The 71,623-nt window shown below is 37.8% G+C and overlaps 6 protein-coding genes across 10 annotated transcripts in view; all 6 read left to right on the forward strand.

The window, feature by feature from the left end:
• Positions 1-7,683, forward strand: part of LOC136277862 (uncharacterized) — a 13,538-nt gene extending 5,855 nt beyond the window's left edge. Inside the window, exons 2-6 of the mRNA XM_066160636.1 lie at positions 154-254; positions 1,871-1,965; positions 2,132-2,262; positions 3,525-3,631; positions 5,373-7,683. Of these exons, the coding sequence (XP_066016733.1) occupies positions 162-254; positions 1,871-1,965; positions 2,132-2,262; positions 3,525-3,631; positions 5,373-5,564 (618 nt within the window). The 5' untranslated portion in view covers positions 154-161 and the 3' untranslated portion in view covers positions 5,565-7,683. The remainder of the gene's footprint in view (positions 1-153; positions 255-1,870; positions 1,966-2,131; positions 2,263-3,524; positions 3,632-5,372) is intronic.
• A 5,165-nt stretch (positions 7,684-12,848) lies between these two features.
• Positions 12,849-17,368, forward strand: LOC131796985 (uncharacterized). The gene is made up of 6 exons (XM_066160605.1): positions 12,849-13,242; positions 13,346-13,612; positions 13,786-13,849; positions 16,162-16,284; positions 16,578-16,839; positions 17,039-17,368. The coding sequence occupies exons 1-6, from the start codon at positions 12,849-12,851 to the stop codon at positions 17,366-17,368; spliced, it is 1,440 nt and encodes a 479-aa protein (XP_066016702.1).
• Positions 17,369-20,563: 3,195 nt separating this feature from the next.
• LOC131796992 (uncharacterized) lies at positions 20,564-31,688 on the forward strand. Its single transcript, XM_066160409.1, has 6 exons — positions 20,564-20,652; positions 25,183-25,302; positions 26,843-26,943; positions 27,314-27,465; positions 28,771-28,874; positions 30,645-31,688. Exons 2-6 carry the CDS (start codon positions 25,192-25,194, stop codon positions 30,834-30,836), a joined length of 660 nt encoding a protein of 219 aa, XP_066016506.1. The 5' UTR covers positions 20,564-20,652; positions 25,183-25,191; the 3' UTR covers positions 30,837-31,688.
• An 8,328-nt stretch (positions 31,689-40,016) lies between these two features.
• Positions 40,017-40,889, forward strand: LOC131796983 (adenosine receptor A3-like). Its single transcript, XM_059114599.2, has one exon. The coding sequence runs from the start codon at positions 40,017-40,019 to the stop codon at positions 40,887-40,889; it is 873 nt and encodes a 290-aa protein (XP_058970582.2).
• Positions 40,890-56,097: 15,208 nt separating this feature from the next.
• On the forward strand, positions 56,098-67,025 carry LOC131796994 (adenosine receptor A3-like). Of its 5 annotated transcripts, none has more exons than XM_066160739.1 (8): positions 56,098-56,230; positions 58,743-58,902; positions 59,108-59,229; positions 59,677-63,290; positions 63,545-63,652; positions 64,130-64,195; positions 64,662-64,724; positions 65,761-67,025. In XM_066160739.1, exon 8 carries the CDS (start codon positions 65,807-65,809, stop codon positions 66,707-66,709), a length of 903 nt encoding a protein of 300 aa, XP_066016836.1. In that variant the 5' UTR covers positions 56,098-56,230; positions 58,743-58,902; positions 59,108-59,229; positions 59,677-63,290; positions 63,545-63,652; positions 64,130-64,195; positions 64,662-64,724; positions 65,761-65,806; the 3' UTR covers positions 66,710-67,025. The 5 variants fall into 5 exon arrangements, with proteins under 5 accessions (XP_066016836.1, XP_066016838.1, XP_066016840.1 ...); XM_066160741.1 differs by having other exon boundaries at positions 59,177-59,229; XM_066160743.1 differs by having other exon boundaries at positions 59,177-59,229; positions 65,761-65,777.
• A 3,488-nt stretch (positions 67,026-70,513) lies between these two features.
• Positions 70,514-71,623, forward strand: part of LOC131787427 (adenosine receptor A3-like) — a 13,789-nt gene continuing 12,679 nt past the window's right edge. Inside the window, exons 1-2 of the mRNA XM_066160606.1 lie at positions 70,514-70,674; positions 71,443-71,507. The gene's annotated coding sequence lies outside the window, so the exon portion shown is untranslated. The remainder of the gene's footprint in view (positions 70,675-71,442; positions 71,508-71,623) is intronic.

The following is a 71,623-nucleotide window of genomic DNA, read 5'->3' on the forward strand; positions in this document are numbered from 1 at the left end:
TACTTCATTCATTTTGTTTTTTAGATTTTGCTTTTTAGATTTTTTTTTTTAGATTTTGTTTTTTAGATTTTGTTTTTATTTTTTTTTTTTTTAATGTTTAGTACTATATTAATTTAACTTTATTTTTACTGTAGATAAATCTAATGTTTATAGATATAAAGATGGATTCACAAAGAGTTGATGCCGTCGAAATGCATGAACACGAAACAAAGGGAGCTTCTGAAGGGGATGTTTCTTCAAAAAAAACAAAGAGGGTAAGAAAGTCTTAGATGAATATCAGATCAAAACAGCACGAAACTTAGTTCATGAACAATTGCCACCTCCTGACATCCATTTTGAAATAGAAAAATTAAATCCCCTAAACACTGGGTTTTATTCAGAACTAGGGTCGTCTTGTCTAGTGTGCGTCTCTCTTTCTCATTTATCTATAAAACTATAATTATAATGATAATTATAAACAATTATTCACCGAAGTGGAAGGTAGAAGTGATGAATAGTTACCTGGACGCATCGCGGCACAGTAATAGTAATACTCATAGTATTATTAATGCTAACTAATCTTTATCATCGCTATTTATAAGCATTATTCATTAGCATTATTCATAAGCTAGATTCATTAGCATTATTCATAAGCTAGATTCATTAGCATTATTTATAAGCTAGATTCATTAGCATTATTCATAAGCTAGATTCATTAGCATTATTCATAAGCTAGATTCATGACAATAATTCGTTGGCATTATTCAGTATTAATGAATAACGAATACTGAATAATGATTTGATAATGGACAATGTTTCATGACGTCAAGGTCTGGACAAAACTGGCGCTGGCCCGGATTAGAATGGATCAGATTTTAAAGTTTGTTATTTCCGCTGAATATTAAAAAAAACTTTTCAGTTCACATTTTCTACTTAAAATTTATATTTCCTGAATCATATCATCTTATTTAATTACAGCTTTAAATCGCTTAACCTATTATAATTGTCTCTGAAAGAAAATCTCCACAAGTTAATGAAAAGTTCCATTTAGTTCCAATTTAAGACAAAACGCAAAGAAACAAATTTAACTTCCATTTTCTGGTTTTATGTTTAATGACACACCCCACTCCCCTGAAAATTTTTCTAGGGGAGCCCAGATGGACACTGGTTGATAGCCCTGTCCCTGTAGAACATGCTGATACCCACATCCCGCAGCAGCATTACTGGTCAGTTTTACTAGTTTTGGCTGCATTCTAGGAACTCCCATGAAACCTTTGTACTTCTTTCCTGAAAATAGCAGTATCCAGGCCTTTGATCCACTTGCTCCTCGAAAAAGGGATGCCATTTCCCACCTTGATGCAATTGTATCAAAGAATTATTCATTTAATACAACGGATGATGAAAGGAGGACTAGGGAAAAGTAGGAACACAACGGGAAATGAGCCACTTGCCGACTCAGATTGTCTGTGATAAATGTAGCTAAACTGTCGGTGAATTATAATAGTTAATAATTGGTATTAATCTTCAAGTTCATAACAAGCTATCCCCCCGGCATATTCTTCTGATATTTTTTTATTGATTCTTCCGAGTAAATGAAGAAACTGTTAAATAAAAGGAAAGCTATATCTTCCTATCTTATGCAAAAATACTTAAATTTAAATAATCTCAGCCAAGTTTCGATTTAGAGAGCAGTATGCTAATCTTTGAGCTAATGTGTTACTCAAAAAAGGGTAAGCAATGAAATTGAAGGCAAATCATGTTTTAGACTAATCTAAAACGTTAATATCTTGAGACTGTTGCAATGGACTGATATAACCGTGTAACATTTCCTGGTTCAAAAGAAGAGAGGAATTTAGTTTACTTGCTCATTGAATCTCGTCTACTTTTGTAGGGTCGGAAATGGAAGCTGTTTTTGGTTGGATGGGTAGTGCTCGTTAGCCACGCCGCTCTAGTTTGTGCTGCGGTTGCACTTTTCACGAGGAATGGGTAAGGTTTAAAAAATCTTCCTGATTCAAAACCTTATATTTAGTCAGTTAAGTGGATCGTTTGTCTCTTACTCATTGATAATTGTAAAGGTACTAAACCAACAGCAACTTTTATGAAGTTTTTTTTTTCAGAATGCAAGCATAACTTTGTATTTTAAATTTTTAAGCATCGATGAAAAGCCTCATCCAGTGAAGATCAAAACGACATATCAACTATGGAACCTTGCGCAAAGTGGTTTCGTTGTGTTGAATAATGATGGTACCGTAGATTGCAAAGGGACTATTGGGGCCCCTGCGAGTACGTAGATTGATCTCTTTTTTACTAGTGCAACTATGAACTGCCCATATCTAATTTAATGTTTGTGAGTATCATCTTTGAAAAAGCTGTCGGGGTTTAAGTAAGGTACCAGTCAGCTCACAAACGCCTACACTGAGACCACTTTACTAAAAGTCCAAATCGATATTCTCGATGCAATAGATGAGAACAAGTGTGTTTGCTCCTCATGTTGGCCATGTTCATTGGGTTGGATACCATCGATTGCAAACTTTTCGGATAGATCGTGAAATCGTTTTAAATTAAGAGGAGGTGATGATTGATGGTAAGGAGTGAGTCTGTAGTGAACTCAGTGATGATACCTGAGTTTACTTTGCTTGAGGCCCAAGAAAGTCGCCCAAAAGCTTCCTCGGCACGCACATAAGCATGTGCGCGTCATGCCGAATCAAAGAAAAAGCTGAGCCACTTATTCTGAGTGGAGCCATCTTCATATTCCTCACATTTTTTCAGTGACAGAGCCGTAGCCGAAAGCTCGCGGAAATCTTCCAGTTTCATTGAGGGTGAATTGTAAAGGGAAAGTGACAGCTTATCCATTTAGATAAACCATTTACTGTAATTCGAGGAAATCAAACAAAACAGCAGGAAATATAGGTGTGCTTTGGCCGAGAAACGATTTAGTTTGCTCCTCTATCTCGATGTTTACTTTTGCGGTCTAACAAATTTCCCATCTGATTAACGGGTTCTCCAAAGACAAATTAAACGCAAATCAAATTATTGCGCGCGTTCTTTAAGAAAGAAAAACCAAAACAAAACAAATGTATGACAAAAACAAATGCTACAGATCCGACAGTCTATAAATCTGTGCAGTGGTCATTGACGCCTCAGATATCTGATATCAGTTCAGAATTGTTGAAAGAAAAGTGAGTTATTGATACGAATATTTAAACAAGCCATACAATAGTTAACTGGCTGACGAGTCAAGTCTAAAGGTTACATGATGTTTCTAGTTTGAATGGCTTCAGATTTTATCACCGGAGTAACGTTACCTAACCATTCTTGACGCTGAAGAAAATCCGGATAAGCTACTCGACTCGACTCCTTCTTCCATCTAAGTTTGCAGTGCGCTCCTTTTTACTTACTTATTTATTTACTTTATTAAGAGTTATTGCCAGAATTTATAAGTATGGAGCTACGCTTTGTGCGCGCTGCTAGCTCTGCATTAACTTGTCTCCGTCGCTGTGTTTTTTAAATATATGTAATTCTAGTCTCTTTTCTTTGAATCGTAGTTACGTCTTATGATAACACAACTGGTGCTTGCACAAACTGCATTGCCCTTGGCGTCAACAATTTATTACTGGTAGGGGATGCAGCAAGCAGAACTGTCAAAGCAGAGGTAAGAAATGGATATTTACTTACTTATTCACCCACTCAAACGGCACTCATTCTTCACAAACCAATTCTTAATCCACACTTAATCTATATTATGTGTTAGGTGTAGAACGAACCTATCCTCTCTGACGGGTAGAATTAGATCTCGAGATGAAGAATGTAATTATTTGGTTTACTTTCCAACGTAAAAATGAATGAATGCCAATCGGCAAGGCGAGTTGGATTTTCTAACCATAACGGTTATAGTAATCCATAATTTTAACAAAAGAAGCTGGATAATAGCAAAGAAGAGCTATAAATGAACCTTGTGTCCAATAGGGAGAACCTTGCTTATTAAATTCAGTTAGGGTGATTGAGCGCTGTGTGGTTTTTAAAGAAGAAGAGATATGTTACTTTTCATCTACCCGAAAAAAATAAAATCTTAGTGTGAATTGTTTAGCTCGGTTCAGGAGAAAGGGGCGTCTCCAGGTTAATCTTGCTTTAGTCATCATTGGAACTGTGACGTACATTCATTGATTTTAAATATGGCAAGCAGATGTGTTACTCGTTATCTTCTGCAAAGTTTGGAAATAAGATATAGACAATATGATATAATTTTTTATGTAGTTTGAGTAAAAAAATAAAAATATACTACCAAGTGGCTGATTCGTCAGTTGAAAATTTTCGGTTGGTTTTTCCCTTTTCCCAGAGCTCTCGGGGCGATTCGGAAATATCCTGATCCTAAAAAAAGTAAAACGCTATATTAGGTATGTTTCTTGTTAATGGTTCGTCTCATTGTTCCCTTTAAAGTCTACAGTTGCCCACTTCGAATTCACGTAAGAAAAAAGGTTGCGCAAGATCTAAAATTGTTCATAATTTCTGTGCACAGTTCTCACGGTTGGCTCTCTCTCCCATCGCTCGAAGATAATGAATTCTTTCTTGATTCTTATTAAGGGAAATCTTTTTGTTATATAATAAATCCCTTATTATAATAATAATAATAATAATAATAATAATAATAAACAATCTTTAAGGAGGAAGCGCCCGTCACGTAAATACGTGGTTTTCAGGGAGGTCCTCCGTAAAAAATAAAAAGTATTAAAAGCTAAAATAAGAAATACAAATGTCACAGATCTAAAATATAAAATATACGGCGTATATCTAAAAATTTTTATCCATCATTTAAAATATTTATCCATTAAGAATCTTGTAAGGTTTTCCTTAAAAATTGTGCATGGCACATGGCATGGCACAATTATTGACCAAGCCTTGCTCAGTCAAGATGGCTTGATTTTACCCTTGCTGTTACTCTTTTGTGCGTTTTTTATGGCCTTCGACTCCGTCCATATAAAAGCAACACCCGCCCACTCTCAACCCATATTGACCTCATCCCTGGTCAATAACGCATGTGTATTATCATTCTCTTTGTTGGCTACTAATGACGTCCCTTCGCTAAACTGAGCACGCCTCATTTAGCCAAGCGAAGCGCGTATTATATTGCTCCGTGGCGTGACATTGGCAGTGATGAGCTACAAATACTAAAAAAAGATGGAGTCATCCCTTTCTACCTGGTGCAGCAATTTTGATGCTGCACTTTCTGTCCGTGTTTTAGCCTGTGTCTATATTGCAGCACCGTGGTATTTCTTGCGGGTCTCGTTGCCGTAATATGGCATAGTAGTGAAATAATAATAATAATGCGCGCTTATTAAGGATAGAGGATGATTGTTTTTAATTCAAAATTATCTTCTTCACCTTCAATTTGCAAGAATATAGATGAAATTAATGGAAGCGATGAATCTTTTGAGCCTGATTACTTCTGGAGCTTCACGATGTTCAAGCACCATAATAGCGGCCACTACGTGGGATGCGACAACTCTGGAAAAGCAACACTGCTTGCAGATACGGCAGTTGAGTATCCAGATCCTCGAATTCTTTTTGTCCTTACCAAAATTAACTAACTTCAAAAGACAACTGATGAAGAGTCATGGCCTTTCACGATTTTTCACTGCAAAGTCAGCTTTTATGCAACAATTACTTTTTGGGAAGGTATTTAAATTTCAATATTAAAACTAGTATACAGATGTCTTGCATAAATATATGTCCGACATTAACTTTGATCGTATCAAGAGACAAAGGTTGAACAGGCCAAAGGTTTACTCTGGCCTTCATGGTATACTCATTGTTATCATGGAATTGATATGATCAGTAGGATACGCAAGTATACATAGAAGAGCTCCAGCTCTAAAATCTAGTTGAACCGGCACTCATCGTCCTTAATCTGTTGCAAATCAACTGCATAATGCACTCCTATCACAAACAGTTTATATGGAATTGTTTTATCCAATCTGCGAATAAGAAGGATGGTGACATATTGATCAACTGGTCATCATTCCCAAATTTTCAGTTTTTATATATTCTGATTGTCATCTGCTTCCCTAATGAGGAACAAAGTAGAAACGAAGATTTCAGTTAGTAACACCGCCTAACTAGTTTATAAAAGGCACGGATTGACTACCAGTCTCGGTCTGAAGTCTAGTAAGATTTATTCTTATTTCTGAGTTAACTTTTAAAGATAAGTTAAAAAATTGTTTCTTTAATTATACGAAAGTAACACAACTATATATCTTCAAGAACTTAAAATGTATAACAGTGCTTTTAATGTGGTGTCAACGTTTCTCGCGCTATTTTTTTTATCATGTTTAAAGCATTTAGTTTCAAAATCGAAATTGAAAGAACTTTGGACATGAACGTTCTTACTAGGACACTGGTTTCAGCTGTTTTGTAATTCCGGAGGGACTAACCTCTAAATGTCTAAACAAACTTGGAATTTTCCACTACCATGAAATTTTCCTTTCTCTAAATCAAGTGAAACAATTTATCAAAGATACGTGAGTTTACAAGCGTATGTTTCATGCCTATTAGTCCAAAAGTTCCATACAAAGACAGACAAAAATGGGAGAAAACGTCATACGTAAACCATAGTTTTCAGAGAAAAAAAAAGAGGTTTTCCAAGCTGCTATTGCTGCTGTTTAAGATAGTTAATATAGAATTTGCAATTTGGGCGGCTGAGAAACACGATTTTATTTTCAGTTGTTAGACACTGTTGAGACGTTTGTTTATTTTTAACGTGTATTTACACGTATGCAAAAAGCTAGACACAATTTTTCACGAGCCAAAACCCACCCATCATTCTAAGGGTGTTTTATAGCACATACATTTGATATTCTTTTTAGCGCACGAAAAATTGTTGAGAATAAGTTGTTATTTTGTTTGTATCTTAAAGAAGGTCCTTGACTTTCATATGAGGAGATTGTGTGGCCATTGTGGGGGTATACCATGGGAGTAAGGAATGGGTCATTATTTATCACCAAGGGGGGGGGGGGGGAGATGGTAGGGTTGAGGATTTGGTTGTGTCACAATAGAATTTGTCTGACCCTCCCTTAAGGCTTTATAGTCTTCCAAAGACAGCATGCCCTCTATATTTTGTTATAGACGGCTGACCTCCCCCCTCCGGTGATAAATAATAACTTAATAATGATAAAAATAAAAGAGAGAGACGGTTTTAACTAAAATATTTTTTTCGGCCCACATACCTAAGTATGCTGGTGGGAAAAGAGCATTGAAGGTCCCTTGCTTATGGTTGCATACTTAACCAAACGGATCACGGTTTTATCGTTAGCTTGTTCAGAATTAAACCTCTGGATACAAAATGCTGAACAGACGTTCGTTTACACCTATTAAATAAGCTAGACGACCGATCTCCTCGTAAATATACGCATTAGTAGTCAAAAACGAGTATCTCAACCAGTGAAAAAACTGTTTGCATGTTAATTACAATTTATTGTATTGTAATGATTTTCTAACTTTAAATTAAATTAAAGGTCATGCTTAGCCGTCGAAGGTGAGTTTTTCAATAAAATTTATACTACACTGTGTGAAAGAATACCTCCATCCTTGTTAACTGATCAAGAGAATTTGCAAATGGTTTTAAACTAAGTCTCGGAAAAACTATGAACGTGCGCGCCCTGTTGTCTCAAATTTGGCCGAGTTAACTGTTGTTTTTTTTTTTGGTTTTTGTTTTAGTTTTTGTTATGAAAATGTACAACCGATGTCTAGATTCTTTGTAAAATTTTGTCTTGGTTTTGATTAATTGTTAACAGGACTTGGTGTCGTCCAATTCTGTCCGTAATCATACTCAACTGAGATAAAAAAATCGGACTCGGTCGTCCGATTTTGTATGATTACAGACCGAATTGGACTCCACTTAGTCTTATTACCATTATTTATAAGTATGTAGCCGGACGACAACAGTGGAAAATTTTCAGTTCCATATTTTGATTTTTTTTGCTTTCGTTTTCTGTTATTTTGTTTGTTTTTCTTTTGTTTTTTTGTTTTTTTGCCAATTGCATAATTTCAAACGGGATTTACTTAACAAATAAAGAAGCCTTGACTGTGCTCTGTTCTGTTATAAAGCACGCAGGAAGCGGCTAGAGCACGAAAGAAGTGTAGGGAGAAACACGAGACGTAGTCCCCACTTCTTGAGTGCTCTAGCCGCAGAACAGAGCACAGTCAAGGCTTCTCTATTTGTTTTATAATAAAGAATCCGTTAAATTCCCCAAGCATTACTTTCAATTTTCAATAGAAACTTTATTTCCAAAGCGAACAGCAGTGTCGTCAGCATGCTCTATACTCTCATAAAGCACGCCACAATAAGCCAATCAGAATCCCTGTTAGAATAGTTCAAATAATCTTTTTGGCTGTACAAGACTAAAGCTGTCAAAAGTGTCAAACCATCAAAGTTCACATTTTGCGATAGTTTACAAACTAAAGTAGTTCGGCAGGTCGAATTTAACACTTTTGCCTGAAGTTTTTAAGTCTCTTATACAGAATCTTGAAGTGAAATGTTCAGTGAACTTCAGCCGAATTATGGCTCATAAAATTACGCGAGTTTTTTCACATGACATGGTAGAAAACAAACTGTTCAAGGCGAGTGTTTTTTGAATGAACGACGGCCGAATTCACCGGAACATGAAGATCGCTCGGGATGACAGCACGGTAAAACTCGGCTGCAGTGACTGATGTGACTTTCCACTCAACGCATCGGAAAGGATATGAGGCTTTCTGAGGCTTGCTTTACTGTGACGATCGGAGATGGTAGAAGTGAAAATTTGTTATGTTGTATTCAGCTTGAGATAGAGAAATAAACATTTCACTCTTTTTTTTTGCGACGTTTTTGTATGAAAATGAGACCCCAGGCCTCGAACAAGCAGTCGTTGTTACCATGGCAACAAGAGTGCTGCGACCTTCAAAAAGGGCGTTTTTGTGCATCCCCCCTGAGTGCCTAACTGCATGCAAAATTTGAAGGGGGGTTGAAAATTTTCACTGCCCAAGATGTTTGATTCTTACAGAGACTTGTTCTTAAATGACTTCAAATCTTATTATCCGAAATAACGTCACCTTGCCATCCTTGACGCTTCCCCTTTTTCTCGTCCATTCTCAGCATAATACGTTCTCGTCTCTTCGTGCGTTCCTTTTTATTTATTTATTTATTTTATCAAGAGTTATTACCAGGTTTTATGAATACAGAGCTACGCTTTGTGCGCGCTGTTACTTCAACTTGTCTCCGTCGATGTGTTTTTTAAATAAATTTAATTTTGGTTTCTTTTGTTTGAATTGTAGTTACTTTCACGTCTTATGATGACACATCATTTGCTTGCTTGAACTGTAAGGCCCTTGGCTTCGAAAATTTACGACTGGTAGGATATGGAGCAAGCAAAAATATCACAGCACAGGTAAAAAATGGATATGTCCTTACTTATTTGCTCTCTCAAACAGCACTCATTCTTCACAAACCAATTACGTGATCACTTAATCCATATTATGAGTGAGGTGTAGAAGGAGTGAGGTTGGTCCTAAAAAACGCTATATCACGCTTGCTTTCATTATTTCTATTATCTTTTGAGCAGCATTGACCTGTCAGAAATTTATAATTTTCAGAGTCCTACCGCGCGACCGTCGACAAAAATATCAATAACTTACGATTTGACGTGAATCTTTTTCGATATCTCAACCCCATTCGCCGAAATTCGACCAGGGCAGCCATTTACATTGCACATTAAGCTATAGCTCTACCCTGCACCGCTGATGAAAGATATTATGTTGACTTTGTCGACATGCTTTTAATTGGACAGCGTAAAAGGACAGTAAAAGGGACAGTTGCCACGTTATCCCTGTGTAAGTGGACAGAACGCATCAAGTGCGCGCGCTGTTGTCTCAAATTTGGCCGAGTTAACAGTTGTTTTTTTTTAATTTTTTTTCAGGCCTATTAGTGCACATTACCGCGAGGATTACTTTCATTCAAGTTTTTTTGTTTTGTTTTTGTTTTTGCTTTTTCTTATGAACATGTGCAACCGATGTCTAGATTCTTTCTAAAATGTTGTCCTAGTTTTTATTAATTGTTAACAGGACTTGGTGTCGTCCAATTCTGTCTTTAATCATACTCGAGATCAACAAATTGGACTCCCGCTTCGCGCTCTTCCGATTTTGTTAATCTCTTGTATGATTACAGACCGACTCCACTTAGTCCTATTACCGTTATTTATGAGCATGTAGCCTGACGATAACAGTGAATTGTTTTTTTTATTTGTTTATGCTTTTGTTTTTTGTTTTGTTTTGTTTTGTTTTGTTTTTTCACCAATAGTACAATTTTAAACGCACTTCAGATAGAGCGTATGCTCAAAAAAATTTATTGGTCTAGTTACTTTCCAAAGTAAATGCGGCATCTAAGCCTTGACGCGATTAATCAAAACTGTCATATTCCGGAGAAACACTCGTTAATGAGATATGGCACATCCTAACAACCCCTCACCTTTCCCCCTGGGTCTTGGTTTTCATGCTGCTCGTTTTGGCAACCGTCAATCAAGTAAAAATGAGCTTTGGACGGAAGGAAAGGCGATGTTGGTCACCTGTCAAATACACGACTTTCATAATGGCGGACATCGCGAGAGTCCTGGATCGAGTTGCATGAAAACGAGCTCAAAAAGGCCAAACTATCGCGTCGCGTCCCTCTTCGTTTGTTATGGCGAGTACTTCGAATATTTCAAAATCCGACATTTCTTACGGAAAACGATATAACTGGCGCTTCTCTTCTTGGAAGAAAACCTGAGGAGTTAAAAATCTCAGAGATTAAATTTTGGCCTATATGTTGAGGAGACGCGGTGAAGCGAGTGCATGACTACATACGACCCTGGTTTCTGGGCCGAACTAGGGCAGGAACTGCTTTTTTATTACTTTGAACATTTTATTAATTTTTCTTAAGCAAAGCTTTTGAATTGAAATTGTCTGGCAAATAACAACAGTGATTGTGAAGTCTTGTGAACAGCTACATCTGATTGACCCTGTCATCTACAGTTTTCCTGCAAAAGCTATTTTGTTATGACATCTCTGTTTTTTTTTCAACGGAATTGGTAATACCATGCTTCTACATTCAAATATTCTTAATTGTCGTGAATTTACTTGTTGACTGGGAATTAATACCTTAGATGAATAAATTCTTACTGTTTTGTAGCTTTAATTTGTTGTGGGTTGAAATTTTTCCAACCAGTTTGATTTTTAATCTCCTTTATTCCAAAGTATGCTAAAGAATACAAATGAAAATTAAAACTAAACTGGTTTAAACATTTTGCACCAAAGATAATTCAAACACAACATAGACAACATGGTCTTTACAGACAGAAAGGAAGTCACTCAATTATGATGTAAACCTTACGATAAATAGTCAGAACAGAGGGGAAAATTTTGTCTTTATCTTAACGCCTAATTTGTAGCCCCTTACAATCTAAGGAGAGAAGAGATTTGTAGGCAATTTATGGGTTAAGTAATTCATTCATGCCTCACATGAAAGTGATATTCTCACTGATATTATGTTAGGTTGTGCATTACAACAGAATGCACACACTGCCCACATCTGGTTTACAATTCCCATTTGATGTAGTGGAACAACTCTGTCCCAGATGTGAAAATTCTTAATCTTGTTAAAGGCAGGTTCAACATGTATCTGTAAACTTGCAGTTTCCTGTGTTTTTACCACATCTTCTACAGCTATCTGAGAAGATGCTCCAAGAAAGGGTGGCAAATTTAAACTGACTCCCAAAGGCAACAAATCCTAAAATATGAATCCTTATCTGCCATAATGGAGTCTTTGTCATCAAATGGTAGATTTAAGAATCCACTCCATCTCACAATTTCCCGATTGGAGATAGAACCTGTATACAGTTGAATTCTGAATGTCACTGCTCCACTGGGAGAAATACCAACCAAACCTTTCAAAGTTGTGTGATTTTTGTAAGCACTGAAAAGTTCTCAATTCAACTACAAGCTGCTTGGCATTTGACCACTAACCTCAGTATGGTCAATTATGACTCTAGTAGATTTGTACCTTCCCTTAAAAGATTCGGGCAATGTATGTCAATTACTTTTCTGCTGGGCCAAATGTTTATTTGTCCAAACTTAAAGAACATAAAATTGACCCATGTGACAAATATTCTTCTTACTGTGGATGCTGATACATTAAATAATTGAGCTAGATGGTCCTCTGGGAATCCTTGCCTTAGGGAAGGTACGTTTTTTCTTGGGGGGGGGGGGGACTGGGGAATTTTGGTATTTTTTCCAAAAGAAAGTGTTAGCCCTCCTTCATGTTTTGATTAAAAAACTCCTGACCCCCCCACTTTTAGGTGACTGACAAAAGTGTGACCCTCCCCTCACTACCACATGGTATGCTCCATGCCCTAGAAACCTCAGAACATTTTTCGACATTTTGCTTGTAAACGCAAAATGTTTGAATATGAATAAATCTCGATATTGAATATGTGCGCGCTGAAACAAGAAAATGCGCAGTGAGATTTTGACTTCAATTGTGCAGGAAAAACAGACAAACATTCCGCTAGCCTCTGACTCAAATCCAGAGTCTGACAGTGACAGTGACAGCGACAGGGTAGTACCGTACCTTCCCTTAGTCTACACATGACTATAAAAAATTCATCAAGGGGCCTTAAAGATCTAGCTCTCCCCTTTTTAGTTAGTAGTCAGCCCTCACTGTAATCAGACTCAGTGATGTTGTCAGTTTTTGACCGCCAGTAGGAAATGATAAAGATACTCAAAAACAGCCATTCAGGTGATTTCCTTGTTTTGCACTGCGCAACCTCTTCTGCGCATAACATATAACATTAATTGCGACATCCAAGATGGCAGCCGTTCTTCCCACTAGCGTGAAAAGAACAGACAAGGGCCGCTTTTGCAGAGCGAAAGCTTTTATTCGTAATAAGAATGCCGCAAATCGGCTGATAGCTTCCTGGTCTGCTCTCAAAAAACAAGAAAATGAAAAAAGTGTGCGTGATCTGGAAGTCTGCAGTGGATTTCCACTTCGCGGCCGTCGAGTTGTAGAATTAAATGTCCTCGCTGAGGCTTTGGACGGGGGCTGTGAAGCCTGTGGGGCAACTCTACGGCTCTCCAACTGCATAAAAGAAGCAGTGTCTGGGCTAGGATCACTACTATACATATGCTGTTCAAATTCCGAGTGTGGAGAGACAAATATCTGTCGAACAAATAAGACCCACGTAAACACGAAACTCGCTGCAGGTTTGTGTACATTTAATGTTGCTAAAAATATTGTTTTCCACAATTAAAGCATCCATTTAACATGTAGCCAATTTTTTAATGAGTTGAATCGACATATTTATAGGGATGCTACACGCAGGCATAGGTCCTACCCTCGTAAACGAGTTGTTGTCATCTATCAACGTACCATCACTTGGAGATTCCACGCTGAAGGCTCGCGAGAGGGAAGTAGGGCCCCAAATTGAAAAGTTGGCAAAGGAATCATGTCTGGAAAGTTTAGAAAGCGGAAGAAACCTGTGGAAAGAGGATAATGAAAAGGAAAATGTGGCGATAGGAGCGTCATTTGACATGGGATGGCAAAAAAGGGGAAAAGCCCACAACAGCCTGACAGGTACACTTCAAATTCTACATATGAAAGAATTTGAAAAGGGTGCATTTGGGTATGCATTTTCATAGAAAGCTGTTATTTTTTTCTGTGGATTGTTCTTTAGCTAACTGACAGTTTTGGTGTCGGCCAATGGTCAAAGTTAATTAAATAAAATATATCCGTATTTTCACCATTAGGTGTTGGCTCCATGGTTGGCCTAAAAACTGGCAAGGTGATTTGCTATGTTTCAAGGTCAAAAAGGTAATGTATATACATATATTTTGACTACTAGTACCTTGTTGTAAACAACAAGAGCAATGTTTTTTTTTTTTTAATTTGACCACAAAAAGTACAGAATCATTCAACATATTACAGCACCCATATTTGCCTCCTCTTGAAAGTGTTACCCAGGACCCTTACCCATAATGTTTTTTGTAAAGGTGTGATGAGTAGCACAGTCACGCCGCCATTTTGGACTCAAGTGCCTTTGCTAACGAATATCTTCGGGAAGGTTTAACCTCTAAATCGCACACTTTCCACAATATAAGCTTAGTTATCCTACTTCATTTTGGTGTAAAGAAAACAAGGTTTGCGACAAAGTGAAAATTGTAAAAAATAAATATTTCCTGAAAATGCGTGAATTTCTGGGTGTAACGCGTAACATGAAATGTATCAGACGGAAGAAAAAAAATGAAATATCTCAATATAGAACGCACATGGGGCCACTATTTTTTGGCCGTTAGTAGTTTATGACAAAAGCAACAGGCAGTATGATTTGCAACAGGAATGGTTTATTCTAACGCAAGTTATAAACGTCTGTTTTTATCACTGAACAATGTAACGCTCGCAACTATTAAAACAACCATAGTGTGCAAAACTAGCAATAATGATAATTTCGACTGTGTAAGCAACAAACTAATAACAAAAATGTAATGGGCATACATCATAATATTTACAAACCAACGCTGAAGTTGAATCGTCAAGTAGAATGTTTTCCAGATCAAAATAAAACGCGTAGAAACACATTTCGTAACGGCCATATTGAGCTTAATTCCATCACATATCCACCAGTAGATCCGTTGTCAGACGCGATTCTTGTTAAGTTGAGTAAACAAGCTCACCTCTCCTGGAATGGGCTTGTATTAAGCTAAATTTACAGAACGTTCCAACCCATTTCGTTAGATCTAACGCTAGAAATTTACGTTTGGTCGACGCAGAAACAATTTCCGCCATTGTTTCCGTGTTCATGAACCGTAACGAAGGAAAGTGACGAAGGAATATGGCGAAAAACACCACCAAAACTTTCACGAAATCCGCTCCTTCGCAGCTTCTCTCTGAAAGCACATGGTTTGTTTACACAGACAATAACATGGGAGTCCATACAGAGTTTGCAGGGGCAGATTATTGCATAACAGTGAAATGTTTTACGCGATTTTCAACACTGAGGGAATTCAACCGCAGCAGATGGAAACAAAAGAGTCCAATCTAAATTCAGGTATTTCGCGAAAGAAGGCGGCGCTAGAAAGAAAAGCAGCGGCAAAAAGAGAAAGGGACAAGGCCTATTATCAACAAAACAAGGCAAAAAAGATTGCTCAAGTTAAAGAACGGCGAAAGAAATTGCAAGCCGAGAAATCAATTCGGCCGCACACACGAAGCATTGCCGAAAAAAACAAACGCCAACAAAAAGCAACGGAGCACAGAAAAGCTTCCCGTATCGCAGCACAAGAAAAAAGAGAAAAGACAAGGCAGCAAACAAGAGAAAGAGTTAGAAAATACCGTGAAAAGAAGCGAACAGAAGCACAAGAATTTAATAATAGCGTGGATTCTCCAGGTTTCGCAAACCGGACGTCGAAAAAACGTGCTATAGATAAAGTCAAGAAGACACTCCCTTCCACACCCCTAAAGAAGGCGGAAATTGTCCAAAGCATTGTCAAAAGCCGTTAGTAGTTTATGACAAAAGCAACAGGCAGTATGATTTGCTCATGTTACTGCATCAGTTGCATTGTGAATGATGAGGAGAATTGCACTAACAAGGCATGGCTTGATGAATGGATGATAATGACACTGATGATGACTATCAGTGTCATTATTACAGAGGAGACAGAGTTCTTAAGGGGCACTTTTACATAAGGGAGAACATTCATGACATGACCTTCACAATTGACGAAAAACGGAAAGCGTTTGTACATGCTGCTACTGTCCGTCACATTTGCGGTGACCTACCAGTCAGAAAGAGAGGACGAAAGTCTATTTACAAACTCCCTTTAAAAGAAAATGAGGAAATCATTGCTTCAATGTGAACTAATGATTACAAAACCTCTTTTTTTCCATTTTTACATTGATTTTCTTAAGATTTTATGAAAAACCAAAAATGTGCCATGCCCACAAGGGATTGTGGGTAATACCAAAATTAGTGTTATAAATGCAAAATAATAAAAATATTTACAGATATTGATTACAATGTACATTTTGATCAAAATTAAAGTCAAAAAGTGATAAAAAGTGAAAAAATAAAAAAATAGTTATTTTTGAACTATGTTACAGCAAATGGCTATGTGACTGTGCTACTCATCGTGTGCAACATGTGAAACTGCCAGCAGACAATCAAAAAAGCCTCGCATACACGACTGCAGGCTCAACTGGGAAGGCTCATCAAAAGCTATGGAAGCTGATGTTTGTGTTGATCTAGTCAAAAGGTAATTACTAACCAGGTATGTAATGATAAAAATAAAATAGTAATTATAATAATAGTTGTTAATATGTTGAATTCACAGTGTTATTGCTCCAAAAAGAGACTTGTGGAATCTGTTCTTATGATATCAGTGTTACAGTAATGACACTTGAACCATGAGAGTCTTACAGTACCTCGCACCCTTGGAAATAATGGCTGAAAATTTGACAAGAAAGCAAACATAAAAATGCACCTATATTTTTTTAATATGGGTATGTTAAAAATGCAGAAAAGAAAATACTTTAAGATAATGCCTAGGTGTAGTTTGAATGCCCTTGCTTTTTATGTCACAAAATGTTATTTTTGTGGTTTTACTCTGCTTAACAGTTGTGGAGATGTTTATGCTTCAAATGCCAAGAAGCTAGCTCCCCTTGGGTCAAGCCAGGCAAATGAAGCACTCAACAACACTATTGGAAGCAAAGCTCCAAAGATCAGGCACTACGGATCTTGCAAAAGCAACAACTTCTGGGTTGCATGTGCTGTTGGCCAAAAGAACTTAGGCCATTCTTATGTTTCTCAGGTGAGCAGATATAATATAATGAGCATTTCGTACACTTCCCAATTTGTGAGATCCATTGAACATGACTCATTATCCAATGTGTCTAGTGTTATACCAACAGTACCTATTGCATATCATTAGTCACCAAAAAAAAATTAAAAAACACACTTTACTATAACTTAGACTATTGTTTTCAGTAAGACAGGTGAATTTCTTTTAGGCTTTTATGAAGACACAACTGTCGCCAGGTTCAAATTCTTTAAAATTTGCAAAGAAAATGGACAAGAGAATTCTGAATTTGAAAGAGAAACAGAAAACAAGAGAGTACAAGAAGAAAAGAATTGAGAAGAAAGAGAAGCAATTGAAAAAGACAAAACAGCTTGAGAACAGAGAAGGACAACAATATAGTTCTGGAATGGGCTTCGATGGACACAATGCCACTCAGGAAATTCCAGCACCACCTGCAGCCTCAAAGATGGAGAAAGTATTATTAAGCAAAGACCATCATCAAATCATATTTGATTTGGAAACATCTGGAAGGGGTAATTAGCTTTGCAGGGTGGAGTTCAGCCAAAAAGTAACAAAGTGAATATAGCCATGTTTGTCTTAGCAGGGTATTTCTGATCAAGAATGCCTTGCATTTTAGTTGCACACAAAAATTATTACAAATCCTTTGATGCCAGGTTCTTGGTGCAAGCAGCAGAGAAAAATGGAGTCATGGATGACTTAGCTAAAACTGTTTCTGGCTTTACAGACTCTCTTCCAGCATTCAGGGAATTGCTTCCTGAAAGAAAATCCCATAGCCAGGAAAACCTTGTACAAGATCTTCTGTGTAAACAGATGTGCAAACACTCTACCAGCTGGTGAACAAGTTTCAAAATGTCAAACTGCTACAAAAGCACAGCTTCAAAGTTTCATGGGTGGCATCCTATCAGAAGCTCCTAAAAGAAAAAAATCTTCTGGTTAATACCCTACAGCCATTAGTTAGAGAGAAGTACATTTCTGCCTCAATGGCCATTAAGTGTGCAAGCTCGGGTTTGGGTCTCCATCAGCTACAAGTGGTGTACCAAAGAAGCAAGGAAGAAAGGGTGAAGCAAGTTCTGATGGAGAGGTTTGACAACAAACCCAGAGTCTCCTCAAACAAGGAGATGCTGGCGCAAATATGTCAGTACTTTATAGACAATGCAAATTAAGATTGCAATTTGTGCAATTAATGTTTTGTAAAACTAATATTTACTCTTTTGGTTTGCTTGCAAACAAGAATGCAAACAGTAATTCTGAAAGGGTCTATATTAATATTATATTCAATTCGATTCTGTGGAACCAACGACCAAGAGGATCAACTTAATTTAGTGACATGTTGAAGCATGAAAGTTGTACAAAATGTAAAAAGTTTGAAAATCATTTTTGCACGGAAGATTTACTAGTCACAATGAGGACCAGTGAGACATTGAAGTGTGGTTCTAAACTATAAAAAGCAAATTTTAAAGTACAGTTTGTATTTTTCAGAGTATATTACATTGTACTGTATATATCACTCTTGTTAGAGTGATGGGTGAATAATTCACATTTTGCTGTATATAGAAACCAAACAAGAAAACATACAAAGAATAAGGATCAACAGTCTTTTCCTTCAAGTTTCTTTGCCAAGCCTTTATTGCCCCAAAGCTAACAAAATCGAACCTTAGCTCACTGGAATTAACAAAACGCCAGCGCTACAAAATTGTTTCAACTAAAGGTTCATAACTATAAAATCTCATCAAATCTTGACTTACCTCATTCTTTGTTATTTTTGCACTCTTCCCAAGTATGAATTTCAGTGTTGGCAATATCACACACATAAAAACTACCGAAAACAAGCTTGATATCGAGAGCAGACTTCGAACACGATGGGCGCCATTTTGTGTCTCGTCCCAGTCGCGCAACCAGTAAAAATACCCATTTTAAGAGCCCGCTGACGCGTAAACAAGCACGGTGACCCCTTTTTTTATTGCATTTTTTTAATGTTTATATCATGAATGTTAATTATACCAAGTTTCAAAAAAAGTTTGATAGTAGAACAATTTCAAGGGAATTACCTTAACGTGTCCCAGCTTTGAAAGTCAGTATAAAAAGCAGCATTTGAATCTTTTGTCTTGCAGTTTTCAAAGTTAAACAACCTTTTATTAGGAGCATCACGTTGCCGCTGGGTATCTTGCAGTTGGCGCTTAAAATCCTCAATTTCCCGTTCGAGTTTATGAATCTTCTTGTTATTTTAGATATATGAAAAATTCACATATTTGCACTGCGGTGGAAAGATGAAATTAGAAGATCCTCGCAGCTAAGAACACTACTGAAACTAGTAGTTGTAAGTAGGACCTGAAAAAAATTTCAGGCCCGTACGGGATTTGAACCCATAACCTCTGCGATACCGGTGCAGCGCTCTACCAATTGAGCTAACAAGCCAACTGGGAGCTGGTCAATGAATTGGGTACAAATAAACGTTAGGGCCTGAAATTTTTTTTTCAGGTCCTACTTACAACTACTAGTTTCAGTAGTGTTCTTAGCTGCGAGGATCTTCTAATTTCATCTTTCCACCGCAGTGCAAATATGTGAATTTTTCATATATCTAAAATCTTCATTCACTCGGATGTTTATTTGTACCCAATTCATTGACCAGCTCCCAGTTGGCTTGTTAGCTCAATTGGTAGAGCGCTGCACCGGTATCGCAGAGGTCATGGGTTCAAATCCCGTACGGGCCTGAAATTTTTTTTCAGGTCCTACTTACAACTACTAGTTTCAGTAGTGTTCTTAGCTGCGAGGATCTTCTAATTTTTTCTTTCCACCGCAGTGCAAATATGTGAATTTTTCATATATCTAAAATCTTCATTCACTCGGATGTTTATTTGTACCCAATTCATTGACCAGCTCCCAGTTGGCTTGTTAGCTCAATTGGTAGAGCGCTGCACCGGTATCGCAGAGGTCATGGGTTCAAATCCCGTACGGGCCTGAAATTTTTTTCAGGTCCTACTTACAACTACTAGTTTCAGTAGTGTTCTTAGCTGCGAGGATCTTCTAATTTCATCTTCTTGTTATTGTTGTCAATAATTTCTCTCAAGTAGGTCTCCTGGTCGGTAAAATCGGTTTGTGTTTCGTCTTCGACTTTTAAGCTACAATCTGGTAGATCTGGTAGATCTGGGACCATTTCGTTTGATAATTCGTTTGACGATTCTTTTGATAATTCTTCATGAACAACAGCTGGGGTAGACAATTTTCGTGATGCACTTTTCGAAGCTGTCAGTTCGAAGTTTCTTTCCGCCGGCTCCTTTCTTTTGTGTGGCGATGTTCGAATCCATGAATACACAGAAGGAACAACTCCATCTCTTAATTCCTTTTTGACGGCGAGACATTTCTAATATCACCCTTCCTGAAATGCTGGGAGCATATCTTTGTATTTTCAGTTAGCTTGAAGTGCTTTCCTTCGTCTCTTCTTATCGCGTAGAGGCATTTCTTCTTAACGTGTTCTCGATCGGAAATTAAAAATAAGACACTTTTGTCCCATCGTCTATGTGGTAGCATTTCTTCGTAAATTCTGGAACACAACAATAAGTCGGCATTTCCTCTTCTTGTAAATAATTCGACTGAATCGAGTCAAAACAGTTCACCTATTCAATCTTAGTTGACCTTTTGTTTACAGTGTTGTCCTCAAGCGTGGCCTTTCTGACCTCGATTTCATGTTTAAGTAATTACCAGTCTCGCGCGCCGCGGCCATTATGAAAGTCGTGTATTCGCTTTCTTTACGCTTCAGTTTGTCTTGCAACTTTAGGGAACGTAAACACGTTGGTAAGCGTCAAGGTAAGAAAGGTATTGGAATATTACATTATTAACCTACGGATTCATTATTAATCTTTAGGGCTGACTAAAAAGTCTGACTGACTGACGAGTATCACAGACGACTAGATTGAGGTTCATTGCTTTCCCATTCTAACTGATTTGTGCAAGGTATTAAACTACATGCATCAGATAGGCGAGATAAAGTTTCTAGCCTTTTTCTGAAATTTCTCATCGCTCGCTATTACGTATTTTAAAGGAAAAAAGGGTTAAATTTTTTACCTAAATGGAGACTTATCAATTTGAGTTGGTTGAGGTATTCTACATCCCTTCTTTGATTGAGTTGTACCTTCTGGCCTACATTAATTTTGGAGCGTGACACACGCATCGATCGCGAACAACTTTTTAGTGATACTTAACGGTGGATTTCAAATTTTGTTTCTTCTCCTAAGGTACAAAATGTATCGAATGTAGCTGGATCATAAAAGCTCGTATTTTGTTTATCAAGCAGCGGATCTCGAGAGTATACTAGTTGTTTTATTTATTTAGCACCACAACGTCGACAATTTGACGCTGTTTGCAAATATATTGATTCTTGATCAGTTGGAGCGACATTATCAAGTAAAAAGGCTTTCTTCAACATGAGACATGATGATAATTTCCAAAGTTCTCATATGTAATGGAAAAATATTTGCTTCTATACGGTTAGTTTCCGTTCTTACTCGACTGTGACAGAAGGCCCCCATATGCAGTAAATAATTTTCCGCATAAACTAATCGCGTGGTTGTGAAAGCATTCAATTACATCTGTTAAAAAGTAAGTAGCATTTGAATTTTAGCGAGTATGGCACATAAAAGCCATGCAAACCTCTACAAGCCTTAAATGCGATAAGGTTCATATCTCAAACTGGATTTATTTTTAACATCCATTCTGATACTTTCAAAGTTTGAAACGTCAATCGAACACAATATCAACCTTGTGTTACCGTCAATACAACCAAACAAACGACGTGTCGCACAGTGGTTATTCCCACTCACTTTTTAATTTCCATTGCCATCCAAAGCGCTGGTCTGGCAAATACAATGCAAAAAAACCAAAAGACAGATGGAGCATTTGGTGATGGAAATCACTGGAGCGCAGAAACCTGTTTTCATTTTTGACAGCATTACTTAATTAGTTAAAATTCCGTAATCATTCTCCAAGTGCCATCTAAAACGTTGGTCTGACATGCAATGCATTGCAAGAAAACCAAATTAAAGAGCAAGACTTGCGCGTCTACAGACAGACGGAGTATTTGGTGGTGGAAATCTCTGGAGCATAGAAACTTGTTTTCATTTTTGACAGCGTAATTTAAAAATCAATTCAAAAAGCTGAATTAACAAGAGCTTGTTTATTCCAAATTGCACGAAAAAAATCATGTGATTACGTGTTAATCATATACATGGAAAAATACGAGATGGCTTATTATAATTAAGCATAAGCAAAGCGCGCGTATCAAGTGCAAAAATAATTTATTCAAACCGTGCGTTGGGTCAAAACAATCGCGTACGATCAAAACAATAATACGCAGTGATATCTTCGTATCTTTAAAGCGCAAAAAAGTTCAAAGTGCAGCTAAACAGTTCAAGGAATTGTTCAGTCTGTGTCCGAATCACTTTCGATGAAATGGAATCGTCGTTTCCGAGGTTTAACCATGTTTGTTTTTAATTTCGGCGTTGGATTGCTCGAGCAAAGTGTTAAGCTGAGTCGGCTCGTGATTTTCGATTTCCCTGGCAGTTCCCTTCTCTAAACGCAACTTTTTCCAAACTGACAGCCAAAAAACAGTGCTTTTTTCCGTTTTCTTCGTTGTTTGACCCGTTTTTCAGCTGCTTAAAACGCCGACCATTGCTTCGCTGGCAAATTTTCAAATTTTGTTGCGACATCCAAGGTCGCATATTATTGGGTATCTGTGAGTTTCTTTGATTACTGACCAATCAGAATGTCTGATTTGTTACTTTCTTTGCACTGAATTAACCCTCTTCTGCACTGAGTTAACTTTCTTCTGCACTGAATTACCTGAAAACTGCATTTGTCTTTACCAATCAGAGCTGAGTAATTTTTCCACGTATATTATGAAACAGTAAACACTAAAAAATATGGGCAAATAACACTTAACACTAAACCCCATTAAACGTCAATCATTAGACTACTTTTCCCAACAATTGGCACCCATTGTTTTTTCAAAGTAGCAGTAAACTAACACAGTGGTCCAATACTGTCCAGTATTGCTCTTAGGGGGCAAGGAAAGGAGGGGGAGGGGGAGTCGGCTCCATATTTTCATTCATTTTCGCGTGTGTACCTTCCTCTTCAAAAGCATGTGTCCTCGTTGTGCAAGTAAATAAACCTTTACCTTTTAGCAGTTCGAAAATTAATGACCTAAGGGAAGCGTTTGTTTTCCCTTCGATTCGAATTCATTGTGCTCGTCCACTATTGCCGATGCAGCTTGACGGAAAATTTACCTGGCTGACCCAGTTACACTGACATTTACAGCTTAGTATAGTTGAATACCACAAGTATGTCTGGATGTTTCTGAGTATCTAAGGCCTAACGTCAATCATTAAATTCCTTAGTTTTACTTTTCGGAGGGACTAATGAATCTAAGTGGCTTTTAACCATAAAAATGTATAATTTGGTGATGGAAATAGGATCAAAAGCGCCGAAAACCCACAGAACGCGTCATTAAGCAAACATTTAAAGGCAGGTTTCGATATCTTAAGCCTGACGTTAAAGGAAAAAAAGCAAAAACCCTGCGTCATCTTTCGGAAGGTCACAAACGACTTAAAGTAGCGTAATTTCTGATGTTCCTCCTCCTTCCTCTTCTTTGGCTATTTATTTTTTAGTTGAGACTTCAAAATTGTTTAAAACTGTGAAACATGTCGTTGCTCCAATGCTCCAGATAAGAAGTTAATTTTACAAACTATACTTCCTTGTTTAAGCCTCCTGACCTCATGTGGAAACCAGGCAAATTGCTTTTCCTGTTGTGCTTATTATAAAAAAAAAAGCTTTTAAAGACTCTTCAGTGTTGTGCACGTGAACTATGTAATACATGCAAAAAAACGAAACAGTGAAAACGGAAGAGCAAAACTGCACATTAACGCAAAAATTTGTCCACATTGTTTTTAATTCATATCTCAACTAATATTTACAGGAATAACACCTACAATATGTCATTTTAAAGTGTATAAAATGGGCTTCTCAGGAAAAAAAATTCATCATTGAAACCCAGGACTTTCCTAAAAAGTAAAATTTAAAACACAAAATAAGTACGACATAGTGTAAAACTTGAGATAAAAGTCACTTTTCCTCATAGGTATAGGTTAATCAAGATTAATTGATAGCAGAAGTTAATTATTAACATGTCAGCAACATTTCCTGAAAATCTGAAAGAAAAAGAATAAATAATGAATTTTTTATGAATTTTTATGTGTAAGACTTAATGACCAAAGGTAATAAAGGCTACGAAGACGCAAAACCTATGCTAAGCAAAAGCGTAAAGCACGAAAAAATACAATTATATAATAACTTGAAATCCTGGTAGCTACAAAGGTTGTTATTGTTGTTGTTGCATGGCGTAGGCGACCTGATGTCATTATTTGTCGATAACTCCAGAGGAAACGGGTATTCTTGCTATCTGTGCTCGTTTTTTCTAAGGCTACAGGAAGTCTTTTCAACAATTTGTCTTACAACTGCGTAAGCAACACCACGTCAGTAAGCTTCAAGGTATTCGAAGACTCGACTTACACTAATGGTAAAGTAATGACGTAGATAAACTAAAAAATATGTAACATATTTCTGCCTTCTGTTAGCCAAGCAGATTTTCAGGGTTGGACTTTTCTCCAGTTCGTCAGTTCAGCCGGGCTGTTCTATATTTTCCGTTTCCCTTCCATCCCTCTTCGCTCTAAACCTTCCGTCACATATTACGAGAAGTCGCCGCCATTATCAGATGGTATGAGAGAGTTAAGGTCGCAGGGTTAATTAACAGTTGAAAAAATGAATAAAAAAATAGCTTTTGCAGCAAATCAAACTGTGCATTTTACATTAGACGTTTGTGTTCGGATGAAAGGAAACCTCAAATAGGTAAAGTTATTGTATAATATTCACTCAATATGGCGTAAAATGCATTTAGGTCCCAATCAGATGAATTTCTCACTAGACTAATTTAAAATATCTTTGGTTTTTTTTGCTTGTTCTGCAATGCGAAGTAAAACCTAGACGCATCAAGTTCCAGAAATGACCTTCTAAGTACCCTTCTTTTGAAAGACGAAAGAGCGTTTTCTTTTTAATCAGAGGTTCCAGCGTTTAAGAACGATCAGTATTTCTTCGTCGTTTCCTAATCTCATTAGAAGAACAATTATCACACTGATAAAATAGTATATGGAATGCTTCATTCATTTTGTTTTTTAGATTTTGCTTTTTAGATTTTGTTTTTTAGATTTTGTTTTTTAGATTTTGTTTTTATTTTTTTATTTTTTAATGTTTAGTACTATATCCCTTTTTACTATATTTTTACTGTAGATAAATCTAATGTTTATGGATATAAAGATGGATTCACAAACAGCTGATGCCGTCGAAATGCATGAACACGAAACAAAGGGAGCTTCTGAAGGGGATGTTTCTTCAAAAAAAACAAAGAGGGTAAGAAAGTCTTTGATGAATATCAGATCAAAACAGCACGAAACTTAGTTCAAGAACAATTGCCACCTCCTGACATCCATTTTGAAATAGAAAAATTAAATTCCCTAAACACTGGGTTTTATTCAGAACTAGGGTCGTCTTGTCTAGTGTGCGTCTCTCTTTCTCATTTATCTATAAAACTATAATTATAATGATAATTATAAACAATTATTCACCGAAGTGGAAGGTAGAAGTGATGAATAGTTACCTGGACGCATCGCGGCACAGTAATAGTAATACTCATAGTATTATTAATGCTAACTAATCTTTATCATCGCTATTTATAAGCATTATTCATTAGCATTATTCATAAGCTAGATTCATTAGCATTATTCATAAGCTAGATTCATTAGCATTATTCGTTGGCATTATTCAGTATTAATGAATAACGAATACTGAATAATGATTTGATAATGGACAATGTTTCATGACGTCAAGGTCTGGACAAAACTGGCGCTGGCCCGGATTAGAATGGATCAGATTTTGAAGTTTTTTATTATTTCCGCTGAATATTAAAAAAAACCTTTCAGTTCCCATTTTCTACTTAAAATTTATATTTCCTGAATCATATCATCTTATTTAATTACAGCTTTAAATCGCTTAACCTATTATAATTGTCTCTGAAAGAAAATCTCCACAAGTTAATGAAAAGTTCCATTTAGTTCCAATTTAAGACAAAACGCAAAGAAACAAATTTAACTTCCATTTTCTCGTTTTATGTTTAATGACACACCCCACTCCCCTGAAAACTTTTCTAGGGGAGCCCAGATGGACACTGGTTGATAGCCCTGTCCCTGTAGAGCATGGTGATACCCACATCCCGCAGCAGCATTCCTGGTCAGTTTTACTAGTTTTGGCTGCATTCTAGGAACTCCCATGAAACCTTTGTACTTCTTTCCTGAAAATAGCAGTATCCAGGCCTTTGATCCACTTGCTCCTCGAAAAAGGGCTGCCATTTCCCACCTTGATGCAATTGTATCAAAGAATTATTCATTTAATACAACGGATGATGAAAGGAGGACTAGGGAAAAGTAGTTACACAACGGGAAATGAACCACTTGCCGACTCAGATTGTCTATGATAAATGTAGCTAAACTGTCGATGAATTATAATAGTTAATAATTGGTATTAATCTTCAAGTTCATAACAAGCTATCCCCCGGCATATTCTTCTGATATTTTTTTATTGATTCTTCCGAGTAAATGAAGAAACTGTGAAATAAAAGGAAAGCTATATCTTCCTATCTTATGCAAAAATACTTAAATTTAAATAATCTCAGCCAAGTTTCGATTTGGAGAGCAGTATGCTAATCTTTGAGCTAATGTGTTACTCAAAAAAGGGTAAGCAATGAAATTGAAGGCAAATCATGTTTTAGACTAATCTAAAACGTTAATATCTTGAGACTGTTGCAATGGACTGATATAACCGTGAAACATTTCCTGGTTCAAAAGAAGAGAGGAATTTAGTTTACTTGCTCATTGAATCTCGTCTACTTTTGTAGGGTCGGAAATGGAAGCTGCTTTTGGTTGCAATGGGGTGGGCACTGCTCGTTAGCCACGCCGCTCTAGTTTGTGGTGTGGTTGCACTTTTCACGAGGAATGGGTAAGGTTTAAAAAATCTTCCTAATTCAAAACCTTATATTTAGTCAGTTAAGTGGATCGTTTGTCTCCTACTCATTGATAATTGTAAAGGTACTAAACCAACAGCAACCTTTTTTCTCTTTTTATTATTATTATTTTTGTAAGTGAACCCCTCATTTTAACTCAGAATCCCAACCACGCCCCCTCACTGATAAAGCAAGAGAGGCTTCTAACCGGGGCTTTAAGCTTAACCGGAGCTTTAAGCTTTACGCTTATCAAACAATTAACATAGTATGAATTCTCACCTTTTCAAATCTTGTATAAACAAGCATCGCGAGGGTGATGATTATTTACTGTGTTCTTAGAGGATGAAATATTTCTATCTTGGACAGGGGATCGACACCGCCAATAAGCATCTATGAAAAGCCTCATCCAGTGAAGATCCAAACGAAATATCAACTATGGAACCTTGGGCAAAGTGGTCTCGTTGTGTTGAATAATGATGGTACCGTAGATTGCAAAGGGACTTTTGGGGCCGCTGGGAGTACGTAGATTGATCTGTTTTTACTAGCGCAACTATGAACTGCCCATATCTAATTTAATGTTTGTGAGTATCATCTTTGAAAGAGCTGTCGGGGTTTAAGTAAGGTACCAGTCAGCTCACAAACGCCTACACTGAGACCGCCTTACTAAAAGTCCAAATCGATATTCTCGATGCAATAGATGAGAACAAATGTGTTTGCTCCTCATGTTGGCCATGTTCATTGGGTTGGATACCATCGATTGCAAACTTTTCGGATAGATCGTGAAATCGTTTTAAATTAAGAGGAGGTGATGATTGATGGTAAGGAGTGAGTCTGTAGTGAACTCGGTGATGATACCTAGGTTTACTTTGCTTGAGGCCCAAAAAAGTCGCCCAAAAGCTTCCTCGGCACACACATAAGCATGTGCGCGTCATGCCGAATCAAAGAAAAAGCTGAGCCACTTATTCTGAGTGGAGCCATCTTCATATTCCTCACATTTTTTCAGTGACAGAGCCGTAGCCGAAAGCTCGCGGAAATCTTCCAGTTTCATTGAGGGTGAATTGTAAAGGAAAAGTGACAGCTTATCCATTTAGATAAACCATTTACTGTAATTCGAGGAAATCAAACAAAACAGCAGGAAATATAGGTGTGCTTTGGCCGAGAAACGATTTAGTTTGCTCCTCTATCTCGATGTTTACTTTTGCGGTCTAACAAATTTCCCATCTGATTAACGGGTTCTCCAAAGTCAAGTTAAACGCAAATTAAATTATTGCGCGCGTTCTTTAAGAAAGAAAAACCAAAACAAAACAAATGTATGACAAAAACAAATGCTACAGATCCGGCAGTCTATAAATCTGTGCAGTGGTCATTGACTCAGATATCTGATATCAGTTCAGAATTGTTGAAAAAAAAGCGAGTTATTGATACGAATATTTAAACAACCATACAATAGTTAACTGGCTGACGAGTCGAGTCTAAAGGTTACATGATGTTTCTAGTTTGAATGGCTTCAGATTTTATCACCAGAGTAACGTTACCTAACCATTCTTGGCGCTGAGGAAAATCCGGATAAGCTACTCGACTCGACTCCTTCTTCCATCTAAGTTTGCAGTTGATGTGCCAGCATAGTAATTTCGTTCGATGCGTTCTCGTCTCTTCGTGCGCTCCTTTTTACTTACTCATTTATTTACTTTATTAAGAGTTATTGCCAGAATTTATAAGTATGGAGCTACGCTTTGTGCGCGCTGCTAGCTCTGCATTAACTTGTCTCCGTCGCTGTGTTTTTTAAATATATGTAATTTTAGTCTCTTTTCTTTGAATCGTAGTTATGTCTTATGATAACACATCTGCTTGCATAGGCTGCATTGCCCTTGGCGTCGACAATTTATTACTGGTGGGAGATGCAACAAGCAGAACTATCACAGGAAAGGTAAGAAATGGATATTTATTTACTTATTCGCCCACTCAAACGGCACTCGTTCTTCACAAACCAATTCTTAATTCACACTTAATCCATATTATGTGTTAGGTGTAGAACGAACCTATCCTGACGGGTAGAATTAGATCTTGAGGTGAAGAATATAATTATTTGGTTTACTTTCCAATGTAAAAATGACTGAATGTCAATCGGTAAGGCGAGTTGGATTTTCTTACCATAACGGTTATAGTAATCCATAATTCAAAAAAAGAAGCTGGATAATAGCAGAGAAGAGATATAAATGACTGTAATCCATTACATTTGTTTCCCTTACGAGCAATTGGTCTAAACGCATCAGGTGACCGAATATCCTCCGGCTAAAACTTTCATAATGGTTAGAGTAATCCATAAATTTAACAAGAGAAGCTAGATAATAGCAAATAGGGTATATAAACGACTGTAGTCCATCACATTCGTTTCTCTTACGAGCGACTGGTCTAAAAGCATCAGGTGACCGAATATCTTCCTGCTAAAACTGGAAGATATCCGAGGATATACCCAACCGATATTCCCCAAACCTTGTGTCCAATAGGGAAAACCTTGTTTATTAAATTCAATTAGGGTGAGTGGGCGCTGTGTGGTTGTTACAGAAGAAGGGATATATTACTTTTGATCTACCCGAAAAAAATAAAATCTTAGTGTGAATTGTTTAGCTCGGTTCAGGAGAAAGGGGCGTCTCCAGGTTAATCTTGGTTTAGTTATCATTGATACTGTGACGTACATTCATTGATTTTCAATATGGCGAGCAGATGTGTTACTCGTTATCTTCTGCAAAAATTGGAAATAAGATTTAGACAATATGATACAATTTTTTATGTAGTTTGAGTTAGGATAAGAAAAGCAGGAGCTATATTACAAATAAAAATATACTACCAAGTGGCGGATTCGTCGGTTGAAAATTTTCGGTTGGTTTCTCCCTTTTCCAGGAGCTCTCGGGGCGATTCGGAAATATCCTGATCCTAAAAAAAAATAAACGCTACATTACGCATGTTTCTTGTTAATGGTTCGTCTCATTGTTCCCTTTAAAGTCTACAGTTGCCCACTTCGATTTCACGTAAGAAAAAAGGTTGCGCAAGACCTAAGATTGTTCATAATTTCTGTGCATAGTTCTCACGGTTGGCTTTCTCTCCCAGCGCTCGAAGATAATGAAGTCTTTCTTGATTCTTATTAAGGGAAATCTTTTTGTTATATAATAAATCCCTTATTGACCAAGCTTGCTCAGTCAAGATGGCTTGATATTATCCTTGCTGTTACTCTTTTGTGCGTTTTTTATGGACCTCGAATCGGTCCATATAAAAGCAACACCCGGCCACTCTCTACCCATATTGACCTCATCTCTGGTCAATAACGCATGTGTATTATCATTCTCTTTTGTTAGCTACTAATGACGTCCCTTCGCTAAACTGAGCACGCCTCATTTAGCCAAGCGAAGCGCGTATTATATTGCTCCGTGGCGTGACATTGGCAGTGATGAGCTGACGCCCACAAATACTAGAAAAAGATGGAGTCATCCCTTTCTACCTGGTGCAGCAATTTTGATGCTGCACTTTCTGTCCGTGTTTTAGCCTGTGTCTATATTGCAGCACCGTGGTATTTCTTGCGAGTCTCGTTGCCGTAATATGGCATAGTAGTGAAATAATAGTAATAATAATGCGCGCTTATTAAGGATAGTGGATGATTGTTTTTAATTCAAAATTATCTTCTTCACCTTCAATTTGAAAGAATATAGATAACATTGATGGAAACGATGAATCTTTTGAGCCTGATTACTTCTGGAGCTTCACGATGTTCAAGCACCATAATAGTGGCCTCTACATGGGATGCGACAACTCTAGAAACGCAAAACTGTTTGAAGGTCAGCCAGTTGAGTATCCAGATCCTCAAATTCTTTTTGTCCTTACCAAAGTTGACTAACTTCAAAAGACAACTGATGAAGAATCATGGCGCTTCATGTTTTTTCACTGCGAAGTCAGCTTTTATGCAGCTATTACCTTTTGCGAAGGTATTTAAATTTCAATGTTATAACTAGTATACAGATGTCTTGCATAACAGATAAATGTCTGACATCAGCTTCGATCGTATCAAGAGCCATAGGTTGAACAGGCCAAAGGTTTACTCTGGCCTTCACGGTATACTCATTGTTATCATGGAATTGATATGATCAGTAGGATACGCAAGTATACATAGAAGAGCTTTAGCTCTAAAATCTAGTTGAACCTGCACTCATCGTCCTTAATATATTCTATTGTCACAATAGAATTTGTCTGACCCTCCCTTGAGGCTTTATAGTCTTCCAAAGATAGTATGCCCTCTATCTTTTGTTATAGACGGCTGACCTCCCCCCTCCGGTGATAAATAATAACTTAATAATGATAAAATTAAAGAGAGAGACTGTTGTAAATAAAATGTTTCTTCGACCCACATACTAAGTATGCTGATGGGAAAAGAGCATTGAAGGTCCCTTGCTTATGGTTGCATACTTAACCAAACGGATCACGGTTCTATCGTTAGCCTGTTCAGAATAAAACCTCTGGATACAAAATGCTGAACAGACGTTCGTTTACACCTATTAAATTACCTAGACGACCAATCTCCTTGTAAATATACGCATAAATAGTCAAAAACGAATATCTCAACCAGTGAAAAAAACTGTTTGCATGTTAATTACAATTTATTGTATTGTAATGTTTTTCTAACTTTAAATTGAATTAAGGGTCATGCTTAGCCGTCGAAGATGAGTTTTTTAATAAAGTTTATATTACACTGCGTGAAAGAATACCTCCATCCTTGTTAACTGATCAAGAGAATTTGAAAATGATTTTAAAGTAAGTCTCGGAAAAACTATGAACGTGCGCGCCCTGTTGTCTCAAATTTGGCCGAGTTAACTGTTGTTTTGTTTTGTTTTTGTTTCAGTTTTTGTTATGAAAATGTACAACCTATGTCTAGATTCTTTCCAAAATTTTGACTTGGTTTTGATTAATTGTTGACAGGACTTGGTGTCGTCCAATTCTGTCCGTAATCATACTCAACTGAGATAAAAAAAATCGGACTCGCGCTTCGCGGTCGTCCGATTTTGTTAATCTCTTATATGATTACAGACCAAATTGGACTCCACTTAGTCTTATTACCATTATTTATTAGTATGTAGCCGGACGATAACAATGGGAAAACTTTCAGTTCCATATTGTGATTAGTTTTTGCTTTCGCTTTCTGCTATTTTGTTTGTTTGTTTTTTTTTTTGTTTTTTTTTGTTTTTTTGCCAATTGCATAATTTCAAACGCACTTCGATAAAGTATGCTAAAAAAATTTCATTTTTCGGGCTACTTTTCAAAGTTAATGCGGCATCCAAGCCTTGACGCGATTAATCAAAAACTGCGTCAAATTCCGGAGACACGAGTAATTGAGAAGGGGCCCATCTTAATAACCGCTCACTTTCCCCCCGCGTCTTTGTTTTCACACTGCTTGTTTTGGCAACCGTCAATCCAGTGAAACGAGCTTTGGACTGGTCACCCGACATTTTCTTTTCGCTTCAGCTTGTCTTGCAGCTTTAGGAACGTCAACAAGTTAGCAAGCGTCAAGGTAAGAAAGGTACTGGAATATTACATTATTAAACTAATATTCATTATTAATCTTCAGTGCTGACTGACAAGTCTGAAAGACGGATTCGATGACGAGTATCACGGACGACCAGATTGAGAAAATCGAGGGTCATTGGTTTCCCATCCTCATCGATTTGTGCAAGGGATTTACTTAACAAATAAAGAAGCCTTGACTGTGCTCTGTTCTGTTATAAAGCACGCAGGAAGCGGCTAGAGCACGAAAGAAGTGTAGGGAGAAACACAAGACGTAGTCGCCACTCTCATAAAGCACGCCACAATAAGCCAATCAGAATCCCTGTTAGAATAGTTCAAATAATCTTATTGGCATTACAAGACTAAAGCTGTCAAAAGTGTCAAACCATCAAAGTTCACATTCTCCAATAGTTTACAAACTAAAATAGTTCGGCAGGTCGAATTTGACACTTTTGCCTGAATTTTTTAAGTCTCTTATATAGAATATTGAAGTGAAATGTTCAGTAAACTTCAGCCGAATTATGGCTCATAAAAACACGCGAGTTTTTTCACATGACATGGTAGAAAACAAACTGCTCAAGGCGAGTGTTTTTGGAATGAACGACAGCCGAATTCACCGGAACATGAAGATCGCTCGGGATGACAGCGCAGTAAAACTCGGCTGCAGTGACTGATGTGACTTTCCACTCAACGCATCGGAAAGGATATGAGGCTTTCTGAGGCTTGCTTTACGGTGATGATCGGAGATCGTCATGATGAGTGAGCCGCGATGGACTTCAGCATGATCATATTCGCTCAGACACTGTCATGATCAGAATGAATTTTAACAGTTATGCCAGTTTGGTTATATTTTTCATCATTTCTGTTGTGTTTTTTTTGTTTTGTTTTTTTTTTTTTAACACTGAAGCTTATATACTATACAAGTGTTAGCTGTGTTTGATTTTTATTACCGTACTTAAGCTTGCGATCTAACTGAGCGTGAAAATCTTTAAAACTCGGAATGTCTATTTTGTTTTTCCTTTGAGGATTTTCGTATCTGCTCACGTTTTAAGAACGTTCTTCTATTTTCTTCTGGTTCTTCTATTGCTACTTGCCGGCTCGCTTGTTCCGAAATTTCACTTTCAATTATCGGAAAAAAGCTAAAAAGAAGTCCCGGAAAAGGTCGAACATAGCGCAATTTGGCAGATGGCGTGAAAGCTTTAGCTCAGCTCTATGCTCTATACTCTCATAGAGCACGCTCTTTCAACCGATGACAGCGCGCGTTATATCATAATAGATGCATCGACAATATTACGCTGTTGCAAATATATTGATTCTTGATTGGAGCGACATAATTCAAGTGAAAAAGTCTTCTTCAACATGAAAAAAAAATTCTCATATGTAATGGAAAAACTATTTGTTTTCATACAGTTAGTTTCCGCTCTTACTCGACTGCGGTAGAAGGCCCCCACGGGCAGTAAACAATTTTCCGCAAAAACTAATCGCATGGTTGTGAATGCATGCAATTATGTCTGTTACAAAGCGAGTCGCAATTGCATTTTGGCGAGTGTGGCACATGAAAGCCATACAAACCTCTACAAGCCTTAAATACGATAAGGTTGATATCTCAAACTGGATCTATTTTTATATCCATTCTGATACTTTCAAAGTTTGAAACGTCATTCGAATACAATATCAACCTTGTGTTTCTTTCAATACAACCAAACAAACGACGTGTCGTACAGTGGTTATTCCCACTCACTTTTTAATTTCCATTGCCATCCAAAGCGCTGGTCTGGCAAATACAATGCAAAAAAACCAAAAGACAGATGGAGCATTTGGTGATGGAAATCACTGGAGCGCAGAAACCTGTTTTCATTTTTGACAGCATTACTTAATTAGTTAAAATTCCGTAATAGGCTGAGTCGTAATTAGCTTTTGTTGTCTGGCAAGTATGTCTGGGAGTTTTTCGGTATCTAAGGCCTGACGTCAATCATTAGACTACTTTGCCCAACAAGTGGTTTCGAAATCCACCTATTGTTTGCTCTTAGTAGCACTAAAGTAACGCTACCCGCAGATCTATCTAGGGATGCTGGATTATATAAGATGTTTCGTTCAATGTTTTGTACTCTGTTGCCCGATGCTGCTTGACGGAAAATTTACCCAGCTGACACTTACCCTGACATTTACAGCTTACCCATCTTCGAAGTGCAATCATATATACGAATGTTCGAGAGTCTAACCGCAGCTGCTGATATGTAATCGTCTGTAATCATAGGAGTCACAGGACAGAGTAGTCAATAGAAATAATGCCGAGGATGCTTTCATTTCTATTCCTGGGCTAAATTGGGTTAGAAAGTGTTTTGGCCTTAAAAACCGCGGGCACTTAGAACAATGATGGCGGATTCACAACTAGTCGCTCCTAATCAGATTGTTCTCATGCATTTTTTCGGTTCGACTGGCAAAGACGGCCCTCCGATATAATTTATTTCACATGTACATAGTAAATGCATCATCGTGAGTGACCCTTGAGCAGGATATTTCTTATCTTCGGCAGCTTTATGTCCTGTGCGTCCTAATTAAATTAGCAAATTTTAAATTTGCTGACATTAGGCTGCTAGGAACCGTTTCAATGAGGTGGTCATTTTGATAGATGGGCTGTGGATCCAGTTTACACCCATTCTCCCCATCCATTGGCACTACTTATCGAATATGGAGCCCAGTAAGCAGAAAAGGTGACGGTGTTATGAAGAGGCATCCCACTGAAAACAAAGTGTTTTGCGATGGAACTTTTAAGGAGCCTGATGATAACAGTAAGTATACTGTTATGTTATTTCATGCTATAAACGGGTCGACAGGGTAACCAGCGATAAATCATTTCCTCAAATCGAGATTAGAGTAGATTATGATACTCTGTAAGACAGCATTTATCTATTAAGTGCCGCTCCCGCTAAGAGCGGTCCTCTCGACTTCTCGTCGGAGAAAAGTTTTCTTTTATTTTTTGCCCATGAAAAGGGTTTAGGACACATGTTTCAAAAATAGTTTAGTTGTTCTCCAGTTCTCTTCTTTTGCGCCGCCACAAGCCAAAAATGATTTTTGGCCAGACCACCCCTGTGAACAGCGATCGAAAGTGTAAATTTCAAAGATTTTTTCCAGCGCGCAGCGACTGCAACAATGTAGCTCACGGAATTCTATCTTGCTACAAGTTACAAGGTGTATTCATTTAGTTCACAGACAAAATTTGGAAACTTCAGCTGAAATATTTTTCATACCAGCGATCAGAGGAGACCCTTGTCGGTCTCTTCCAGTTATAGCCAGACATGATCCTTTTTCGTTTATTTCCACCTTGTTAGAGTTCAGTGGCGGATCCAGACCATGGGCTAAGGAGGGGAGGGGGGGGGGGTTGTCACTTGCCTGCCGGCTTTTCTTCCTTCTGCGATTCCTTTGTCTCTTACAAAAATAAGGGGGGGGGGGGGCTCCCCGGGCCCCTTCCCTTGATACGCCACCGGTGTTTGTCGGCTCTGTAAAGCAATCTCCCTCCACTTAGGTTAATTATCTGTACCTTAAAAACGGACTCGCAATGGCGTGACGTGCTCCCTTAAGTACCATGACTTTGTGGCTCTCAATTTAATCAAGCTGATAATGTAATGGTCAAGTCTTTTTAGTAAGACCGATGTTTGATATATTACTTAAAAGCTAATATATAGCTAACAATAATCTGCAAAATGAAATTATTCATCCAACATTGAGCCTTTGTGTTCTATGATCTAATTACTAACTCTCCTTTCTTATCTCCATAAATGTCAGAATGAAGGTCGAGTTTCCCAACGCCCCCTCCCCCCCGAATCGAGCTTTCAGTTAATTCAGGTAATCAAAAAAGTATCCAGACCATTTAGTTATTGTCAGAACGGGGGCCCTCTATGTCTGTACCACAGGGGTGTGCTGAGATTCGTCACTTGTAATAAAATCTAAATTATATATGGTGTTGATTCTAAAACTAAAGTTGGCCGCTTCACTTTACAAAGTAATAGAGCGTTCAAAGTTAGAGTCGTGATGTGTATGATGTTTGATGAGCTGTGTTCCAAAATGTACGTTACATACGATATTTTGACGCCTTTATGATCAGAGTTGCCCTCACATAGACCATTTATGAATTTGCTAATATATAAGCAATAATATGAAATGTTATCGAGGAGCTCATTTCTGCTCAGTTAAATCACCTTCATTATTCTTTCTTATTTCATAAGGATAAGAAAATAACTTGTGTTAGTAGTAAGAATTAGAGGGCATTTGACTCGGCACTCTTGCCGTGTCAAGTCCAATTCGTTTCATTGGTTAATTTTGAGCGACTGGATAAACGATCGAAATGCCTGTGTAGGTTTAATCCAACAGACATGCTTATTCCGTTCCAAAAAAACTCCCTGAGAGGTTTACGGATGTGAGGTGCGATCGTTGTGTTTTACACCCGGCAAAGCCATTTTCGGAATTCTGGTGACGCTGTCAAAGTGATGGACGGGACGCTTGTCACCGAATCATGTTTGCCGGTGAGAAGACGAGGCACTGGTCGAACCGAAATCATGTTACCAATACGTTTGTTAGCGTTTGCAATTAAATTTTGGCATTTGCCACTAAGTGGTGACACTTGCCATTAGAATGCTGGCGCTTGCCGTTAAAGGTTGGCCCTTGGACTCTTGCCATTATTTGGAGTCGAATTGTCTCTTGAACTCATTGTTCCTTGGTTCTACAATTTTAACAAGTGCGTTTTTTATGTATTTTTATTGTTCTCGTTGCGTTCCAGATGTTTCACGCAGAAGGTAGGAGAAATTTTCTACAGTCATTGGTTTGAACTTAAAAGATCCGAGGTCAACTCCTCAGCAAAGTGAATGAAAAAAAAGCGATATTAAGTCTCCTGACTGGTAGGTCCGATGTGCTACTTGTAATAACATTTATGCGTATCCTTTAATAAATTCTGTTAAAATTGAAGAGGCGGTAAAATCAACTCAGGTGGTGCGAAAGATATTTGCATTCTAAAGTACATATTTAAACGTTTATCAGTAATTAATAAGCGGAGTTTGTCAATATTATCATAACTTTTTAACTGTATTTTTCACCTCCCATTGCTTGTACTTAATGTTGACACTTGCCATTAGAATGCTGGCGCTCGCCGTTAAAGGTTGGCCCTCGGACTCTTGCCATTATTTGGAGTCGTATTTTCTCTTTATCTAATTGTTCCTTGGTTCTACAATTTTAACAAGTGCGTGTATAATGCATTTTCATTGTTCTGGTTGCGTTCCAGTGTTTACGCAGAAGATAAAAGAAATTTTTTACAGTCATTGGTTTGCGAGAAGCCTTACAAAACGGATCTTCTCTATGAACTTTAAAGATCCGAGGTCAACTCCTCAGCGAAGTGAGTGAAAAAAGCGATATTAAGTCTACTGACTGGTAGGTCCGATGTGCGACTTGTGATATCATTTATGCGTATCTTTTAATAAATGCTGATAAAAATAAAGAGGCGGTAGAAGCAAACTCAGGTGGTGCGAAGGATATTTGCATTCTAAAGGCCTATAGATACGTTTAACAGTAATTAATAGGCGGAGTTTGTCAATATTATCATGATAACTCTTCAGCAGTATTTATCACTTCCCACTGCTTGTACTTAAGGGTAAAATAAAAGTCAGTTTAGATCGCCTGACCACTCAGTCATCAGCGTGAATGTGTTTTGTATTTGCAGTACTTAACCGCTTAAGCGTACCGAATGAAAATGTAATTAATATACTTTACTTCTTTGAGAGGGTGGACAATTTTGTGGGAAGTTATTCACCCACGCACTTACAAACTAAACTTAGGAGAAATAGGAGTACTGAAAGTTCTTTCTATCAAAAACAGGTCGGACGAACCCTTGCTATAAGCTGCTGAGTCAATTTTCTGGAGATGAAATGCTTTTATATACAGGTAAGCTGATGACATAATTTGCTTTTAGTCTTCAGACTAAGTGACTACATCTTGTTGCTTCAATGGCAACCGAAAAAGGTTTTGTGAGGATTTTTTAAAATTTACTTTTAATTTGCAAGAACCAATCATGGATCATGGGAACGACGAGAGATATGCTTTCAAACAAAATTTATTTGGACGTTAGGCCAAAATTATTCATTTCCGAGAATGAACAAAAATCTTTTTGGCAACTGTCAGTTTCTAGGACAGGTGCAATATCCTAGTATAGACTGAAAAAGAAAATGATCGTCTTTTTTAGGTAGTGGCTTTAGGTGATCATGACTATCTTGAGACTTAGGTTAAACTGAAAACATATTCAGTTTTCAGACTATATCCTCGTCCTCAATTGTGTGTGGGAGTTAAAGAAAGTAATGTCAATCAGAATCGGAACACGTTGCCAACGCTAATCTCCTTAAATGTTCCTGTTTTCCCTTTTGACTAAAGGCAGGAAGTGCTCGGTCTAGTCTGCTGGTAGGGTTCATTCTTTTTCAAGAGAAGAGGAACTGTGAGTATGATTTTGTTAACTCTGTACAGTATCTGATATATAAGTTATCTCCATTTGAGTTAATTTCGAGAATTCGTAAATTTAGTTTAAATGGAACGCGACTCAAGATCTCTCGCATAGCCAGTCAACAGTGTTAATCAAGCTTGGTGAACGTGATGGTTTTCCCGCTCAGAATCACAGAATTCAGGAGTAATTTTATCCAAATGCTTCATTTCCTTATATTTCATTTCGATCATTCAGCGCCGAGGCTCAACCAGTAAACTTATCTTTAGATACTTTATTCCTGCTCAGGTCATAATAGAGAGTCGCAAAGACCTCTCGTTCTCGAACTTCCGGGTCGTGTGCGTGCGCCTCTCCAAGTCTACCTAAACCATGACTAAAATTAGTATCTAAATATCTCACCTCACGAGCGATAATAAATAGCCGGTTTTGAAGCAGTGGAATATCATTTGAACAAATTGTGTACCATCGCTTGAGTAAAGTTATAAGGGTGCAAAGTGCCCCGTTGAGGAATTCCCTTTTAGGCAGACGTTTCAATTTTTTTTGTCTGTAACCCAAAAGTTTGGGTCTACGCTTATGAATTCAGGAATGCGGAGTTAAAGAGTTACAGTTTTTCTCTTTTTCCTACTACTTTTAACTTCTCTTCTTCTTCTTTTTTCCTTTTCAAGATCTCAAAGCGTTAGTTTCAATTTTGTAACAAGGGAAATGTCCTCCGCTACCATTCAGTCTCAATATACACGTAATAAGCTGGCTCATTGAAATAGATTGCACATATTGATATAACCAACTAAGCCACAGATCAACATAACTAACCAAATACTTTCAATGAGATGGTTTACCTCTCCAACATAGTTTCGCCCATTTCCTTGTAAACAACCGCAAAATTGTTGTTTTATCTTTCGCGGTGAAGTAATACCAATTATGGCAATAACATGGTGATAAGGATGATGACTGAAGATTTTATTCTAATCTGATAAGTTTATAATTTTTATTTCAATCAGAGAAAGTGAGCCAGGAGAGGTCTTAAGGAAACAATTGCTTACAAACATGGATTTCAACTCATGGAACATTTTTTGGAGTTCGGCTTTCGGACTGTTAACGGTACTGATCGTTACGGGAAACTTCTTCTCCATCTGGGTATTCCACCGACAGAGATCCCGCAAACGATCTTACTTTCTATTAATCAGTTTGGCTGTTGCTGATTTAATGGTCGGATTGTTCGCAATTCCACTTTTTATAACTCGGAGAAGCACACGACATTCTCATTTGCGGTGGCTCCTGTCAACGTCTTTTGACGCTTTCACTGGTTTAACTTCCATCTATACACTAGCAGTCATTTCCTTGGAGAGAATGTTTGCCATCGTATGCCCCCTACGTCACAGAACTCTGACATTTCGTAATTACCTCTGTGCTATTGCCATGCCGTGGATCGTAGCAGCGGTTTTCGTTGCTGTCCTTATTCTTCACTTAAATGGGATCATAAAACATCCAAGTTACAAAGTTCTTCTCCTCTTGTTCCAGACCACGCCATTGCTAACCATGTGTGTCGCGTATTTCTGTATTTGGATCAAACGGAAATCTACGAAGGGAATCCGAAATCACAGAGCTGCAAGAGAATCAAAATTAGCCAACACATTATTTTTGGTTTCAGGAGCCTCTCTTATAACTTGGACTCCATATCAAATGATAAATAACTTGTCATACTTTGAAGGTTTGGGTTTTCGGATTTCTTTGACAATTTTCTACCTAAGCAAGATTTTGCAGTTCAGCAACTCGCTTGTGAACGTGGTAATTTATCCCCAAAGAATTCCAGAATTTAAGACAATTCTCAAGAACATAATTCATTGTTATAGGGCTGCATCTCAGAGACCTACAACTGCACGCTCCCAACCAGCTGTTCCTTTGAACAGAATCGCTTAATTGCGATGCTGAACAGTAAATTTTACCCAGAGATGGGGAATTTGAATTCCCGTTATGTTGCCAATAGCAGAAAAATTGATCTATCTTATTGTTATCTCCTAATTACAAGAATTTCAAAATCAAAGCAAATTTTCTATAGTGTGGAATATAGTGAATTTAGCCATGAAGGTGTATTTGCCTAATGAATCGACCTTAAACTTACTCTGGGTAGCTAGTTTCAAATGTGTTGTATAAATTAGGCAGATATCATGCCTCAATTGGGCAGTAGTAAGGCCTATTTTATTTCCATGCAATACAACTGAAAAATATATTTGTCATGGATACAAGAAATTGTATGGGATAATCAAATTGATTGATTAATAAGTCAATTCAATATGTATTTTTCCCTTTCATTGTTGCATTACCATAGCAAAATTCAAATTTTTTTTACTGTAACGTATTGTTATTGAAAAGCAAATAAACTTGCTTTTGTTGCTGGCGCACAGGTTGTTTGTGTTTCTTGAATGCCTTCTTCTCCAAATTGCCAAGTGCCTTTAAGATTATCTCTTATGCTTTTTTCGCTTTCTTTTCTTCCTTTTCAATGTAAGCTTTGGCGTGGTGCAACTAGCTTACAGTACATCAACTGTTCGTAATAGCTGCTGCGATGAACGATTCATTCGACATGCTTAAGGATGCACAAAAGCTTTTTTAACAGATGCCAACAAAAACTGAAAAAAAAATCAATTAATTAATCGAAGGCAAGCATGCTGTCCTATGAAATGTTTCTCGATATGACTATTTATCAATCAGGCATCAATAAACTTAAGGATGTCAAATCAATGAATTCACCTTGAGGATGAGGCCCTTGGCCAGCCTGAACGCTCTGATCTTCAGCGTAGTCATTGGCAATAGACAATTTAATTTCCTTCTCAAGGATGCGAGGAATAAGAGAGATGAAATTCTTTGAAACTTGATCGGAAACGGAAATCTGCCGGTTATATGTTCTACTATATTTAGACTAAGGGAGTTTCCACGCCTTGTCTTGTAGCCATGGATTTGGTTGCTTTTCATCAATGATTTTATTTAATTCTTCGAGGGAAGATATATTTTTGAAATGAGAAAACGAACTGACCTAGCTGTATCAATCAATGCTGAACTTTGGCTGCTGAACTTTGATTAATAGAATTTAATAGTAATAAATATAAATTTTCCAACCTGGTCATATGTTGAAAGGAAGAAAGATCAAAGTACAACGTACGCTTTTTTCTATGCATTAAAATTGTCAGATCTAAAAATTTATGCAAGTTGCTGTAATCAAAAGATCAAAGTCGGAATACATCAAATATTTCACTTCGTCTTACTATTGTCAACACCTAACTTATCGTAAGTAACTTTGTGAGTATGCGGTGAACTTCGGCCTGATATCCAGCCCAGTAATTTAGATAGTTTAGTCTCATGATTTTGCCCCTTGTACTTCATCTTTAGGGATATTTTTATTCATCTCAGCTGATGTGAAAGTGTCTGACTTGGCCGTTTTGGTCTCGCTAAGTACCCCTGTCGGCTTTGGTGCATAATCTTGAACTAGTTTGATAAAATTTGAAAAACCTGAATTTCATACTGATACAAATGAATATTGATGAGGATTGACAGTGTGCACTGGAAAGCTAGATCAAAGAGTCCAATCGCTCAGCACAAGTCTGATTTTAATTACAAGCCCGATTTCTCCTAAATTGTATCACTCAAAGATAGTTAAAAGCATGTTGATTGATGAGTTTATGGATAAAGTAATCAAATTGCGCCTCTCCTCCTTGGATCTCGTCGATAAAAACTCTGTATTTGTACTTGTTATTAAGGTCACAACTGACCCAGACTCAGCTCAGTGATGGTCGTACCCCAGCGTCAAATATCAGTAAGATTATATTAGAAAAAAAAAAGAAAAGAATGAAGAGTTTAATTAATTTATACAGGAGGGGCTCTCCAGCATCACCATACATGGAATCACCATCCAACTGCCGTGGATATTTATAGTTCTTCTCCTTGACTAGATGGTGTGAGAACCTCATACAAGTCTTGTCTTGCACAATTCAAATCGAAAGTAATTGTAGACAAATTGGCCTGCGGCAGAAATGATATTTTGCAGCATCTTTGGTTACGGCGATTGTGTCACGCCTGTCGCGCTTCTATTATAGAGCAATAAATGGCAAAGAATTCCATAACAATACAGCATTCTCATTCAAAAGCATAGATGGTGTTGATTCTAAATCACTCGTTTTTAGCCCGGTTTCCTTCACTGCCGTTGCTTATTTTCCTATATCTGATAGAGCATGTCAGAGCCTAAACAACAGCTGCCAGAGACTCATTCGATATTAATGAGCAAGCTGATATATTTTCTCTGAAAACAATACTATGTGCACAGCTCTATTCCCATGTTTCTCTTTTACCAATGGATGAGATCAGATAAAACTGTTGTAGGAAAAACTTTAAGACTAATGCAATTTACTTTCAATGTTAACAAAGAAAACGGTCGCTAGCTCCTCTTAGTTAGCATGCTCAAATCTCAAGATTTCAAATCGGCGTACTGCAAACGACGCCTAAACTTTCCAATATTCTTAAAAATGCGTAAGAAAATCGCCAATATTCAGGACCCGTACTTCAGAAACTTTAAATGCGTTTCCACCATTTTAATGACAGTATTGTTTTATTCTGTTCTCTCTCTCTCTCTTCAGATCACAGTATCTTTTATAACCAGACCGGGGAATAAGTGGATACAAGATAAGCTCTGGTATATTGTTACTTTATCACTATGGGCTTATAACAATTTAGTGTCGGTGTCTGAAACGTTCAAGGGATATTCTGCGTTTAAATCAAGAATGGCTTCACGCATCTGATATATTTAGCATTTTAAGGTTATTCTTCGGTTGGTGTTGGGCAGATGTACTGCGTCACAGTCCACAAAATATGAGAAGTAAATTGTCTTTAAGTGAATACGAGTAAGTCAAAAATTAATGTCTCGATGTCGTCCCGGAATTTAAATATTAGTTTTACGTCTGAGATAGCAAAGGAAACGAAACAAGTTGAAGTGGGGGAGGGACTGGGGTTGGAAGCGGACCCCTATAACTTCTTGGTGTATGGGTGGGTGTCTGTAAAACGTGGACCGGATGACTGCGGAATAAGGATAGGAAAATGCGGATGAAAAAAAATTCCGGTAGAAAAGTGCGGATGGAAAAAATATATATCTTAAAAAAATTTATTGAACGAAGAATAATAAATAAATTAGGTAAAAATTACTAATGGAACCAGAGTCAACTTATATCAGATGTTAACCATGGCCGACAGATGGCGAGCAAAAATTGTTGCTATCGTGAAAACAAAAATGCAATTCGTGCTACGAAAAATATCACCTTGGAAATGAACAAATTTACAGAAAATGGATGTCTGCCAAATTTTGAATTGAAATTTTAAGTTTTAGAAAATTTGAGGAAACCCCTCACACTCAAAAGTACGAGAAAACTTGTTTAAGAAAAAAACAAAATGGAAGAGAGCCAAACGACAGATCTTGCCGAGGAAAACCAAGCATCGCGAAAGAAAACCAAAGAGCTATCAATGCCGAAAAAAGTCAAGCGAAAAAACGGGTCAGAAAGTATAACAACAAGATTCGGAGGACGGAGGGTGGAGAGCGAGATCCGCACAGAGCATTTATCGAGTACGTTGGCCATCGTCCGAATCGTCCGAAGGTGATAACGTTCCTAAAAACTTCAACCTGAGTCCAGTTGACAGCCCAAAATCCAATGCCTGGTACAAGATAATTCCAATTGTAAAAAATGCATTGGCAAAGCAAATGCAGAATATTGCGTCCATTGCCTCCCTGGACGGCAAATTCTCAAATTCGAGAGGTCGCAAAACAGTCATCCAAGCGCTCCGTTATGATTTCGACCCACTGGAGATCTCAAAGCTAACTGGCCACGCCAATCCGGAATCCATATCCAGCTACAACCATAATCCTCTGGAAAAACAGCGGCAGTGGATTGTGTAATACATGCAAGAAGACATTGCAAACGGAAAAGCAAAACTCTTACACCCGCGAATTTTATAACTATTAATCATATATGAAAATGAAAGTAATATTTTTTTTTCCTGATTAATACCATCACAAAACTTTGTTTCGCCGGGAGTCTTGAGTTTTTTGTAGTAGTTGTCTGATTTTTAAAGCCATAGAGCCAAAAATGTGGAGCTATTTGTAAATACAACGATTCCTTATAGATTAGAGCTATTTTAACGAAATGAGAAGGCACTGTAACATTCTTGAAGATGCAACTTAACGATAATAACGAAAACTCGCATATCCGATGGAAAGCTAAATTCTTTTTTTAGTGATTCCTCGACTCTACTTGTTCTACTGCAAATGATCGCCTCACCATTTGCCCTCATAAACTGATAACATGGTGAATGCATATGATGGGCTGAAGGAAAGAAGGTGCTAAACAATTTTTTGTAAGCCTAAAATGGGATACCGCTAATACATTAAAGTGGATTTGATTTTCTTCCCCATACTGATGCCTAAATTATTTTCAACATCATTCGAACCCATTGTGACGGCTTTTAAACGAGATAACCGGGCAAATGGAGAGTTCTAGCCTGGTTTTTAGCAAAACTTCCCGACCTTTCAATGTTGTGTGCACTATTAATGATAAACGCAAAAGAAAGACCAATTCCAATAAAGCAAAATATCTGCAGTCATCATGACAGACAAAATGTATCATGCGGCGATGAAAATAGCATCACAAGCACCCGAGGACACGCATAAACTCTGAGAACGCATCGTCAAGCGAACATGTCGAGGCAGATCTAGAATTAGCCTGTACCCACTTTTTTATATTTTTTGCCCACGAAAAGGGGTTAGGAGACAGTTTCAAAAATATTCTCGATGTTCTGCTATTTTCTTTCTTTTTTTTGCGTCGCCACAAGCCCAAAAATCATGTTTGGCCAGACCACCAGTGTGGAGGGCGATCGAGAGTGTAAATTTCACAGATTTTGTCCAGCGCAGAGCGACTGCAAATAGTATAGCTCACGGAATTCTATCTTATTGCAAGTTACAAGATGTATTTAGTTAGTTCACAGACAAAATATGGAAACTTTACCTAACACATTTTTCATTCCAGCGTGATCAGAGATCCTGATTGATGCATTCTAATTTTATAGATATAAAGATGGATCCACAAACAGCTGTTGTGGTCCAAGTGGATTATCAGGAAACAACGGGATCTTTTTCCACTCAAAAGAGGGATGTTTCTCGAGTACAACCACAGAGGGTAAGAAATTCCTAGGTGAATATCGGTTCAAAGTCTGTTCAATTGTTACCTTATGACATCCATTTTGAAAAGAAAAATTAGATCATCTAAACATAGGGTTTTATTCAGAACCGGGCTCGTCTTGTCTTGTGTGGGTCCCTCTTTCTCATTTATCTTTCAATAATGGTGATGATTATTAGCAATTATTCATCGAGGCGGAAGTTAGAAGTGGTGGATATTTACCTCAACGCATCGCGGCTAAATAATGGTATTTTCATTATTCGTCATTCGTTATTCATAATTCGTTTTTCATGATGTATAGTTTTACATGACGTTAAGGAATAGACAAAACTGGCGCTGGCCCTGACTAGTATTGATTGGTTTTTGAAGTTTTTTTATTGTTTTCTGCTCCATATGAAAAAAAAAACCCTTCCACGGTATCAGTTCACATTTTGTGTTATTTTACCTAAATCATATCATCTTGATGAATTCTAAGTTTAAATCACTTAACTCGTTATGATTGTCTCTGAAAGAAAATATCTAAAAGTTTGCACACAGGTTGATAGCTCTGTCCCTGTGGAGTCTGCAGATATCTTCTCTGACGGTACCTCCTTTACAATTTTTTTTTCCAGCAGGCGGCGTTCTTTTCATCATCCTGCAGCAGTATTCCTGATCAGTTTTCATTGGCTTTTGCTGCATTCTAGGAAATTCCATGAAACCTTTGTATTTCTTTCCCGAATATAGCAGTATCCAGGCCTTTGATTCACTTGCTCCTTAAAAAATGGCCTGCCATTTTCCTCCTTGGTGCACTTATATCAAAGAATAATTCATTCAATATAACAGATGATAAAAGGTTGACTAGCAACAAAGTAGGAACACAAGGGAAATGAGCCACTTACCCCATCAGATTGTCTCTGATAAATGTAGCTAAACTGCCGCTGAATTATAATGGTTTGTAATTGGAATGAATCTGCAAGCTCATAATAGGCTATCCCCGGGCATATTCTCCTAATATTTTTTATCGATTTTTCTAAGTAAATGAAGAAATTATGAATTGAAAGGAAAGCTGTATCTTCCCTGTCTTATTAAAAATTATTTTTCAATCATATCGGCTGATTTGGAGGGCAGTATGCTAGTCTTTAAGCAACTGCGTTACTCAAAAGCGATGAAAGATAAATCATATTTAAGAATGAATCAAGATACCCTTGGACTGTTGTAATGGACTGATACAACCGTGTAACATTTCTCGGTTAAGGAAAAGAGAGGGATTTAGCTTTCTTGCTTACTGAGTCTCGTCTACTTTTGTAGGATCGGGCATTGAAGCTGCTTTTGGCTGTATCGGGGTTGGCGCTGCTCGTTACCCTCATCAGTCTTGGAGTTGGTGTGGCTGCACTTTACATGAAGAATGGGTAAGGTTTAGAAATTTTATTAATTCAAATCTGATATTTAGTCAGTTAAGCGGATCGTTTGTCTCCTGCTCATTGATAATTGTAAAGGCACCTAACCAACTTTGAGTTTAAAAACATAGTTATATTATATTTCCCATCCGCGAAAATTGTTGGACCAGTATTTACAATTTTTGCGAACGCATTTCCTTCAAAACGGGTCCGCGATTTCCATAACATAACTTAACATAGTATGAAATTTCATCCTTTCAAATCTTGTATAAACCAGCATCGCGAGGGTAATGATTATTTGCTGTTTCCTTAAAAGTATGAAATATTTCTATCTCGGACAGGGAATCGACACCGACAACGTCGCCACCAACAACGCCACCGACAACGCAAACAAGCATATTTGAAAAGCCTCATCTAGTGCAGACCAGCGCGAAATATCAACTATAGAACCTTGGACAAAGAAGTCACCTTATGTTGAAAAATGATGGTACCGTAGATTGCAGCGGGAATTTTGGGGTCCCCGGGAGTACGTAAATATATCTTTTTTCGGTAGCGCAACTATAAACTGCCCATATCTAATTTTATGATTGTGAGTAAGATCTTTGAAAGAGCTTTCGGAGTCAGTTAAAGTAAAGTACCAGTCAGCTTACAAATGCTTGCACTGAGACAGCTTTATCAAAAGTACAAATCGATATTCTCGATGCAGTAGATGAGAACAAGTTTGTTTGTTCCTCCTGTTGGCTATGTTCATAGGGGTAAGTTTCTAAAGAAACTGTGGTGCTGCGTCGGTGGGAGAGTATAGCAGGTAATTTAGTGTTAACAGCTGGGTTGAAAACGTAAATTAGCCACCGTAAAGGGTAAAAAAGCTGACGTTTCGAGCGTTAGCCCTTCGTCAGAGCGATAGCAATCAAATTAAGAAATTTTGAAAGAAAAGCGGGTTATTATACGAATATTAAAACAAACCGTACCACTTGGAGAGTTCACCACCACTTAACCGGTTTATATAGAACCAAAATAATGACCAGCTCCCCGTTGGCTTGTTAGCTCAGTTGGTAGAGCGCTGCACTAGTTTCGCAGAAGTCTTGTGTTCAAATTCCGTCGGGCCTGAATTTTTTTCAGGCCTTATTTTTACCATTAGTTAAATGTACATATGATCTTAATATATTTACAGTCATTTGTAAACTGTACAATAGTTAACTGGCTGACGAGACGACTCTAGAGGTTACATAATGTTTCTAGTTTGAATGGCTTCAAAGAAAATCCGGATAAGATTTCACTCGCTTCTCCTTTCTCTCGTCCATCCACAGCATAATGATGGCTGCTAGAAACGACCCCTTCTTCATTTAAGTTACATTTGATATTCCAGTATAGTAATTTCGTTCTATGCGTTCTTGTCTCTTCGTACGTACTTTTTTATTCATTTATTTATTTATTTATTTTTAAGAGCTATTACCAGATTTTATAAGTATGAAGCTAAGCTTTGCACACACTGTTAGATCTGCTTCAACTCGTCTCCGTCGCTGTGTTTTTTAAGTAAATGTAGTTTTGGTCTCTTTTGTTTGAATCGTAGATACATTAATGTCTCATGATGACTCATCGATTGCTTGCTTGAACTGTGTGTCCCTTAGCATCAACAGTTTATCACTGGTAGGAGATGGAGCAAGAAGCACTGTCACAGCACAGGTAAGAAATGGATAATTACTTACTTATTCGCTCACTCAAACGGCACTCATTCTTCACAAACCAATTCTGTGATCAACTAATCCATATTATGAGTGAGGCGTAGAGCGAACCTATTAATTTCTATCCTCTATGACGATTAAAACTGGATTTATAGATGAAGAGTGAAATCATCTGTTTTATTTTTCAACGTAAAAGTGACTGAGTGTCAATCGGCAAGGGGAGTTGGACTTTCTAACTACGACGGTTAGAGTAATCCGTGATTTTAACGAGAGAAGCTGGATAATTGGAAAGTTGAGATAAAAGTCATAATCCATTAAATGTCTTGCTTTCGTGCGATTGGTCTACACGCATCAGGTGAGGGGAATATCCTCTGGCTAAAACTGGAAGATACCCGAGGATAAACCCCAGCTGATATTTCCCAATTTTCAAACCTCGTGTCCAATAAAGAAAACCCTGCTTATTAAATTCATTTAAGTCATTTAAGGTGTGAGGGCACTGTGTGGTTGTTACAGAAGAAGGGATTATTTTTTTTCATTCAAGCCGACAAAATAAAATCGTCGTAGGAATTGTTTAGCGCGGTTCAGGGGGGGGAGGGCGTATCCAGGTTAATCTTGACTGGGTCATTATTGCCGGACATTCAGCGATTTTCAAAGTGGCAAGCAAATTTGTCACTCGTTACTTTCCGAAAAATTTGGAATTAAGATTCAGACAATAAGCTAGAATTTTTATGTAGTTTGGGTGAGGATAAGAAACGCAGGAGCTTTATATTACATATGAAAACATACTACCAAATGGCCGATTCGTCGGTTGAAAATATTCGATTGGTTTTTCCCTTTTCCCAGAGCTCTCCGGTTGATTCGGAAATGTCCTGATCCTAAAAAAAGATTTTGGGGCCTATTTTACTGATCGAGATTGAAATATAACATACCAAAGTTGACCGTTTACGCGAATCTTTAATCTTGCAAGCAATCCACGAACCACAATCAATGATCAATCTCACAATCAATCAATCAATCAATCAATCGAACGATCGATCGATCTGATGAAATGTTGCGAAATACATAATCAAAAATCGCGTATAAAGAGCTGGGCCTTAACGCCGATAACGAGATTAAAATGATAATAAACAATACAAAAAAAACCAATACAAACTAAGTTAAAGTATAAAAGTTACAAGAGTTTGGTGGCTGGTTAACAGCCTATCGTTCTTATCTCAATGGTAGGTGTTCACTTGCACCTGTAACAATTTTGGCCTTTAAATCTCGAATCAGTGAAGTGTATGTTTGTATATTTTCGCCCAATGCTGTAAAACTAAATAAGAAAACAAAGTTACAAAGGTATTCACATATCGGTCCCGCTTATGCCAAAGGTTTAAAACAAGAAAAGACGAAAGTTCACCAAGACTGATCAAAAACTTGCGAAGAGCTGATTGTAACTATGTTCGTATCTAGGATCATTCTAAAATAATTAAACTAAACAATAATTAATTTAATAAAAATGAGCCTTCTGGCTAGTTTCCTTAACACATCCCATTCCTCCTGGCGCAGTCATTTTGATGCTGCACTTTCCTTCTTTATTTTAGCCTAATTCTATATTGCAATACCTTGGTATTTCTTGCGTGTCTCGTTGCCGTATTATGGTTATACGGCAATGTATGGAACTAATAATAATATGTGCTTATTAGGGATGGAAGATGATTATATTTAATTTAAAATTATCTTCTTAACATTCAATTTGCAAGAATATAACAAGTACCAATGATAGAAACAGTAAATCGTTTGAGCCTGATTACTTCTGGAGCTTCACGATGTTCAGGCACCATGCTAGCGGTCTCTATTTGGGATGCAATTACTTTCAAGAAACAGAACTGTTTGAAGTTAAGGAAGTTGCGTATCCAGATCCTCAAATTCTTTTTGTCCTTACCAAAGTTGACTAACTTCAAAAGAAAACTGATGAAGAATCGTGGCTGTTCACGTTTATTCGCATTCACTGCAAAGTCAATTTTTATGCAGCTATGCGAAGCTTTTAAATTTCAATGTTATAACTGTGGCATACAAGTATACAGATGTCTTGCAAAAGAGATATATGTCTGACATTAACTTTGATCATGTCAAGAGCCACGGGTTGAACAGGCCAAAGGTTTACTCATTTTCATCATGGAATTGATATAATCAGTAGGATACGCAAGTATACGTAGAAGAACTCCATCTCTTAAATCTAGTTGAGCCTACAGTCATTGTCCTTAATCTGTTTCAAATCAACTGCATAATGCACTCCGATCACAAATAGTTTATAAAGAATTGTTTCATCTGACCTGTAAATAAGACTGCTGATGACATATTGATCAACTGGTCACTTTTCGTCTCATTCGCAGGTCAGAACATTTGCAATTTTTTTATGTACAGTGATTGTGATCTGTTTCCTTAATGAGGAACAGAGTGGCTACGAAGATTTCAGTTGGTAATGACGCCTTACAAATATGTAAAAGGCACAGAATGATGTCCAGTCTAAGCCTAAAGTTTAGTTAGATTTATTATTATTACAGTTAACTTTTAAAGATCCGTTCCTTTCTCGTTATACAGTATTCTTATAGACCTCCTGTTGGATAACGATGAGATGAAAAGTTGTCTCTTTAAATATACGAAGGTAACAGTAACTGCTGACAGCAACTTAACCAAAGACGAACAACAAGCACTGAAACGACTGAAAAACGACAAGAACATTATTATACTACCAGCCGACAAAGGACGTGTTACTGTTGTTATGGACAAGACTGACTACTATGACAAAATGGACGCACTTGTTAACGACAAACAAACTTACGAATTATTTAAACGTGACCCGACGCCAGCACTACAACGCAAACTCAACAGCAAACTACTTACGCTCAAAAAGACCGACGCCTTTGACACTCAACGCTACTACCGACTGAGGTGCTCTGTACCACAACCACCTAAACTTTACGGACTACCGAAACTACCCCGACGTACCAACTGTCGAAATACCTTACGACGATACTGCAACCACTGACTGACAAATCGAGACGTAAACTGCAATCTACTGAGAACTTTATTGACGCTATCAAAGACATACAGATACCTGACGACTACAAACTTGTGTCTTTTGATGTGAAATCACTGTTCACCAGTATTCTACTTCAGTTGGCTCTACAGTGTACTGAAACCGCCATCCAACAGTCTACTGATGCACTACCATTACCGACAGAAGACCTATTTAACCTCTGCCTTACAACGACTTACTTTCAGTACAACGGGAAACACTACAAGCAGTTGCACGGAACGGCTATGGGGTCGCCGGTATCCGTTGTTGTCGCAGAAATTGTGATGCAAAACATCGAGGAACGCGCCCTTGCAACTTGCCGACAAACCATACCGCTTTGGTTACGCTACGTTGACGAAACATTTACCGCCGTACACAAAGACGAAATTGACGCTTTTCACAATCAACTTAACGAAAAAAACACCGACATTCAGTCTACCAGGGAGATCGAAGAAGACGGCAAGCTTCCTTTTCTCGACTCTTTGGTAGGCCGAAACAACAACGAACAACGAACAACAGTATACAGAAAACCGACGCATACCGACAGACTGCTTGACGAATCATCCTACAACCCGACTTCCCACAAAGCTACGACTATCAAGACATTGACAAGACGAGCGCAACTTGTTTGCAACACACCGGACAGTTTATCTGACGAAAACAAGTACCCGACCGTGTTTTGACAAAAACAACTACAACACTAACTTCATTAGACGAAACACTCACAGGGCGACCGACACTACAGAAACTAACAGGGACTCCACATCTGTCACGACTACAGCTACTATACCCTACATCAAAGGCACTTCTGAGGCTATCGCGCGGATCCTACAACCTTACAACATTCGCGTAGCTCACAAGCCTATTACTACTTTAGACATTTACTGACCAACGTTTAAGACAAATACGAACCCAACAACAGACAGGGAGCGATTTGTAAGATCGAATGCTCCGACTGCCAGGCCTCCTACATTGGTGAGACTGGTAGAAACCTTAACACGTGACTAACTGAACACAAACGAGCAACTAGAAATGGCGATGTAAACAATCACATTTCTGAACATCACCGACAAACTAATCACAGGATCGACTGGGACTCTGCTAAATGCTTAACCTACAGTACAAACTATTTTCAACGACTGACTCTGGAAAGCTGGTTTACTAACTTAGAACAGACGCCTCTCAACAGATGTCAACAACTACAGGCACCTTACAAACGACTCATTAACGACGTGAACAAACCGACAAACAGACCGACAAACAACAGACGGATCGAAACCGACCAATGACTGTTAACAAACTCTACACGAGTCTTCCAGCCAATCACATCACGGCTAAACAAACCAATCACGTTCAACAGACCAGACTTTATAACATCATCGACTGACAACTACTCTTCACTTGACTCTGAAGATGACTTCCGCACAGGTTGTCGAAACGTCAGTCACCAACAACAGTTCTTTTCAGAACTACACTCACCCGGACGATCACACTATACGAACTATTGAAGGAAACAGGACCATTAGAATCTATTATGGTGCTTTCAGTTTGGCATAAACATTTCTCGCGCCAGTTTTTATCACGTTAAATCCGTTTAGTTTCAAAATCGAAATTAAACGAACTCTGGACATGAGTGCTCTTACTGTTTGCAATTTCGGAGGGACAAACCTCTAAATGTCTAAAAAAATAATTGGAATTTTCCAATACCATAAAAGCTGCCTTTCTTTAAATCAAGTGAAACAATTTATCAAAGATACACGAATTTACAAGCATAAATATCATGCGTACTGGTCCAAAAATTTCATGTAAAGACAGACAAAAATGAGGAAAAACGTCTCCCGCACACCATAATTTTCAAAGAAAAAAAAGAGGTATTCCAGGCTGCTATTGCCGATGTTAAAGATAGTCAATACAGAATTTGCAATTTAGTTGGCTGAAACACGATTTTATTTTAAGTTGTCAGACTCTGTTGAGATGTTTGTTTGTTTGTTTTTTTTGTTTGTTTTCAACGTGTATTTGCATGTATGTAAAAAGCTAAACATACAGTTTTTCACGAGCCAAAACCCCATTCATCTTTAGTAGCACAGACATTTTATATTATTTTTAGCGAACGAAAAATTGTTGAGAAGACGTTATTATTTTGTTTGTATCTTAGAGAAGGTCCTTCACTTTCACACGAGGGGATTTTGTGGCCAGTGTGGCGGTATACCATTGGACTAATGGAATCGGTCATTATTTATCACCTGGGGCGGGGGGGGGGAGATGGCAAGGTTGGAGGATTTCGGTTGTGTCTCAATAGAATTTGTCTGACCTTCCCTTGAGGCTTTGTAGTATACCAAAGATCCCCCCCCCCCTCCGTCATTGGCAATCAATTTTCGATATTATACCCCCTATATTTTGTTATAGAGGGGGGCGTGGCCAGAGTGGGAGTATACCATAGGACTAAGGAATCGGTCATTGGGGGGGAGGGAAGGGCAGGAGTGGAGGATTTTGGTTATGCCATAATAAAATTTGTCTGATCCTCCCTTAAGGCTTCGTGGTATTCCAAATCCCCCCCCCCTCCTCTCATCGGCCATCAATTTTCTGTAGTATACTCTCTTTATATTTTGTTATAAACGGCTGACCCCCCCCCCCCCCCCCTCCATTCTCCCGGAAAATACGTGATCCCTCATAAATTCTCCCGCCGGCAGTAAGTAATAACTGGAACTGGTTCCTTTAAAAAAAATAAAATAAAAGAGAAGAGACTAAAGAAAAATAATGAATAGGACTTATTAGATTAAATGCGTCTCCAACGAGACGGAAAAAAAAATGGCCGCTGGTGGAATTTAGTGGAGGTCCGACTGTTGTAAGCAACACTTTTCTTCGGCCCACAGACCTGAGTACGTTGGTGGGAATGGAGCATTGAAGGTCACTTGCCTATGGCTGCATACTTAACCAAACGGATCACAGTTTTATCGTTAGCCTGTTTAGAATTAAACCGCTGGATACAAAACGCTTAACAGACGCTAGTTTACACCTATTAAATAAGCTAGACGAACGATTTTCTAGTAAATATACGCATAAATGTTCAAAAAAGAATATCTCAGCCACTGAAAAAACTTTATGCATGTTAATTACAATTCATTGTATTGTAATGTTTTTATTACGTTAAATTGAATTAGAGGTGATGCTTAGCCGTCGAAGATGAGTTTTTCAATAAAATTATTAGTACACTGTGTAAAAGAATACCTCCGTCTGTGTTCACTGATCAAGAGATTTTGCAAATGATTTTAAAGTGAGACTCGGAAAAACCATGAACAATAGAAGGGTCTACCGGATGTCATTGTTTTCCAAGTAGAAAGCCAATGAGATATAAGATTCTTATACCACAATTAACAATGGTAGTCAGTTTGCGGTTTTGAGCTTTTCAAGAATTTTATTTTTATCTCATTATTACTATTGTGTTTTGAGCAGTAATGGCCTGTCGGAATCAAATTAAAGTGTTCAAGATTTTCAGAGTCCCACCGCGCGCCCGTCGGCCATTTGCATTGCACATTTACTGATTGCTCTACCCTGCACCGCTGGTGGAAGATATTATGTTGACTTTGTCGACATGCTTTCAATAACAACCGTGTAATAGAACAGTAAAAGGGACAGTTAACAAGTCATGCCTATGTAAGCGGACAGAACGCTTCAAGTACGCGCGCTGTTGTCTGAAATTTCGCCGAGTTAACTGCTGTTTTGTTTTGATTTTGTTTTGTTTTTTTTTTTGTTTTTTTTTTGTTATGAAATTAAGGAGGGACATGAGTAATGAGAAAGGGCCCATCCTAATAACCCCTCACCCTTCCCCACTGCGTCTTGCTTTTCACGCTGTTTGTTTTGGCAACCGTCAATTCAGTGGAAACGAGTGTTAGATTGAAGAAAAGGCGAAGTTAACAAGTTAGTAAGCGTCAAGGTAAGAAAGGTATTGGAATATTACATTATTAACCTACGTATTCATTATTGATCTTCTGTGCTGACTGAAAAGTCTGAAAGACGGATTCGGTGACGAGTATCACAGCCGACTAGATTGAGAAAATCGAGGGTCGTCGGTTTCCCATCCTCATTGATTTATGCAAGGGATTTACTAGATGCATTAGATAGGCCAGATGTAGTTTTTAGGCCAGTCTTTTTCTGAATTGTGTCACCGCTCGCTAATACGTATTCCAAAGGAGAAAAAGGTCAATTTTATTTCCTAAATAATGACTTATTTGAGGTATTCTATAACTCTTCTTTGATTGAATTGTAGTTGTTGGCCTACATCAGTTTTGGAGCGTAACACACACATCGTTCGAGAACGAGAGTTTTTAGTGATACTTCATGGTGGACATGAAATTTTTGTTTCCTCTCCTAAGGTATAAAATGTATCGAATGTGGCTTGATCATTAGAGCTTCTATTTTGTTTATCAAGCAGCGGATCTCGAGCGTATAAGAGTTGTTTTATTTCTTAGGCACCAGAGCGTCGACGATATTACGCTGTCGCAAATATATTGATTCTTGATTGGAGCGACATAAGTCAAGTGAAACAGCTTTCTTCAACATGAAACAAAATTCTCATATGTAATGGAAAAACTATTTGCTTTCATACAGTTAGTTTCCGCTGTTACTCGACTGCGGTAGAAGGCCTCCACAAGCAGTAAACAATTTTCCGCATAAACTGATCGCATGGTTGTGAATGCATGCAATTATGTCTGTTACAAAGCGAGTCGCAATTGCATTTTGGTGAGTGTGGCACATAAAAGCCATACAAACTTCTACAAGCCTTAAATACGATAAGGTTGATATCTCAAACTGGATCTATTTTGATATCCATTCTGATACTTTCACAGTTTGAAACGTCATTCGAATACCATAACAACCTTGTGTTTTTTTCAATACAACCAAACAAACGACATATCGTACAGTGGTTATTCCCAAAACACAATGCAAGAAAACCAAATTCAAGAGCAAGATCTGCAGATTGTCAACTTCACTGCTAAAGACAGACGGAGTAGTAACCTGTTTTAATTTTTGACAGCATAATTTAATTAGTTGAAATTCCGTAATAGGCTGAGTCTTAATTAGCTTTTATTGTCTGGCGAGTTTGTCTAGGAGTTTCTCGGTATCTTAGTCCTGACGTCAATCATTAGACCACCCATTGTTTGCTCTTAGTAGCACTAAAATAACTCAGTGGTCCAATACTGTCCAGTATTGTTGTTAGGGACAAGGGGGAAAGGGGGTCGATTCCATATTTTCATTCATTTTCGCGTGTGTGCCTCCTTGTTCAAAATCATGTGTTTCCTCGTTGTGTAAGTAAATAGACCTTTATTTTCAGAAGTTCAAAAATTAATGACCTGAGCGAAGCATTTGTTTCCCTTCACCAGTAGTTAAAGGGAAATGAAGCGAATAATTTAGTCATTTCAGAGAGCATTTCATCGCTATCGCCTTTTTGATGTTTGAAATTTTAATTTCGCAATCAAAAATATTAAAATGTAAAAATTTTATGATTCCCATAATACTTTAAGAGACAAAAAGATACAGATCCTTTTAAAACAATGGTAAATGTACGGAAACCCTTTCACCTGAACGGCCATGAAATAGTGAAGTCAGGTCAATGAGGTGACGATATCACGAGTTACCTTCGTGTGCATGTACCTTCTCAGCTCCGCCATTGACGAATTATGGCAGCAGAGAAATCAAACGGATGAAAGTGAGTTTCTATTCGTCAAACTCTGAGATCTTTTTAAAAATATCGTAAGTTCTGGGCTTTAGAGAGTCGTGGCTTTTTGACATACTAGTTTGCTGTTTTTTTTCTTTTTTTTAAGTATTGATAAGTCCTTTAGCAAAACACCAAGCGCTACCCGCAGATCTATCTAGGGATGCTCGAATATATTAGATGTTTCGTTCAATGTTTTGTACACTATTGCCCGATGCAGCTTGACGGAAAATTTACCCAGCTGACACTTACCCTGACATTTACAGCTTACCCATCTTCGAAGTGCAATTATATATAAGAATGTTCGAGAGTCTAACCCCAGCTGCTGATATGTAATCGTCGGTAATCATAGGAGTCACAGGACAGAGTAGTCAATAGAAATAATGCCGAGGATGCTTTCATTTCTATTCCTGGGCTAAATTGGGTTAGAAAGTGTTTTGGCCTTAAAAACCGCGGGCACTTAGAACAATGATGGCGGATTCACACAACCAACTGGTCGCTCCTAATCAGATTGATCTCATGCATTTTTTCGGTTCGACTGGCAAAGACGGCCCTCCGATATAATTTATTTCACACGTACATAGTAAATGCATCATTGTGAGTGATCCTTGAGCAGGACATTTCTTATCTTCGGCAGCTTTATGTCCTGTGCGTCCTAATTAAATTAGCAAATTTTAAATTTGCTGACATTAGGCTGCTAGGAACCGTTTTAATGAGGTGATCATTTTGATAGATGGGCTGTGGATCCAGTATACACCCATTCTCCATATCCAAGGACGCTACTTATCGACTATGGAGCCCAGTAAGCAAAATGGGTGACGGTGTTATGAAGAGGCATCCCACTGAAAACAAAGTGTTTTGCGATGGAACTTTTAAGGAGCCTGATGATAACAGTAAGTATACTGTTATCTTATTTCATGGCATAAACGGGTCGACAGGGTAACCAGCGATAAATCATTTCCTCTAATCGAGATTAGACTGATACTCTGTAAGACAGCATTTATCCATTAAGAGGACTTTCATTTAGACCGATGGTCGCCCTCGTTGTTGTTGCCTGCCGAACTTTAAAAGTTTCGCTTTCCTACATTTTGATCATAGCTACTATGAAAATGGAGGTTAAACCGCAGGGGACTAACAATCCCCATTGTTTTGCCCTCTTATTCAAAGACGAAGATAAACAATACGCATTGAAACGTAATGGAAACGAAATCACAACCGAGGTAAGGAACTGCATCATTTTCCTAATCTAAGGCTTATTCATTAATTTGTTAATCAATTCTGTCATTCATCCATTTATTCCTAAGCCCGTTTACCTCGTAATCCATTGTTTCATTTGCTTATACATTCGTTTATCAGTTCTTTATTTTATTCTTTAGTTCTGCATTTCCTCCATTTCCAGTTGTTCTCTTTGTTTATCTTATATACAGTTGCCACTTAATTATCCATTAAATCTTTGTGTTTGAGGCAACCGAGGCAAATGATTCCTTTTAATTTATGTCAAAAGCCTTATAAACAATCGGTTGGGTAGGTTGAACAATGTAACGTTAAGGTGAATTATATATAATTTTACTTTAGCATTCTTGCAATGGGAGTCTATAATTTATATAATGCCTGTAATTAAGATGGTGGTTATCATCCCTAATTCAATGCTATATTCAATTTTCAAGGAAAAAGATAAGATTCATGACAAGAGCCATCTTTTCGAGTCCCAGGGATTCGGTGGCTTCAGGATACTCAAACTCTTTGAAGAGGAACTCTACTTGGGATGTGACCACACTGGCGAAGTAACTCTGGTTGAAAATCCTTTTCTTTTGTACCCAAACCCTCAAACTCTTTTCATCCTCTACAAAGTTCGTTACTGAATAATGATCTTTATTCTGAGTGAAGTAAGCTTCTAGGTAGCTATTTCGTTTTGCTGGGGACGCTTTTCTTAATTCCAAAATACAAGGCTAAGAAATACATATTGCGTGACTGATAGATATCTGATATTCACTTTATTCAAGAGTCACGGGTTGAGCATCTCATTTTGTTTTGCTTTTATCGATTATATATCTTCGTTGTTGTCTTCATGATATATCCATTTAAATCACAGAATTTTATAATCACTGAAACGCGCAAATATACAAAAAACTAGTTGAATCTGACAGCTAGTGTCATATAGATCAATTTGTCACTTATTTTTTCATCCTAGGTCAATATGTTATCTATTTCTTACAAACTAATCGTGACGAGATTCCCCTACATGGAACAAAGAACCCACCCAGGTTTGCCTTGTTCTCAACACGTGCCTTCTCAACTTAGATTTTAAAGACGTCCAGCTAGTGTCTAGGAAATACGGACTGAAGTCTAGTCTAAACCTGAGATTTAATCAGATTCATCCTTATCGAAGTTAACTTTTAAAGATCCAATCTTTTCTCATTAAAATATTCTTATAATCCTCTGGTCGGATAATGATGAGCTGGAAACAAACTTTTAAAGACCGTTATTAGAGATTTTTTCAAAGTTGTCTCTTTCATTATAGGAAACACAACCGCCCGCTATTTTACAGAACTTTCTTTAGTTATAAAGAATAGTTAAAGTTTCTCGCGTTATTATTTTCTGTGTCGTGCTTATATGCAGATCTTTCTCAATTCTTTTTTTCTATCGTAATTATCCGGAAGCGAAAAGCAATGGTCTCAGAATTTTGGCAATTATCGGAGTGAAAAACCTCCAAATTTTTCAAAAGACGGAGACCATTTCCTGTACCGTGATAAAATACATAAGTTCGGTAATTACCTTTTCCTTCGTACAAATTATAGGAAACGTCCACCTTTTGAGACATACGTAACTCCATTAGATGAAAAGTTTCAAGCGCGTTTCCCCCATACTTGTCCATAAAAAAAATGCCAAAAAAAAGAATAAAATTTTGGTCAAGCTTAGAACTTTAAATCGAGTTGGTTGCGTTTAATTCCTTTAAATCTAACAGTATCCTAACTGGAAGTTGAAGGCTTTGATTACTACTGTTTAGGTACTTATGTTATTGGACAAATCGATTTTTGTTTTGTAACCCACTAAGCTAAGGGGCATATATTCTCTCCGTGCCAAACACGTGGATACTGCTTCATTCAAAATTCATGCATCGGAAAAAAATAACAAAGACAAAAACAAATTAAGAAAAGCTTCACTAAGTACCCCCAAAGATTAAACGGGATCGATTAGGAAGGGTCAAAATAGAAACGTGATCCAGAAGATGAGGGCATATAACTTTTTCACGCCTGGTTAGTAAGATCCTTGCTTGTCCAGATTCCTATCCTGTCAAATTCTTACACCTTTTTAGCCATATAATAAGTCAAAATTTCATTTCGAATGGATATCTGTATATGAAAGAAGGCTGCCATCAAAAGCTTGAGCCTGTGTCAGTTTACAAATGCCGTGCAAATATTGCATTATATAATTTAATTAATGTCGTCTCTGAAGCATTTTCCCACACGGAATTCTTAACAAATTATTTCAGTTATTGACAAGCCTTATAGAAGTTTTTTTTTATTCACAATTTTCCTTTTTTTATGTCAACTTGTGTTTGTACGTAGTGAACAAGCTAAAGTTACCGTTTTACAGAATACCATACCTTTCCAGAATAATGAAAGTAAGCATATCATGGACTCTTGTACAGTTGAACCCCTTCACAATGGCTAACTAGACCCTACTATACACCACCTTGGGTCCCTGTGGTGACGGCCTTAGTCTCCGATCCGTTCGAGGGTGTTGTTGCTAAGGAGTATCTCCACCCGGCTCTTTCATTAGCCTTTCCATGCAATTCATGTTACATTCACTTTCCTTTTCCGTAATCTCTTGAATCTTTGCTACTCCTCTCAGTCCAGGTACTAACTATGCAGGAAAGGAATCGTCTCAGTTATAAATTAATCATTTAAGCCTTTTTCTTTTCAGCACAGTCAATACTTTAAAGCAAGAAATTGGTATAGCATTAAAATAACAAAACAACAAAAAAAAATTACCAAAATCAAACTTTCTTTAATAATGTAAACCTCGTTTCATTACAACAAAGGGTCTATATTGCACTTGGCTTTCGCAGGAAGTTAAGTTGAGTGAAGTTGTTTAGGAGATCAACAAAAGAGTCCAAACGATCAAAACGATGCTTTTGTCAAATATGAACAATATGCAAATGAGCTTTGACAAGAGTGTAAACTGTCTACCATAGCTCGTTTTGAAACGCTTTACCTATTCCGGTTGTAGGCTCCCTCGGATTAAGCCTCCTCAGTTTATAAGCCCTCCTAAAACCAGTTACGAAATTATATAAGCCTAAGGCTTAAACAACTTCGTTTTACGTTTATGGAGTCTAAAAAAGTCAGCCCACAATTTACTTTAGTTCGATACTTTCAATTCGTGCACGTGTTGGTCTCTTCAAGTTATAGCCAGACATAATCCTTTTTCGCTTATTTTCACCTTGTTAGTGTTCAGTGGCGGATTCAGACCTTGGGCTGAGGAGGGGAGGGGGGGGTTGTGTTCCATGATCTAATTACTAACTCTCCTTTCTTATCTCTGTAAATGTCAGAATGAAGGTCGAGTTATGCCCCATCCCCCCTCCCCCCCCCCCCCCCGAATCGGGCTTTCAATTAAGTCAGGTAATCAAAAAAGTATCCAGACCATTTAGTTATTGCTAGAAGGGGGGCCCTCTATTTCTGTACCACTGGGGTATGCTGAGATTCGTCACTTGTAATACAATCTAAATATACATATGGTGTTAATTCTTATACTAAAGTTGGCTGCTTCACTTTACAAAGCAACAAAGCGTTCAAAGTTAGAGTCGTGATGAGTATGATGTTTGATGAGCTGTGTTCCAAAGTGTAAGTTACATACGATATTTTGACGCCTTTATAATAGGAGTTGCCCTCACATAGACCATTTATGAATTGGTTAATATATAAGCAATAATATGGAATATTATCAAGGAGCTTACTCCTGCTCAGTTAAATCACCTTCATTATTCTTTCTTATTTCACAAGGATAAAAAAATAACTTGTGTTAGTAGTAAGAATTAGGGACATTTGACTCGGCACTCCTGCCGTGTCGAGTCTAATTCGTTTTATTAATAAATTTGAGCGACTGGATAAACGATCGAAATGTTTGTGTAAGTTTAATCCAACAGACAAAAAAAAAACCCCTGGGAGGTTTCCGGATGTGAGATGCAATCGTTGTTTTACACCCGGAAAAGCCATTTCCGGATTGTGGTGGCGCTGTCAAAGTGATGGACGGGACGCTTGTCACCGAATCATATTTGCCGGTAAGAAGACGAGGCACTGACTGAACCGAAATCATGTTACCAATACGTTTGTTAGCGCTTGCCGTTAAATTTTGGCATTTGTCACTAAATGGTGACGCTTGCCATTAGAATGCTGGCGCTTGTCGTTAAAGGTTGGCCCTTGGACTCTTGCCGTTATTTGGAGTCGTATTGTCTCTTTAACTCATTTTTCCTTGGTTCTACAATTTCAACAAGTGCGTTTTTTATGCATTTTTATTGTTCTCCTTGCGTTCCAGATGTTTTACGCAGAAGATAGGAGAAAGTGTCTATAGTCATTGGTTTGCGAGAAACCTTACAAAACGAATCTTTGAACTTTAAAGATCCGAGGTCAACTCCTCAGCGAAGTGAGTGAAAAAAAGCGATATTAAGTCGACTGACTGGTAGGTCCGATGTGCGACTTGTGATATAATTTCCGCGTATCCTTTAATAAATTCTGTTAAAATTGAAGAGGCGGTAGAAGTCAACTCAGATGGTGCGAAGGATATTTGCATTATAAAGGACATATTTAAACGTTTATCAGTAATTAATAAGCGGAGTTTGACAATATTATCATAACTTTTTAGCTGTATTTATCACTTCCCATGGATTAAGGATATAATAAAATTCAGGTTGGATCGCCTGAGCACCCAGTCATCAGCATGTGTGAGTTTTGTATTTGCAGTATTTAAGCGGTGGAGCATAGCGAATGAAAACGCGATTAATATATTTTACTTCTTTGAGAGGGTGGACAATTTTGTGGCAAGTTATTCATGTCCCCCACGCACTCGCAAACTAAACGAAGGAGAAATAGGGATAATGAAAATTTTTTCTATTAAAAACAGGTCAGACGAACCCTTGGTGTAAGCTGCTGAGTCAATTTGCTGGAGATGAAATGCTTTCATATACAGGTAAGCTGATGACATAATTTGCTTTTAGTCTTCGGACTAAGTGACTACATGTTGTTACTTCAATGGAAACCGAAAAAGGTGTTGTGTGGATTTTTTAAAAGTTGCTTTCAATTTGCAAGAAGCAATCATGGGAACGACAAGAGATATGCTTTAAAACAAAAATCATTTAGACGTTGGGCCAAATTCATTCATTCCCGAGAAGGAACAAAAACCTTTGTAGCAACTGTCAGTTCCTAGGACAGGTGCATTATCATCGTATAGACTGAAATAAAATGTCTCTTTTAGGTAGCGGCTTTCAGTGATCATGACCATCTTGAGACTGAGTTTACACTAACAACATATTCAATTTTCTGACTATATACTCGTTCTCAACTGTGTGGGCGAGTGAAGGAAAGTAATGTGAATCAGGCGGAATGCGTTGCCAACGAAAATCTCCTTGAATGTTTCTGTTTTCCTTTTTGACTAGAGGTAGGAAGTGCTCGGTCTAGTTTGCCGGTAACATTCATTCTTTTTCAAGAGACCAGGAACGGTGAGTATGATTTTGTTAACTCAGAACAGTGTCTTTTATATAAGTTATCTCCATTTGAGTTAATTTCAAGAATTCGTAAATTTAGTCTAAATGGAACGTGACTGAAGATTTCTCGCACAGCCAGTCAACAGTGTTAATCAAGCTTTATTAACAGCTTGGTGGACGTGGTGGTTTATCCGCTCAGAATCACAGAATTTAGGGGTAATTTTCTCCAAATGCCTCATTTCCGTGTATTTCCTTTCGATCATTCAGCACCAGTAAACTTATCTTTAGATACTTTAGTCCTGCTCAGGTCATAATAGAGAGTCGCAAAGACCTCTCGCTCTCGAACTTCCGGGTCGTGTGTGTGCGCCTCTCCAAATCCACCCAAACCATGACTAATATTTGTATCTAAATATCTCACCTCATGCACTAGCGATAAAAAATAGCCGGTTTTGAAGCAATGGAAAATCATTTGAACTATCTGTGTACCAGCACTTGAGTAAAGTTATAACTGTGCAAATTGCCCCATAGAGGAACTCCCTTTTAGGCAGACGTTTTAATTTTTTCTTTCTGTAACCCAAACGTTTGGGTCTACGCTTATGAATTCAGGGATGCGGAGTTAAAGTGTTAAAGTTTTTCTCTTTTTCCTCCTACTTTTAACTTCTCTTCTTCTTCTTTTTTCCTTTTTTTTTTACAATTGTTTCAAACAAATTGGTTTTTTCTTTTCAAGATCTCAAAGCGTTAGTTTCAATTTTGTAACAAGGGAAGGGTCCTCCGCTACCCTTCAGTCTGAATATATACGTAATAAGCTGGCTCATTGAAATAAGTTGCGCATGTTGATATAACCAACTAAGCCACAGATCAACATAACTAGCCAAATAATCCCAATGAGATGGGTTACCTCCCCAACCTAGGTTCACACACTTCCTTGTAAATAACCGCTAAGTTGTTGTTTTATCTTTCGCGGTGAAGTTATGGCAATAACATGGTGATAATGATGATGACTGAAGACTTTATTCCAATCTGATAAGTTTATAATTCTGATTTCAATTAGGGAAAGTGAGCCAGGAGAGGTCTTAAGGAAACAATTGCTTACAAACATGGATTTCAACTCATGGAACATTTTTTGGAGTTCGGCTTTTGGACTGTTAGCGGTACTGATCATTTTGGGAAACTTCTTCTCCATCTGCGTATTCCACCGAAAGAAATCATGCAAACGATCTTACTTTCTACTAATCAGTTTGGCTGTTGCTGATTTAATGGTCGGATTGTTTGCAATTCCACTTTTTATAAAAGGGAGCAGCACGGAACATTCTTATTTGTGGCGGCTCGTGTCAAAGTCTTTTGAAGCTTTCACTGGTTTAACGTCCATCTATACACTAGCAGTCATTTCCTTGGAGAGATTGTTTGCCATCTTATGCCCTCTACGCCACAGAACTCTGACATCTCGTAATTACATCTACGCTATTGCCATACCGTGGATCGCAGCAGCAATTTTCATTGCTGTTATTATTCTTAAACCTAAGGGGAGTGTAAAACATCCAAGTTATAAGTTTTTTCCTTTCCTCTTTCTGATCACGCCATTGTTAACCATGTGTGTCGCGTATTATAGTATTTGGATCAAACAGAAATCTACGAAGGGAATCCGAAATCACAGAGCTGCAAGAGAATCAAAATTAGCCAAAACTTTATTTTTGGTAACAGGAGCTTCTCTTTTAACTTGGACTCCATTTCAAATTATGAATAATTTGTTTTTGTTTCAAGGTTTGCAGATTTCTTTGACAGTTTTCTACCTGAGCAAGATTTTACAGTTTAGCAACTCGCTTGTGAACGTAGTAATTTATCCCTTAAGAATTCCAGAATTTAAGACAACTCTCAAGAACATAATTCATTGTTGTAGGGCTGCATCTCAGAGAGCTACAACTGCACGCTCCCAACCAGTTGTTCCTTTGAACAAAATCACTCACTCACATCACTCACTCACAAGTCTACTTACAAAATGATTTTTCTCTTAAGTTAGCCTACACTACAAGTTATATGATGCTTACACTACTTGCATTATATCATCAAAACAAAACAAAATCTTTTTGGGTCCAAAACAAAAAAATGGTTGAATAGTCTATGATTTGATGTAAGGACTATCATGTTTCCTTTTACATTTTCTCACTGCTCATTTGTGAGTGCCAAGAGACACCGATACGACTGCTAGGTCCTCTCCAAATGATTCTCTCATCTTAGTGCCTTGATGAACGATGAACGATAAACGACTGGTGAACGGGGTGAAGATATCATGATGGATGATTTTTACTAAAAAAAACTTAAGGGAAAGAAAGTTTTCTTCCCTGTTCGAACTCCAAGGACCGAGTCAGAAATTTCACAAATAGAATGGATGTAAAATATGTCTCACTTTAGATATAAACAAGAAAAACCCTATTTTTGAATATTATTAAACTGTTATTGCGTTTTGACAAGCTCTTGTCACCATTAATGGATTTTACCACCAGCTATTGCATGATGTGTATTGCTGTGTAAATATCATTCGAAAGACGGAAAATAACATGAAAACTTGCCTAGAACAACCACAGTAGTAATAAGCGTTTCCGCATAAGCTGTTGCTTACATGTCTCGACCGAAAAAAAATTCTTAGTGTCATGACAAAAAGGCACCCATCGCCGCCGGAATGATCGAGGTCTTTGGCTCTGAATAACCTAGAGTTGTTCACACAAAAGGAAAAAGAGGAGATTTTTCGCCTTTTCCTCGATGGGAGGAAAAAATTAATAGAGCGCTGACGGCGTTGACTCGGCGCAAAAATCCGCAGGATTGTTCCACGAAACCTCCTTCGAAAATGAATGTCAATCTGTTTTTTGATTTCGCTTTTGTTTGAAAGTTAACGCGCCTTTTGTAGAAAGAAATATCACATCGGAAATTTCAAGCTTTCAGAGGGTGTAGAGAAAAAGCCACGGCACATCTGGAAAATTACCCACACGTCTATGACGGTTATAAAATGGTAGAAGATTTTCTTCACTAATCGAAACGCAGAGACCAACCAGTTGAAAGTGAATAAGTGATTCTGACTATTTCTTTTTATATCGCTGCTTCGTTGCCTTTCAGGAAATTTCAAAGATTAAGTTGTTGTCTATAATTGAGTTGAGCAGCTTTTGAAATGGAACGAGTGATTAGAGTGAACGAATTAATGGTTTTCTAATACTTATTAACGAGTAACTAAAAATTGTACAAAGCATTTACCATACCTCCCCTTAAAATCATTATCAGAGATTTAAAGAACTTAAAATTGTATTTTATAGGTTCTTAACCTAAGCGCCATAAAGCCTCCTTTTACAGTCATTTCAAAATGTTTCCAAAGTTGTCGCTGAAAATCATGTTTCTGAAGTCACGGATTGGTGAACTTTACGCTACTGTCTAGTGCTATGAAGGGAACGCTCTGTTGGTAGAATGTTCCACAGAGGAAACACTCTTAAGACGTATCGGGTCGGCTTGCCTGAAGAGTGCTATTTCCGGCGTAAGGAAGAAGTCACGTGTCAGAGCTTCAATTTCGTCATTGGTCAAAACATCTGTGAATAGAACAATAGTCCAAAGGAAGCAAGACCGGAAGATTTCAATCCGGATCGGAGGAGATTTTACATGCAACGTTTTGGAAACAGAGGTACACCTTGACCTACCCATATGCACTTCGGTGTGGTACAGCGACCGGACTTCTGCTTCTCAAGCCATCGCGTTGGAGCAGCAAGGAAAGAACTTTCAGCCGCTTTGGGGCTCGTTTCTATTTACCATTGTTTCTGGAAATAAAACCCAAGCACGTTTAACGACAAGGGTGTTGAAGTCCTAAATGTGATAACTGTCCTAAATGTAATAAAGTCCTAAAGGTAATAACATTTGGTCCTAAATGTAGTAAAGCCCTAATTAAATAACGTTCGGTCCTAAATGTAATAAGCCTCCTATGCAATCGTTTAACAGCGCTAACATTGAGATGTTAAAGTGACAGCTGTTGCACCAAAGAATCCTCTGACCAATATTCATCGAATATTGCGGGCTCGCTGCTATTATCAGCGTCTTTTTATTTGCTAAGACGTAGGTTGAGAAGCATTTGCTACAAAACCTTATACTGATGCGCTTTTGGCATCAATTTGACGGACGCAAAAGCAATGAGAACGCTGACCAATAGCTCTCTTTATATCATTGGCTCAGACTCATAAGTGTTACAGATTTTGACGATATGCTAGTGTGATCAGTGCTGAAGTTAACACTTCATGAACCGAGTTACAAGGAAAAGGAAGTCCACAGACTTATACGTTAGACAAATTCCGGGCTCGGAGGTGCATTTTTTGTACTGTCTTCCCTTGCCAGATTTGTACGGGCCTGCATGAAATATATTCACATGCGTTATTGACCAAGCGTGAGGTCAAAATGGCTGGATATTGACCGAGTTCTTTTTTTTTTTTTGCGTTTTTAAGGACTGAGACGAAGTACCTCTCGGTCCATAAAAAAGTGGAGAAAGAACGGGGCTAATATCCAGCAAGTTATCTACTGACCGATCATATATTATCCCATTTCACGATCACATGGTCAGTTGATGGTCCGATGAACCATTCATTTTTTTTTCCTGTAGCCCCTTATGACGGGTTCATCAGTTCCCGGATCGAAATATTGAGAAAACTTATATTTTACAGATGATCTCAAGTTTATATTTCACTTTTTGTCTTCATCTCTTCTCCCTGTGCAAAGCACGGGACCTCAAATTTTTCTGGGATGCGGTCGATAGCGTTTCATCGTCAGGTTTACAATAATAATACTGACGTTGCACATCCAAGTCCGGCTCAGCCTTTCGGTTTCCATTTGAGAATTATTCGTGAGCTGTGAATCGTTTCGTGGTTCTGCTGTCTTCGTCGAATTGAAAACTTGTGGATTGTAATTTAAAGTGAGTAGCATCTTTCTTTAGGTAAAAATGTTGATGCGGTTGAAGTAAGGGCCAAAAAGATGCGATTGCTTCTTTGTTTAGAATTATGGAGGTTCCAAACTGATCGATGAGTTTGAAGCAAAATGTTCCTCAGATATGGAATCACAAAAAAAGCCCTTTTTGCGTTGAAAGATAACTGTTTTATTTTCGACTATTTCAAGTGGGGATCGACGCTAATAACGATGAAGATTTAGCCCCAGTACGATGAATTTGACAGAGAGAGGAGGAAAGAGGGGAAATCAATTTCAATTTCAAGGGGATGAAAATTTATTAATGCTGTCGGGATTCAATCGTTTTTTGAACTTCACTCTCGATAGATTCCAACTTGATGGCAAGGAATTTTTCTGAGAAGTAAAACTTTCTGTTAAATCTGCTTGTCTCGGTAAGTACATTGATAAATGTAGGGAATGCCTTATTTCCGAGGCAAACACATCCATTGGAAGGCATGAATACAGTCAAATCAATGTGGTATTCTAGTGAGGCCACATACATTCACAACATATCCGAGCACCTTATGGGTTATTCTAAAGCAATTTGTCAAATTTTCAAGTTTTCAAATTTTCTGAGATGCGGTCGATAGTGTTTCATCGTCAGGCTCACAATAATAATACTGACGTTGCACATTCAAGTCACTCAAACTTTCGGTTTCCATCGGAGAGTTATGCGTGAGCTGGGAGTCGTTTCGAAATTCGGCTGTCTTCGTTGAGTTGAAAACTTGTAGATTGCAATTTTAAGTAAGTTGCATCTTTATTTGGGAAAAAATTGTTGATGCAGTTGAAGTTAAGGCTAAAAAGATGTGATCGCTTATTTGTTTAGAATTATGGAGGTTCCGAACGTATCGAGATGTTTGAAGCCAAATGTTCCTCAAATATGGGCATATTTCCAACATTTGATCATCACTGTCAATTGAACGTCTTGTTCTAACAAGTTGCTTCTCGTGTTTCCTGCCATTTTCTAGAATGGTCAGCACAATGGACTAATGCCAAAACTAAAGTAAGCCCCGGTATAAGCTTGGATTGTCTTGAAATGAACCATAACGCATGTATGTCACGTGTTTTGAGAATTTTTTTTCACTTCAGTTTACAAAACACGATGAATCTGAAGGAATGTTGGCAAATAATAATAAAAAAAGAAAGAATAATAACTGATCCTTCTCAACAGCAAGCTCTTGATGCGATGGATTGCATGTAATCATATAAGTCTTGCATAGAACAGTAAAAAATACATCGGGCAGAGTTGAATATATATATTAAAAATGATTCTAGACCTGTAGACTGTTAACATATTGCGTGACACGGGTGCTAAATCTTTAACTGCATAGAACTCAATATTGTCCAGACTTTCTGCCATTCATTTCCTTATAGCGACACCGTTAGCTAAAAACGTGATGTTATATCAAATGATATGCTAAGCCGGTTTGTCCAGTCTACGCGTTTTACATCAAAACTCGTCTGTTTGATAATACTATGATAACGAAATCTGTGTGAAGAAATAGCATCATGACGAGGCCGGCAGCTACAACGAAAGCTGGATGCCTGTTGAACCTATATTGGAAACGGAAATATCAATCACAAGACGAGGATTTTTCGGGAAAGGGTAAACGGGCGTACATGCGTGAATGAAACGGGGGCACATAAACGTGCTTTTTGTGTTAATTCAGTTTTTTTAATTCAGGGAGAAAATCTCTTTCCATTTCAAAGGGATGAAAAATCATTGATACTGTCGGGATTCAATCGTTTTTTTAAACTTCCCTCTCCGTAGATTCCAACTTGATGGCAAGGAACTTTTCTGAGAAGTAAAACTTTCTGTCAAATCTGCCTGTTTCGGTAAGTACGTTGATAAATATAGGGAATGCGTTATTTCCAGGGCATACACATCCATCGGCTTTAGAGGGATTAAAATATCGAGAAAAATAAATCTGATTAGAGGGCATAAGAGGCTT

This window comes from Pocillopora verrucosa, chromosome 13 (genome assembly GCF_036669915.1).
Source record: "Pocillopora verrucosa isolate sample1 chromosome 13, ASM3666991v2, whole genome shotgun sequence".
Taxonomy (NCBI): domain Eukaryota; kingdom Metazoa; phylum Cnidaria; class Anthozoa; order Scleractinia; family Pocilloporidae; genus Pocillopora; species Pocillopora verrucosa.

Excerpts from the sequence above, each read along its gene's own strand:
- LOC131796983 (XM_059114599.2), top strand. The coding sequence starts at position 40,017 with ATGGATTTCAACTCATGGAACATTTTTTGGAGTTCGGCTTTCGGACTG.
- LOC131796994 (XM_066160739.1), top strand. The coding sequence starts at position 65,807 with ATGGATTTCAACTCATGGAACATTTTTTGGAGTTCGGCTTTTGGACTG.
- LOC131796992 (XM_066160409.1), top strand. The coding sequence starts at position 25,192 with ATGTTTATGGATATAAAGATGGATTCACAAACAGCTGATGCCGTCGAA. Across the intron at positions 26,944-27,313 it reads GCACTTTTCACGAGGAATGG|GGGATCGACACCGCCAATAA; the intron begins GTAAGGTTTAAA and ends TATCTTGGACAG. Across the intron at positions 28,875-30,644 it reads GCAGAACTATCACAGGAAAG|AATATAGATAACATTGATGG; the intron begins GTAAGAAATGGA and ends TCAATTTGAAAG.
- LOC131796985 (XM_066160605.1), top strand. The coding sequence starts at position 12,849 with ATGGCAGCCGTTCTTCCCACTAGCGTGAAAAGAACAGACAAGGGCCGC. Across the intron at positions 13,243-13,345 it reads AAACACGAAACTCGCTGCAG|GGATGCTACACGCAGGCATA; the intron begins GTTTGTGTACAT and ends ACATATTTATAG. Across the intron at positions 13,613-13,785 it reads AGCCCACAACAGCCTGACAG|GTGTTGGCTCCATGGTTGGC; the intron begins GTACACTTCAAA and ends TTTCACCATTAG.